This window comes from Botryllus schlosseri, chromosome 1 (genome assembly GCF_051294905.1).
Source record: "Botryllus schlosseri isolate E-star chromosome 1, Bs_hap1, whole genome shotgun sequence".
Taxonomy (NCBI): domain Eukaryota; kingdom Metazoa; phylum Chordata; class Ascidiacea; order Stolidobranchia; family Styelidae; genus Botryllus; species Botryllus schlosseri.
Genome location: NC_137236.1, coordinates 9025088 through 9097176, shown reverse-complemented (window position 1 = coordinate 9097176; position 72089 = coordinate 9025088). Strand labels below are relative to the sequence as shown.

Here is a 72089-nt window from a genome sequence, read left to right as displayed (position 1 = left end):
GTTACCCCACCATGGTGAAGCTAAAACCCTAATCGCCCAAATCGAGTTCGTGAATGCGGGGATTAGATCATAGTGTTTCGCAACGTGCGTCGATCAGTGGACGGCCACAATACATAAGAGTTATACAGGCTACCAGCGCCATAACTACCGTATCCGAAATCCCTCCAATTGGGAAGAGGGGGTCGAAGGAGGCCTGGAATTATTTCGTAAGTCGTTTTATGGAGATTTATTCACGTCCATAGAGGTTTAGATTTTAATATGAATAGCATGAAAAAATGCACATATTTAAAAAAAATAAGACATATCGGCGTCGGAAATCACCACGCATTGAGCGGGACTATGACCCCAGGATAAGAGGCAGGCCACAGAACATTTTCATATTGAAAAATGGGCCACAGCCAAAAAAAAGTTGAGAACCTCTGCTTATATCTTACAATACCATTTTACATCGCCGCAATCATTGGGGATTTAGTAGATCAAATGTCAGATTCCCCCGCCAACGTATGGGACATATTCATTATCTTCATTAGCTAAAATGAGGGACGTATGGTATTTATTCTTAGGTCGTTTTATTACCTAAAAACGGAATATTTTGACCTTGAAAAACTTCATCTTGACGGAATTTCTCCCTAAAATTAGGTGTTTTCGCACATAATGTTAGAATTGTCTGTCTTTACGAATTAGGTTGGCCTGAAAAAACTTTTTCGACTTTAAACTGACAAATGTTAACATAAAAACATTTTATTTTAACGAAAACTGGACCTATTAAGAATTCCAGTATTTACATCACGCATTATGGTGGATATAATTGAAATTTGTCGTATTACAGGAGTTTCTAACACGCGGCCCGCATATGCTAATTTTGCGGCCCGCAACATCTTCGATTACACTGGGCAACAATTTTGAACGAAAAATTTGTTGACTTTGATTTCGCACTTGATTTAGGCTGACTTTGGAGTGCTGATTTCAAAAATGCCGTTGGTTTTCTTCTATCACGTCAAGTTTTTGCTCTACGACATATGCTCAAAATATGCAAATTTTCACGAATTTAACCATATTATTTTTCCATATCATAAAAAATCTACACTTTCCCCATGAAATAAGTTGTACAGCCAAGAGCTTAATTGAATTATTAAGAAAAAGGGTGATGGTATCGACCTAGGGCCGATGCTTTCACCCATTTTTGGTTAGAGCAGTGGTTCTCAACCTTGCCTCCAGCGCCCCCCAAGGGGCGCAGGAGATTTTGAAGCGGGCGGAAACGCTCGGGGACGATGGGCTCAGGGGGCGGTATGGGGGGCGATGAAGAAAAATGGCTCGCAGTAGATAATGTGGTGGTTGGACATCTCCCTAATGGTATTCATAGCAAATTAACACCGAAAACTTCGACATATAGGTTTAATTGTCCATTGGCGCCTAAATGATTGGCACCGAATGTTCCTGTCTTGGCAAGCTAGATATTCCTGTTGGACGATATCCCTGTTGGGCGATTCTATATTTTTTGATATAGCAGACAGGAGATCACGAAAAAACATCATGCAACGAAGTCATACCACCGGGTTCTACCTCCCGAATATGTTTAATTATTAGTTACGGGCCCTACAGTTTCCAAGACACCTCACAATGTTAGCTCTACGTTTTGACGAGTCTGCGCACACTCAACAACTCACTGCGCAGACCCTTGGACAACAGTGCGTAACGACTAAAAAAGGTCATAACGTCGGATTTGTTGTGCGCAACGTAGATTTTTTTGTGGGCAGAGTCCGTTTCAGCACTGCGCACGTGCGCAGCTTAGAGGGAACATTGCACCTCACTCAGCTTTGACGGTAAATCTGGTAACGTGAACAGAGAGGACAAGAAATTGATTGAAATATATATTCAATTCCCGATCTTACTGACCGATTTTGTCATGAATTATCGGAAGTGTTCGCGCTTCGCACTGGCTCGCTAAACAGTACAGCTTATTTCGTGGCCAAAGCGAACAGTGTGATGGGGGGCGGTTGGTTTATCGCCCTATGGGAGCCCAAGACCAAAGTTTTTATCGGGGGGGGGGGGGGGCGGGCTGACGTAGTGCCGTTTCGTTCCTGCCAACGGGTATACGCCCTAAGATGTATAATTATTATTGAGGGGTCCTACCTTTTCAATCACACATCACTCAGCTCTACCAGTAAATCTGTTTACGTGAGCAGAGAGAGGACAAAAATTGATATCAGTATACATGCAATTCCCGATCATATTGACCAATTCAATCAATAATTATTGAAATTTTCGCGCTTCGCGCGTCTGGCCAAGAATAGCTGGCTCAGTAAACGGACACCCAATGTAGATGACTAGTATCAGCAAATAGCGGATAGCCGAAGGAGGGTCTGGCGGCGAAGCCCCCCGAAAGTCTGGCTTATCACTCGATGGGGGGCCCAAGACCAACGTTTTTTGAGGGGGAGGTGGTGACGAAGTGCTGTTACGGCCCTGGTAACGAATTAATTGTACCCACGAGCACGCCCGAATATGTTTAATTAATAATTACGTGCCCTTTATTAACCCATACAACAGCTCACTCGGCGCTACTGGTAAATCTGATTACGTGGGCTGAGGGGATAAAAAGTTTATAGCGACTTATATATGTAATTACTACCTATTCATTCATGCATTATAGAAAATTTTGGTACCTTAGGGCGACCAGGCCACACAAACTTAGCTCACCATCGAAATCACGCTACGGCGTTCTTGGGGGCGAAGCCCTTAGAAGTTTGGTTTATCACGCTTCGGGTGCGCAAGGCAATCATTTTTAGGGGGTAGACGAAGTGCTGTTATTGCCCTCCCTCTTGGTCATTGTCTTTATTACATTCCTTACAATATGAGGTTGGCAGGCGCTGGAGCACGAAAATTTTTAAAAGGGGGCGCTGGAGGAAAAAAGGTTAAGAACCACTTGGTTAGAGGATGCAATAATTCGAGGATATTTCAGACACATATTTGATGCAAAATGCAGGATATGGCAAGAAAAATAAACATCAAATTTACTATCAGCTGTAGGTCTAATTTCCCCTTCAGCGTATCCAGTGTAACAGGAAACTTCTATACGCGCGATAATTTGGATCAAGATGAAGATCTTAGGTATAGCAGGCCTAATGATGAAGATTTTGAAACCGAAGATGATTCAGAACGTGGAGTAGTCCATCAACACAGGTTATCAATATGACATAAGGTTTGGGACTTTTAACATCCTTACGAAGTGAGAAAAGATTACTTAGCAAGGTATAGAGGAGGTATATCCCACTTTCGATCAGGAGAAACAGTCTTTTCTTCGTAGGCCTACTTTCGGAAGCTTTGTGTATTGCCGTGATACTGGCATTATTGGCATCATACTCTTACCATGGATTACTGCAGGAGTTAGGAACCCCGATTTAAATCTCAAGTGAATGGCAAATGCCGATAGGTAGCTCAAAAATCATCCTAAGGTGTGGCATTCTCCCAAATGGCAGCGTCTTAGGAGCAGTAACAATTCCACACTCAGTTGGTCTTTGTGGATGATACAGAAACAATGATAATAATACAGAAACAATGAATTGTTGCAATATCACGAGCACGATTGGATCATATTGTCAGCTTTGAAATATTATGTTTTCTCAGTGGCCAAACAATAAGATGCACATTGCACCTGTAACCCTGATACACATTTCCAACTGCCGTATGTTTGTGTCAGGCAGAAGACATTTAAAAAAAAGCTAAAATACCTAAATAATATCCCTTAAGACGCTGACATAGTCAGAGATGGGCAAGGAGAAATTATCCCCCAACAACTGAAGATGACGGGGGTAAGATACCAGAGTAGATTGGAGCTTACATATGTTAGCTGACTATTGCTCGAGTATCAAACTAGACAACCCACAGAATTATGGGTTATTAGCGTAAATTTAGACCCTGAAACTCACACTTTATTTGTCGACAGATATCTTACGCGAGCAGTAATTATTATTATTATTATTATTTTTGAAAATGGGACATTGTGGCGCTTGTCACCTTATCGGTCTGGTGAGCAGTAATGATATGCATTCGATGCTTGCTTGTGTCATTGTGTAGCACTCTACCCCTTACTGTGATCGGTCAATATTTTTTTGAATGTTGTTTAGCTTAATTAGGTATCACAATCGTTTATGTATTCTCTTTTTTGCGATGCCGTCCTTTTTCTTTCTTTCTTCCTTTCTTTTTGTGTCTAACAATACTAAAACAACTGTCATAGAATAGGCTTACCATATTTCGGAAATGAAAAAAGAGGATACTTTTTCAGAAATTCCAGACGTGCAAAACTGGAGAAGAATTCTCAAAAACCGGTAAATTTTCCCCACTTCATGATCGGTTGACTAAAAAAAAAAAAAAAAAAGGTCATCACTTCCGCTCAGAGCTCAAAATCACGTTTTTCACTCCACATTGCTAGGTGGATGACTAAAAAAAAAGGTCTTCGCTCAGAGCTGAAATCACCGCTTTTCCCTCCGAAATACCCGCCGGAGCTTCACTTCTGCGCTAATTTGCGGCATATCACTCGCAGTTTCCTCTAAATCTGACTTCAATTTTCAAAAAAGAGGACAAAATCTCAAAAAAGAGGACAAAAGGGCGTCCTCCGAGGACACTTTCAAAAAAGTCAAAAAAGAGGACAATTCCTCTTAAAAGAGGACGTATGGTAAGCCTACCATAGAATCGGTAGAAGTTTTTACGCACGCTTTAAAATGCTCGTCTTGAGTACGTGAATAATTTGAAGTTGCTCCATCCGTACTCTGAAGCTTGAAATGCTGTTATGATATCATAAAAGGTTGGGAATAAAATCAGTATTATTACTGTACGGGCTTGCACCTAAGCAGGGGATCTTTGTCAACACGCCTATCAATGTCTACACGACTGCTAGAAATGTTACGTTACAGAGGCCCATCCTTACACCTTTAATAACAAAAGTTGAAACTGCAATTTGATCTGTCTATAACAGGGCGGGCAACATACGGCTGGATTTTGTGCGACCCGCCGGCAGTTTAAGGTCTTACGTAATGATGCTGCCCGCGCATCGCCGTCTACAGGAAATTGGACGCAAACATTTTCGATCATGAACATTAGCAAGACAAAGCGACGTTCCAATACAACTGATGTTCATCGCATCAACGTGACCAGGGGCGAGTGGGGTCATACAATTCCCAATTTTTTCGAAAATTTTCGTAATATCAGTAAATAGTGGAGTATTTTCGTGTAGATGGATTCAAACTTTAAAAAATGTCGCAAGCTTCGCGCGATTTAGTGTCTCTACGTACGTGTCTTGATTATGAGAATACAGCATCATATGGATACACTATAATAGCCCGAGGCCAGTGGGTTGCAGGAGTTTTAAAAGTAATTATTAAGAATGAAAACCGCCCGACGTGAATAATCTGCGATAAGCTCATGAATGTATATTCTTATGCCGTGATCAATGTTCAAAATTATAATTATACGTGGAGCAAATTTTGGAAGAAACCACTTGCTCAGACACTCACCAATATCATTGATCAAATTCATTCATTTATGCAAAAAATGTTCGCGCTTCCGAAATAGGCTGAATGCTCTCTGCTTTTTGAATTAGATTCATGTCACCGATTTGGGATCGCCCGTGAATCGGTCGCCCCATCCAGATAACCGGTATTTCGAAGTTGCGAGAATGTGTGCGTCTCTGAATTGTATGTAGAGAGGGTGATGCCGGGTAGGATGGACGGATCGGTGGCTCTTCCACACGGGGGCAACTCTCCTAAAAATTCAGGAATCCGGCCAGCCTGGTGTTCATGCTCCCCTATCCGGCCCGCCGGATGGAGAAGTTTCCCGCCCCTAGTCTATAACATAGCAATGATTTTATGAGGAAACAGATATAATGTTGATACATATTTTTTTTCAAGGAGGTATAGAGCGGATATAAAGCGGGAAGAACCCACTAAGTATCTGGAAATGCGTTCAATTTGTTATGTATCGAAATCTCAAATAAATCGTATCGCAAAATAGATATGATGTCGTTTACAATCCAGGCTACTTCTGTTTATCAAAAAAGCTGGCACCGGTTGAAAACCACTGCCTAGCCGTTTGTTTACACTTTTAATCGACACAAATAGATCGTGTAAATTCGCTTTTTCAATTGTTCTGCCAAGCGGGCCAACAACTTGGATCAGAAATTCACTGCTGTGTGCGACTTTACGAGTTTCTTCACATTCCGTAAAACACTCCGGTCATCAGGTCGTGTGGGTTGACAGGTTAATGATCTGTAGGTAATATTTTTTTTATTAATAGTGAGTTTTAAGTGGTGCCTGTCACCGTTTCCGGTCTTGTGCGCCACGTACAATAGGATTTCTTTTCTATGCTTCATGGCAGTAATCTACCTGGAGTTAACCTCTGAACACGTGAGTATGCAGGCAAAGCCACCAGTAATTCTAAATCCACCTATACCAAGCTTTTCAATTTTTGATGCATCGATATTGGTCACTTGTGCATACTCAGCACATAAAATCCGCCTATTTTGAATTTGTCGGTAACTCATCTACTACAGCTTACACCAATAACGTCCTACCGTGAGTCCGTGATTCGTCAATCGAACATTATAATATGATAATATAATATAATAATTTATAGAGCGCCGAATATTATAATATATCATTTCTTTGTTTGAAATATTTCGTTCCGCATAAATTCATGAAAATGAAAAATTATGCGATACGAATAAATATCATACCCGCCATATCCAGTAGCCTGCACCCCAATCGCACGGATTTGGATTTTATGATACAATAAACATATGAAATTAAGATTGACCCCGTACGCCTGCTAGATTTTTGACATCACACAACGACATCAATCGTTAATTGGTTGAATAAGCATCATTCGCTGACTATCGATACACGTAGTGTATTTCGCCCTTGATTTTTTATGACTGCGGGTCAACCAGTGGCGTAGCAGCCACTTGGCGGTTCTGGCTCTGCGCCAGGGGCGGCAGGCTCCAAGGGCGCGGTAAAATGAGGCTGCACAGTGTACTGTACACAGCCGGCATAAAGCAGCGTAATTGGTAGTCCCATAGCTGGCGCCCCGTGAGCTGAAATTAATCAAACTGGTCTCAATCGAAAGCTAGTGTCACGCTGATTCCGAATATGTTAACATGGCAATGGAACCACTCTAAAATAGCCGTCAAGGCCGATTGTTCCTAACAATCGGAGCGCCGCAAAACAACACAATGGCCAATTGACCATGATAATGGAAATTATAACGAGCGATTATTCGGAAAAATGCCGATTTTCAAACCAGCATTTAAATTGTATTTCTGGAATCAGGGCAACTATAGCTTTCGATTAAGATCAGTATTGTTAAATTTGAGCGCTCGGACGATCAGGCCAACTATAGGATGAAAATGACCATTGACCAATTATACTGCTTTTAGCTGTCTCAGCAGTAGGTTTGTCTGGGTATTCAAGTGTGACAACTAAGTAGCCCATCTATCCGCAGGTTAGTGATCCATCCTTTGAGTTACGATTTGGTAAAGCAGACCGAGATAGCTGCGACCGAGATAGCTATTCTGACCGAAAACTTCGTCATATAGGCCTACACAAAATACATGTAGGTTTAATTGTCCATAGACGCTTAAATGACTGGCGTCGAATGTTGTTGTCTTGGCAATCTGAACCTCCCAAAAGACAGATACCATCCCGCATGGAAAAATTATAAGCCAGTGAAAAAATAACAATTTGAAATCGTGTGATCTTATAGTTTAGTACGTTTGGGCGATTCTATATTTTGATATAGCAGACAGGAATTCGCGAAACAACATTAGGCCTACATAACGAAGTCATACCAACGGATCCGCCCGCCCGAAGATGTTTAATTATTATTGACGGGTCCTACCTTTTCAAACACATCTCACTCAGCTCTACCGGTAAATCAGATTAAGTGAGCAGAGAGATGATAAAAATTGATAGCAATAGATATCCAATTCCCCGTCATATTGACCGGTTCAATCATGAATGATGTAAATAGGCGAGTAAAGCTGACTCAGGAACGGACACACAATGTAGACGAAAAGTAGCGATAAACAGCGAATAACGTGAGGGGGGTCTGGGGGGGCAAGACCAACGTTTTTGGTGCCTAACGAAGTGCTGTTACGGCCCTGGGTCTACTTAGGGGGCGGCGTTTTAAGCGAGAGCCAGGGGCGGCAGCGCATGCTGCTACGCCAGTGCGTCAAGCTCACAGCAGAGAGTCACTAAATATTCACAAACGGAAAGCTGGATATTTCGAGCAAACTTTGCAACAAAGCAAGTAAAATTTTTGAAGTGGTCAAGGTGTATGCTCGTTTAGTGTTGATTTTTTTATGCTGCCAACGCCATGCATAGAATTGCCCGCAGTTGAAATGCAATAAATTTCAACCAAAGATGTTATGATGAAGTGAAAATCGTAACATATGAAAAACGTTCACAGTGCAGAACCTACCGAGGTTCGTTTGTGAACGCGAACCTCTAAATATCGGAGGTTTACACACAGAACGCGAACGTGAACCTCACGTTCACACCATCCCTAATTACTACACTAGGGCGCTGTACATAAAAGGCAATAAAATATAAAGGTGCATGGTTGTAGGACGGAATGAACACTACTCTAGTTCGAACGCTCGTGTGATGGTCTTGATTTTGCGTTTGAAAACATATAGCGAGTCACATAGTCTCATAGAAAATTGAAGATTGTTCCACAGAATGGCGGCCGAGGAAGAATAGGTTCTCTCGCTGTAGGTCGGTGTTCTGACTATAGGAACTGACAAGAGTTTTTGCGACTGAGAACGCAACGCTCTTCCTGGATTGTACATTGTCACTAGCTCACGAAAATACGCTTGTGCACTTCCCTCCATGCATTTGAAGACGAACAGAAGAAGCTTGTATTCAGACTTAAATTCCACGGGTAACCAACGAAGGGTTCTAAGAATGGGCGGTACGTGAACACACTTCCTTGACCGAGTTACCAAACGAGCAGCGATGTTTTGGATCTTTTGTAGCTTGTCGATGCAATTTTGGTTTTACCCGTAAAGCAGAGCGTTTCCTTAGTCAAGCTGTGATATCACCAGCGACCGTATTGTGTCTTTGCATGCATCCTCAGATAGGTAATTCCTGATTCGACTGATCTTGTGGATATACATGAACTCAGATCTTTGATGTATAGTCAATATGTTTTTCCATTGGGAGCATGTCTTCAAAGTGAATACATAGGTTACGTAGGTACACAGGTCTAGGCTTGGATGGTTTGAGGTACGAATCTGATGGTGAATTGATTTGTGGTCGATGGGGCGTTTGGTTGGATTGAAAATGATGAGTTCAGTTTTCTCTTTGATTAACTTAAAACGATTTTGTGTCATACAGAGCTCAATATCGATAAGAAATCGCTATAACTTGTATGACACGGTCTCCCAATCATTGCTATTTCTCATGAGACCGTATACCTGGGTATCATCCGCGTAGCAATGGTGGAAGAAACCATGGTGATGGCGAATATATCCGACTGGCTTCGTTTGCATTGGATAAAGCAGTGAGCCCAGAACAGAACCCTGTGGTAATCCTGATTCGATTTTAATCTCTAACGAACGGACACCATCCACAGATACGCACTGCATTCTATCCTTCAATAAAATTTTACCCATTCTAATGTCATGTCGGAGAATTGAACAATTTACAATCGTACCATAGCCTGCAATGGCCGACGGGCTTGTTCGATCGTCCGTGGCAAAAGCATAACCATTCCAAGTATTGCAAACACTGCTGTAAACAACTATCGTAATTGCGACTGTCATTGCTAATACGGGCATGACTCGAGTGATCTCGTTTTGCTGTCAATTTGTGAACTCGGATTTCGAATGAAGCGAGGTAACTCATTCCGGCCAGTCACTCAGTTCTACTCTCACCACTAGCCCGTTTCACTGATATTTGCAGATGTGAAACTGAATATCATCGATGATCGTATATTTATTATAATTTCAAATCCAAATATTGTGCAAAATTTAGGTTCTGATTCCAAGTGCTAATCTAGACTTGATTTCATAATATTTCCATACTTAAATCCAGATATGGCGCTGTCTAAAATCTGTAAAAGGTAGTATTAAAATTAATATTCACGGAATTTGAAATTAACTTACTAATGTGAGCCCGATATGTTACACAAAATGTCAATGAAACAAAAATCCTAATATCTATTTCAATTAGAAATCAACAGTTATCTTATCTGAAAGTCCTTTGATATAAATTTCAAATTTTTAGCATTCATATGTAGACAGCAGATTTTAAATTGCACTATGAATCATCCAGACGCGTGTGCATCCAGTAAGGCCTCATCGTTACTCACCAACGGCTGAGTCTCTTCGATACTCGCCGTGGAAAAGAAAATGAGACGAATCACAATAAATGAATGCAAAACCAATTACAAATACATATTTTATTAAACGGAAGATCCATCCACCGTATGCACCACCAGGACACTTTGAAATGGAAATCTCTCCGGTCACATTCTTGTGGTTTTAATGAATATAAAATAAGCCTTCTTTCTGGTACGCCTACTCCCACGAGTATGCCTGTACCCGGTGTACCGCCAATTGACGTGAACAAGCCGGTCGAATGTCTGTAATGGAAATTTTGAACAAAAAAATTCGTATAAGATGTGGTGTAGTCTGTACTGTATATATACTTTCGTACTATAACTTTCTTGATCAGCATTTTCGGCAGCCTTTATTACCTTATCTAGGTATGGATTCAGATCGATCAGACGTCCATTGATGAATATATATGCCAAACACGCAAGCGGATGTGAAAAACATAAGACCACCGCACACGTAATATGCAAACCGCACTTCCCCAGTGGTGTCAATTAGCAAACCTGCCAGAAGAACGTACGATGGTTTAACACCTAAAAATCACTAAATAAAATCATGCGGTCGGTTACCGAGAATGTAAGTCACAGGTAGAGTCAGCAGCGTGCTGAAAAATCCTTCGTAACTGATTGCGTTCGTCATCTGTCCGACTCCGAACACTTCGGTGTACAGAACCACGTACAAACTCCCGTACGGTGCGTACGTCATGCCAAGCACGAACGCTGTTACGCAAGTTAATGTGAAGGATTGGGTGAAAGTGATTGCGTAAGTTGTCAAGGCACCCAGTGCAGTCATCGTCCCCAGGAATAATGCCCTATAATATCGAAACGAATTTAGAGTGTGACAAAATGGATAGAGCTGAATTGACTTACTTTGAAAACGAGTTTAGCAGGAATATCAACGAATGTTCACTATTGATTATAAATTTATAATGTATCAGCCAGGTATTTTGGAATATACATGGGAAAAGCCTATAGGTAGATCCATAACCGTAGCTGCCGGGGGGGGGGAGAGCTCGAAGAGGGCCCAAAATTATTGCGTGAATTAGCATAAATTATATACGGCGATTTAGTGGTGTCAAATATCTTGATTATTGGGAGCCCTTCCCCCAAGAAAAAATACACATTTATTAGATAAGGGAGTTTTGGTGTCTGACAAAACCGCGCCACGACACGCCAAGACATATCAAGTTTCAGGTCCATCCCGTCCTGGCAATCTGAACCCCACAAGACATATGCCATCCAGCAGAAAAATTATTTGGCAGTGCAGAAATATCAACTTGAAATCGTGTTTTAATTATTTCAGTGATGTGCTTATAAAAAACGATTCGCGCGTGTCTTAGGTAGATTCGTAGAAATTATGGTATTCATGTTTTATCTGCACATAGTAGAAGCGTACAAAAAGCATATATATTATCTCCATGTCCTCACTATATAATCAAATATCAATATTGCGTTTTGGTTTATAATCCCAATTTTACATAGTGCGGGCCGCGAATGGATTCAATTGTTGAATGCGGCCCGCGAGCTTAAAAGTTTGCCCACCCCTGGTTTAGGCGATAGAAGCTTACTCACTAAATAGCACAATAAATATCGTTGATAAATAGCGGTAAAAAGGTATAAAATGATAACGGGGTCTGAAGACAAAGTACCCCATATGTTTGGTTCACCACCCTATCGGGGGTCCAAGACCAAGGTGCTCGGGGAGGGGGTGTCGAAGTGCTGTTTTGGTCCTGCGTACACCTCATACTAAGCACCGTACTTTCATCAAACTTTTATCGGGATTGGTATAGTAGCATCTACCGCAATGAAGAGGCGCGGGCTATCGGTCTCGGTAGACAAGCATGCGTATGCTACCCTGTAATAATTCACAAGTCGTTCAATGATTTCGATGACATGAATCATAATTTAGTAATATTTGGAAGGATTGAGTCGAGTAGTGAAAAATGATGTTTGCCGCTCAGTCGCTGCCCATGTTGAAGCCTAGAAATCCGATCGGCCGTATCGCAGCGTAAAGAATATGAATTATAAATCTGCATACGTTCAGAAAAAAAAATACATTTTGAAAGTACTGATTAACCCCGAGCTGGGCACAATGACGCGAGTACTCGAATCTGAATCGAGTTTTAATTTTAATGATTCGAGTCGAGTAGTAATATACCATTTTTTTCGAATACTGAAATTATACGCTCCTCGCTGAAAGTTAATTTATCAAGAGAAATATAGTTTCGATACTAATTTTCAGAGTTGAAACCTGGATTGGCCGTATCGTAGCATACGAAACATATAGTACAAAGTACAAAAGTTTCTGGAAATAGCACATTTCCGAAGTCATGATCAACCCACAGCATTGTTACCAAGTGCTATGAAATCGGTATGGTCGAAAAAATACCAAAGTATCTTCAATGTGATGGATAACAGACATTATATTCTTTGTCGTCGTATTAAAGGTACATATTTGTACTTTGACATATTATAATTTTATGACTTCATAATGAGTGATACTCGATTACTAGACTCGACTCGAAGCATATTACATGATTCAGAATCGAATCACTCAGGTACTCGATTTTGTCCAGCCCTATCCAGAGCATGATATAGTCATGGTTAAAGGCACCAAACTATCTTCAATTGGGTGTATCTGTCATTAATTTCTTGTGGTCGTCTGTTCTAAACGGCGCATAATTGAGCTTCGACGTATCGAATACTAGACGGCAGTCGACGTATAATTCTCGATTTGGAATGGAATCACTAGGACTAGGGTACCCAATTTTGCCAGCCCCTTCAAATAGAAATTGGAGCATCGCTGCTTTACATAAGACTGATAACCATAAGCATGGATCACACCGATAGATACTTGCTGCGTAGGTCGGTCCGACTCGGTAAACGAAAAGTGGTACCTGCTGAGCCCTCTACAATCCCCTATCATTCCACTCATGACTCTTCCAGACAGATCACCGCATGACTGCACCGTCAGCAACACGGACGCGGCCGTCCGATCCAATCCCAAAGATTCCATTCCTAACGGAATGATAAGAAATGAGATGCCCACCTTAAAGAAGAAGTAGATTTAGTTATTGCATATGAATGACAAATCTGGAGGCGGCCGAGATAAATGCAGTTTATTTTGGCCTGCCCCCAGTTTGAGAGCCACAGGATTACACGGATCACACGGCGTAGAGTAGGCGTGCCGAGGTCTAAGCCCTTATCCGATATATGTATTGAAAGTAAAGTCACCAGAAATTGGTGACTTCAAAATTAATGCGTGCAAACGCGATTTTATTATATCTCACTGCTAGCAATAAAAATCCAATTTATAGATTCACAATCTGAAAGCATTATTGTTACATGTGTACTATTCATGTGGCAAAAATGAGCGTGATGGATCCAAACTTTGAAATAGTTGTTTAGTTTTGCATCTTGGCTGCCGATTTTTAGACTAGTTGGACGCAATATCAGTTCAAGTTATACCGAGCAGCGATTCTAAAATGCGGACCTCGGACTTGCTGAATTAAAATGGAGTTTTATATGAGTGTGGTTTATGAATTTCATATAGCTCAATCAACATTCAAATATCGGATAGTGGATGAGTTCGAATTTTCATGTTAGTGCTGGCTGATGTTGAGTCGATAACACTGGTCAACACTATTTTTGTTGACTTTGATCCCACAATTGATTTTGACTAACGTTTGGGCGCTGAATTCAAAAATGACTTCCGTTTTTCTCTATCACGTCAATTTTTTAGGTTAGGCACCCACCACATTGTCTCATGACCCACATAATAGCACTATATTTAATATTTTGTGTTTATTGTATAAAACGTTTCAAAAACCACAAGCAGTCGAAAGTAAATCAATAGACTTCAAGTAAACATTTGCACTGCTTTATTTGGTTGATTTAAACTGATATTGCTTCTACAAGGCAAATAAAGTGCGAGTTTCAGGGTTCAAATTAACGCTAATAACCTATAGTTCTGTAGGTTGTCCTGTTTGATACTCGAGCAATAGTCAGCTGACATATGTAAGCTCCAATCCACTATGGTATCTTACCCGCACCATCTTCAGATGTTGGGCAACATTTTCTCCTTGTACATCTCCGACTATGTCAATGTTTTTAGGAAAATTATTTAGATATTTTAGCTTTTTTCAATGTCTGCTGTCCGACATAAACATGTGGCAGTGATACATGTGTACCAGGCTTACATGTGCAACCTTACTGTCTGACCACTAGAAAACACAATATTTCAAAGCCGACACATATGATCCGATCGTGCTCGTGATATTGCAGTAACTCAATGTTACTTTATTACTCTTAATGCTTCTGTATCATTTAGGAAGACTAACTGAGAGTGCAATTGTTACTGCACCTAAGACTTTTCCCTTTTGAAGAATGGCACACTTTAGGATCCTTTTTGAGCTACCGATAGGCATTTGCCATTCACTTGACTTGTAAATCGGGATTTCTAACTCCTCCAGTAATCCATGGTAACGGTATCATGCCAATGACAGTATCACCGCAATACACAAAGCTACCGAAAGCAGGCCTACGAAGAAAAGGCTGTTTCTCCTGATCGAAAGTGAGATTCCTTCTCTACCTTGCCAAGTAATCTTTTTTCTATTCATAAGGACGTTAAAAGTTGCGAAGATTTCTATTCCAAGTCCCAATGCGTATGTCAGATCGATAACTCGTGTTGATGGACTACTCTACGTTCTGAATCTACTTCGATTTCAAAATCTTCATCATTTGTCCTGCTATTACTAAGATCTTAATCTTGATCCAAATTATCGAGCGTATAGCAGTTTCAGGTTGCACTGGATAAGCTGAATGGGGCATTGAACCTATAGCTAATAGTAAATGTCATGTTTATTTTTCTTGCCATATCCCGCAGTTTGCATCAAATATGTGTGTGGTATGGCGAGAGAATTAAACATTACATTTACTACCAGCTATAGGTCCAATGCCCCATTCAGCTTATCGAGTGTAACTTGAAACGCCTATAAGCTCGATAATTTGGATAAATATGAAAGATCTTAGGGATGTCAGGCCTAATGATGAATATTTTGAAATCGAAGATGATTCAGAAGGTAGAGTAGTCTATCAACACAAGTTAAATGATCTGACATAGGCTTTGGGACTTGGAAGAGAAATATTTGGAACTTTAACCCTCCTCGCGAATTGAGAAAACATTACTTGACAAGAGAGCGACGATATCTCACTTTCGATCTTGAGAAAGGGGGTGTTCATCATAGGGCTACTTTCGGTAGATTTGTGTATTGCCGTGACACTGGCATTGGCATAATACTGTAACCATGGGTTGCTGGAGCAGATAGGAATCCTGATTTACAACTCAAGTGAATGGCAAATGTCTATTGGTAGCTTAAAAAGGATGCTAAATTGTGACATTCTCCAAAATGACAGCGTCTTTGGTGCTGTAACAATTGCATGCATACTCAGTTAGTATTCGTGAATAATACAGAATCATTGAGAATAATACAGATACATTGAATTTTTGCAATATCACAAGCCAGATTGGGTTTGGATCATATGTGTCAGCTTTGAAATGTTGTATTATATTAGTGACCAGACAATAAGAAGGTACATGTAACGCTGATGCACATGTGCCACCGCCATGTGTTAATGTCGGACAGTAGACATTTAAAAAAGCTTAACTATCTAAATAATTTCCCGGAAAACCTTGGCATAGTCAGCGACGGGCAAGGAGAAAGCATCCCTTAAAATCTGAAGATGATGGGGGTAGGATAACAGAGTAGGTTGGACCTTTCATGTGTATGCTGACTATTCCTCGAATATCAAACGAGACAACCCACAGAGTTATGATTTATTAGCGTAAATTAAATCCCTGAAACTCGCACTTTATTTGTCCTGCAGAAGCAAGATCAGTTTAAATCAACCAAATAAAGCAGTGCAAATGTGGATCTGGAGTCTCTTGATTTACTTTGGACTACTTGTGGTTTTTGAAACATTTCATACAATAAACACAAAAAATAAAAATATTACTTTATGTGGAATATGAGACAATGGGGTGGGTGCCTACCCCAAAAACGTGACGTGATAGAGAAAATAGGTAGTCGTTTTTTTAATTCGGCGTCCAGAAGGTAATCGAAATCAATTGTGTGAAGTCAACAAAAATTGTGTTTACCAGTGCGGTTATTTGTGGAAAAATACCTTTCAGTTACTTACCATTGATCCCCAGTATCCCATGCTGGACGCATATGTGAGAAGGTATACTAATCGGGAAAACAATGTATAGTCAAATATTGACCGAAGTCGGGCAGGAAATTTCCGTGGCTTCTTCACATGCGTTTCAATGTCTTGTCTGATTTCAATGACTTTGTCGCTTGATTTCTCTGGCTTTTCAATGATAACTGGTCTGCAAGGCAAGTTTATGATAAGAAATACGAATATAAAGGTAAATTTTAGAATGCATGGCCATACATTGGCCTACTAGTAAATACCAGCTCTAAATATGTCTGTGTTGCCGTGTGCGCCATTTTGTGTGGCGATCTGCAGCACGACCGACGGTTTGCACAACCACATAAATATAATTATACATATTAGTATCTCTATTACTATTAAGTGTGGAAATATTTTTCCTAATGGTTATAATTAGTAGTAACGTCGATTCACTTTCAGGAAAAGAACAAATAATTTGATTTGTACCTGTATAACGCGATCCCAACGCACGCGTGTAAGGTCATAGCCGACGTGATAAGCATCGCACCGCGCCATCCGAATTCCCCGATCAGCGCGGACATTGCTGGCGCTCCCACTAGAACGCCTACGGATACCGCGGACGTAATCAAGCCTGCTGCTTTAGAACGATGATTTTTGAAGTAGACTGATATAGTTAGAAACACCAGATTAACAGCTATCCCGTTGCAGAAGCCTGTGAAGAGTATATGTGAGGTGGTTATCAAGCGATTAATATAGTCGTATCTGTATCAACTCTTCTACTTGGAATTAAATAAGATTATCGTAATATTTCCGACGGATACGAATCGAATCGACTGGGTGTTTTGTCGCTAGGTTGTCAGATTCACCGTTTAATCTAATCAAGACGTTGATTTGACACGTACCGACAAAGATTTATCAACATAAAGCGGTTTAGGTTAACAGCTTTAATCGGGGCTAGTGTTTGCAGTTTTGCTAAGTAGCCTACCAAAGTGTCGCAGGGAAGAGACCATAACCAAGCAGGAATTGCTCAGCCTATTATCGAATACGCGATAACATTCGTATTATAGTAGTAAAGTTAAGCTCGATTTACCATCCTTATGTGCGTTTTAATTAACTCTGTCTCTCTCTGGTGGGATCCTGTGGCGGGGCCGTGAGAATTAAAGTTGCACATTAGATTGGACAAACCGTTACATTTAGCGACAGATGCGAGCTTCTTGCTTTCAGGAACGAATTGCGCCAGTCACAGCATATGTAGTGCTCTAGTTAGTGTCTTTTTAAACGCATATTTTTTATGAATATGGCAATTTACCGCAGGGGTCGCCAACCTTTTTGCAACCAGCAAGGGCTACTTTTGGGTACTGATTGAAGCGACGATCTACCATTTACTCCCGCCGTTTACCCGTGCCAGACACAATTTCCGCTTTGATATTCATAGCATTGGGCAGGTATCGTATAGCGGTAAGACTTCTAAGATATTCTTTTATATCAAAATATCTCATTTCAACCAGCTAGTCACTAAGACTATCACGAATTGCTTAGCACCGTGTTTATATAAATTATATAACAGTTGTAAGCTGAGATTTTGAAATAAATCTCGTCACACGTTAGACTGGACATCGTCTTATCTGTTTCTAAACCAGTCAGTGGGAGGCCTGTAGTGCGGAGCGGATCGACAAATTCTCTGGTCCGGCTCCGATCCGGTTGTTCAATTCTCTGGTCCGGCTCCGATCCGACTCCGGCCGTATAAGGAAAAAGTACTGATCCGGCTCCTATCCGGCCCGGCCAAAAATTAAAAAGTCCGGCCAGAAATCCAGCCCTACGCGGTACGGGGGTTCCGTGAATTTATAAATAAGCCTCGTTTATATTCGCACTGGCTTGGCGGTTACTTGTGTGTGGCTGGTTGGTAGTTATTTCGGTATAAAAGTCATGCGTATCCACAAAGATCCTGGCCGTATTAAAAATGTAGTGATCCGGCTCCAATCCCGCTCCCGACGTAACCAAAAAAGTAGTGATCCGGCTCCGATCCGGTCCGGCCAAAATTGAAAAAATCCGACCGGATATCCAATCCGGCTCCGGTTCATGCTCCGCACTAGAGGCCTGACATTGCATGCTACCAACTAGTGCGCTGTACTCTGATATGTAACTTACACTGCAACTCTGAGTGAGTGTTCCAGATGTGCATTAGTGAGGCGTGTTCTGTGTTTGTTATTTGATGAATGTCGTGTCCGCAAAGGCTGATTCACAACGATAAGTTGAACCAAACACGCTTGCAACCTTCATAGCTGCTGCGAAATTGCGCATTCACCACTGTACTTTTCCGTGTCAACAAGGCACCACAAGTTTGCTGCAGCCTTGTGGGCTTTGAGGTGGAGGTGATTTTGCAGTGGTACAATTTCAATCTCTAATTGTTCAGCATCTAGACATGACGACAGATTTCATTATACCTGACAGCAGCATCGATTACAGAAAGTTAGAAACATGGTACTTTAAATTGCGTTGAGTGTAAGAGAGACAAGCTGTGTCAAAAGATGCAATACACATTGGGCATACTGCATCTGCTAGTAGCCTACGTCACCGCCATTTGCTACTGGATAGTAATGTTGTTTACTACTTTGTCATTGTGCGGGACGTCGAGCTACCATAACGGAACCCCCCACCCTTTCAAGAAGACCGTGGATGGCATGCCGTCATATCGCTTGTGTGAGCAGTACGCCTTTGGCCTATGATATGTCTTCGATATCTACTACATGTTGGTATATTACTAATTGTAATTGGGTATATTTGATATCATCATTTCAGGTGGTTTATATATATATGTTGTCATTTCCAAGTCACATGTTATAGTGTGATTTAAACAACAATAGATAAATCACTCAATTTATACATTTAAAAGCTCACTGGTGCCCGCGGGCACCAGGTTGGTGACCCCCGATTTACCGTATTGTGTCATTCGTATATCTCAGAGACTAGTCATCGGAATTCTTTTGAGCTTCGCAATGAATATAACTAACGGCCGATCTCAAAAAGCTGACAGTCAAACTTGTCCCCCACAATGGCGTACTTAACATGTCGAGGCTGCATGGAAAAATATACCATCAACATGAGCCGCAAGCAGCAAACCGATGAAATAACAGAGTGCTGAATATTTGATTGTGATTCATCTGCCTAATTTCCCTGTTTTTTAATCATTAAGCTCGATGCCCATAATTCAAGAAATAAGATGTGTAGAATTGAGACAAAACTGTGTAGAAGTAAAAAATAATGCATTTAGATTACCACATGCCTCATACATGCCTACCTGTGCAAGCTCCACAGAATATCACGAACATAATGATGCTGCTGCTCTGGGACGCAGCGAACAACGACAGGCTAAAAAGGAAACTAGCTGTCATTCCCACTTTTCTGAGTCCGCACCATTTCACCAATACGAGGAACAAGGCTGTGAATTATTACTGCTGGAATGTTATCAAACTAGGACGAAATAAATTTCTTGCGATATTGTACTCACAACCGAAAGACATGCATCCGCTGTAGAGTCCAGATACCAATGAAACTTGCGCATATTTCACACCAAATTCGTTCATTACTGCCGGATAAAATACGCCAAAGCAACGATACATCCCAATGGAACTAAATGAAGCCATCATATTTCCAATACATATGATCCATGTCCAACTGCTATCTGGCAAAACTCCTTCATTTCTCCTAGTCATAAGGACTTGCAACGTCCGGTTTAAAATACGTAACCTATACGGCGATATATTGCTGTTCATGTAATGTGCTTTGCTTAAGAAATATACAATCAAGAGAATACATTTGTATGACAGATAAAGGGAAGTGCAATCACTATATCTCTAGTTGCTTATTGTCATCTTTTTCGTATGATGCCATATGCTGATTATTATATGCATTGTGGTATAGGTTAAGCACATTTTAGCATCGGTGTAGTGACTATTAAAATACTAGTATACCGAGACGGTGAAACAACTGCTATCAATCTGTTTTACTATTGCATACGTACGATTTGGGGAAGTAGAGTTCATATGCATTGATAAGTGTAACAAACAGACGGCCACTTATTGTCATTCGTATTATCAAAAGCATTTATTACAAACAAGAACGTAAAGCGGTAAAATCTACAACTGACAGCCCCAGGCATACAATGATTAATGATAGGATGTCAGTACTTTTCTTGTTAGCGTTGTTAACTAATTTCACACCATCAACATTTGTGGTATTAATAACGTTTCGCAATATATACAGCTAGCTGCACAGTAAGCATAGATTGAAATGCTGAAGGTATGTTCTTGTATTCGAACCTGAATGGGCAGGGCACGGACGACAGAAAACAATCATAGCAGTTGCATTCAACATTCAAGCGTCTCGAAGGAAAATAACGTATTTCGCGATACGCCTGAAACAACAAGTGATTACCTGATACACTTTATCTACCTACACTAATAGTAAGCGTATTGATGAATAGCCTATTATATAGTGTGTAAGATATTAAACTCTGTCAGGGTAGATTTTGCAACTGCACCCGATGAGTCTGACCATCTTTAACTGAATACTGGAATTCCCTCTAATCTTACGGGTGGGTAGCTTCTCGTTCACTGTCAGACCAGGAAATATTGTCACAATCAATAGCTACTGAACTCAACGAAAACGAGGATTCTATGATTATCCGTGTAGCACTAAAACAAGTTGTATTATATCAAACAGTGTTGCAATACAATATTACTGTAATCTCGCTATATGTAACCTGATGATGCATGACGACAAATCTCTCAAGTTATCGTGTTGTACACCGGATGCTCCGTTCCAATTATTTATTGCAGATTAAAGTAACATGTGCTTTGGCATACCGTATCTTATTAGTGTAACTTCCCTAAACCATAACCCAGAATCAAAATATCATTCGCACATTCATTGCAGTTAAGGTTATGGTAATTTACCGAAGAAGTTACACATTCACAGCTATACCACCAAAAGTAGCAATACATTTGAAATGGATTATACAGGCAACTGGAAGTCCATCATAACATGAAGTTGTATTCGCTTCGGATTCAGGTCAAACTACCTGACACATGATAGCCTTTTAAGTTAGGATTATACACTGAAGGTCCATGGAATATTATTCGCCTTTTACGATTCTGTCCATACTATAAAGTGGGATTGTTTTCCTCTTGTCTTTGTCGGATAGTCATGAATGTACAGTACACTCTGCAGTGTACGTAGTACAGTGCACAATCTTCACATGGTATAATTTGTACACTAATCACGTTAAAAGTCGATTACCATATTATAGCATTTCAGCATTTCATCACAACCGTAACATTGTTCAATAGGCTATTCGAAACAGATGCGTCAAATCTATACCCTTGTACAATAGCTGAAACGTTTTGTCCACATATGTAGGCTATTACCATTTCACATCTTCCCAAGCATAGTAATATGATTAAAACCATGAATTGAGGAAAGGTAGAATCTCGAATTTCCGATGCCTCTACTTGTCGGAAGTTTACCAGAGAGAATGGGTGATATTGAGTCCAGATTTGGGTCGGGAGAGTGGAAACATGGACAATTGGACATGGACATTGGGCATTGGCATTAAACAGTCGACCAATGTATTATTATTAAATAGTATATTCATATTGGAATTAAACCCGTATTTTTCGGCCGACACTGGTCCAGGATAATCGTCATCAGCTAGTAGAGAAGGACAAAGAACATTGTATATCAACAATCGTATCATAAACTGTGGCGTCATCAGCATGAAATTTCGAATACGAGAGCGTTCAATGTACTATGTTTAGATGGTACACGAACTCTTTCTGTTGAAACAGCCCGGACTGGTGTATTTTGATAAAGGTCGACTCCAAGGCAAACAAATCAAAGTGGTACCGCCCCTCCCAACGACACGAAATCTGTTGTTTCGATGTTTTTTGCACAGGCGGGATTATCCAACAGATGTTTGCCAATGGAAGAATTTTTGGCCTTTGATTGCTGAGCATCAAGCTTGAGCGGATGAGTCAATGGTGAGCTTCTGACCGAGTATGATGCGCGTGCTGATTCATGCGTTCCTGCGGACGCGTTGACGTTACATCAGTTGAGTTATTTGTAAATCGGGACGGTGAACAGCCACATCGTTCATGATCTTGGTCTTGGTCGCACGATCAATGTGATCAGCAGTATTACGGGTAGAACCTAATGTGTGCTAAGTTGAGTCATGTACAATAAATGGTCACTTCAACACAAGTGTTCGAGGGTACTCGAGTGATATCACATTGGGAGGCGGCGAAGAGACGTGACTAACCTCATACTAAAAAGCGGTCATTGTAGACTGAAACAACATTTGAATAAGATTGGTTGTGCTCACACTCCACCATGTCAAGGGTGCGATGTAGAATAATCTGTTGAACACTTTTTGCTTCCTTGAGTGAAATATCGACAACGAAGAAGTGGACGAGCTAACCGGATTAATTCGGACTTGAAAGATCTTCTCACAGACTCAAATAGATTGGATATAGTTTTAGATGTTGTATCATACGATTTATATGGTAGAGCTAATAGCTAGACATGAATATACGTGTATGCGCCTGTATAACTATATGTACGCTTGTATTGATGACATTTCTGTATCTTGTATAATTTAGGCTAATTAAATGAGCAAATTACTATCAATAAAACCAAACAACGTTACACACATATTTTATGATACGATTTCTCTGTACTAACCATCATAGAAGTGGAGCAGAAAACCTGTGATGTGATAAGCGCCAAGATCTCGATTTACTACTACTATTAATAATATTAATAGCGTTATTTATATATATTTGTATGACAAAAGTGGTGCAAATAAATAAATTATTCCTTTTCCCCAATAAAATAAAATAGATGAGACTAATCGTCACTGGGTTGTGGTCAGAGATGGATAATAGCTTAAAAGTTAAGAGATGACCAGGAATTTGAATTTGAAGTTTGGTCGGATTCGACTAGGAAGCCGGTTCAGGAATCCCATTTGAAACCTGATTTCGAACCTTAGAATTATCTAGTCATTGTGCCAGTGTAATATAGCATGGATTTCAAGTTCAGATATGATGTAACACACGCAATCGCTAATAAGATTTCGATCTTATGCAACTGATACCGACTTTGCACGACGTGACTCGCATGTGCGCTTAGGCGTAACCCATGATCTATTTGCTACAACCTGATGTCACATCGAATCCTCGTCGAATCTGTTACACACGCATCGAAGTTACTTCGTTCACCCCGCGAATCAATTCCATTCCTACGAGAGCGCTCGCACAGGCGATATCTACGATGCACAAATTATGATGATCATGCATAACAGCATAATATTACATGCGAGTGACGCCATAAAGTAAGTTACATATTGATTTAAGCCGACAGTTGATGCGGGTTGAGAATGTCAACGGCCTCTATAAGCACAGGAATATGTGGAGACCTGCAAAAACTGGAGCATTATATAATTTTTCGTAATACCCGGTACTTTAGCAAAGGGGTTAACGAGTTGGGGTCGTTTTGCCTCTACTCATGAGGTCGCTGCGACGACAACAGCTAAATACCAATGATGATTACGATAATTTCAACTACGAGGATGCTATCCTCAGCTAATTTCTAAACATGTGTGCCTTAAAAAAACGTTTGAAGGATTCGAACCGGCATGTAAGGTATCAGGTTGTTTGTTTGTATTATTCATGGTGGTTGTCCGCTACTATGGTCAGTTACACCAGGCCGATATTCTTCATTTTTATTCCGTAACTACTGACTTGTAGCACTGCCCACTTCTAGGCTTTTTGTAAGACACTGCTTACGCGGATGAGAGGTATCATTAGAAGCGTGATTTAGGAGCGCCACCTACCGACAGAAAAGAGACGGGCGATATCGACGAGACCCAACGCGATCGTTTGAAGAGAACAGCGGTGGACTTGTTCATACTGTTTCGGATCACAAACTTACGATCAGATCCTACAATCTATAGCCGAATTTGTTCTCACCAGCAGACAACTGTAACCGTATCGAGCTTACAAACTCTTCGGACATGGTGTAAAAGGCCATAATATCCATCACACCTATTTAAATACTAATAATAATAGGCTTACCATACGTCCTCTTTTAAGAGGATTTGTCCTCTTTTTTGACTTTTCTGAAAGTGTCCTCGGAGGACGCCCTTTTGTCCTCTTTTTTGAGATTTTGTCCTCTTTTTTGAAAATTTAGGTCAGATTTAGTGCAAATTGTGAGTGATATGGCGCAAATTAGCTCAGAATTGAAGCTCCAACGGGTATTTCGGAGTGAAAAATGGTGATTTTAGGTCTGAGCGAAAAGATGACCTTTTTTTTTAGTCAACCGGTCACGAAGTGGGAAAAATTTACCGGTTTTTGAGAATTCTACTCCGGTTTAGCAAGTCTCAAATTTCTGTAAAAATGTCCTCTTTTTACATTTCCAAAATATGGTAAGCCTAAATAATAATCATCGCAAGAATGATGTCCAGCCAGTATCATGCAGATTGAAGCGAGAAAAATATGAAACGAAAGATAAAATCTTGACAGCATTGTCCATTATCCTGAATAGAGATAGGCTATTTGATGATAATTTAATGCATCATGGAAATCAATAGGACGGAAATTTCACCTTCCTGGAAATCTACAGTCTGTCGCTGTTTTGGTATTCATGTTTGTGCGACTACTTGTAGTATGGGACACTTTCGTTCGTGGCTTTTCGTAAGACTCGGCTTCCGCTGATGGCCATGTGATACTCCCTTCTCAACAATGTTCGAAGTAAAGAGCAATAGGCCAGGTATAAAAGCAGAATCAGATCTAAGGTGCGCTCCGGCAATAACTGCACCACGCATAGACAGGCTGGTCAGCGAAATGTAACACCAGCCATCTCACCGATGCTGCCTTCTGCAAGAATTTGATAATGCGTATTGACATGAACTGAGTGGTAAGCTGGTAACATATTTGCTATTCCTGTGCATATAGTCGCCCTCTTCCCACATCTGCCGTGAGTAGGTCTTGACAAAGGTGTTGCTGTTGAACGTTATTTCTAGTCATCAGCATCCTACATTTAGCGGTGGCCCGTGGGAGATTTTAGAATATAAATTTTGGTCGCGACTATAAAAAGGTTGGAGACACCTGCTTTGCATAATATTCGGATGCTTGTTTTAACGCCAAAATCTCGGAAATGTCCTGGGAAATCCGTAAATATGGCAATCCTGCTGTGGCCATGTGGTCCGATGCTTAGACTCGAGTGTAGTTGGGCAAGAATTAGTTGTATTTCAACCAAATTCATTCTCTGTCGCTATGGTCATTGATAAATCAACTGAAATGCCCCATTATGCACAGAAATGCATGTAGGGTTACGTAAAGAGTCTGATATAGCAATACCGCGACTCTCCAGTCATAGAGGTGCGGAATCGTCGCATTTGTAAACCTTACTTGTAAAGGATGAACCTGAAGCAAATATGGTTTACGGAGTATTAAGCTTGATAGCTAACAGACGCGAACAATGATCGATACCTTCGCCAGTCAGGAAGCAAAACTCTCTTTCGATCAACTCTATATGTCATTTGTAGGTATCAAGTTCAATACAATGGTAGCTAAAGGTGTTAAAAGTAATACGAGTCAATACTCATGTAGAAGTAGAAGTACCTTCATAAATGACTCCCAAGTAGTGTTAGTAGTTTTAAAGACATGTCGAAACAAGAGTGAAAGTCGCAAATGGAGGTTAGTAAACTACCCAAGCAAGTACTTTATCAAATTAGATTTGCTCGCGGGCGGCCATACTACATGCAATTAACTCGAAATGGCTAAGTTCGAAATAGCGGTCTCCATCTTCGCCACTACTGCACAATGACTAATTTTCGAAAACAAATTCAATTACCGAGATACAGAAGCCATTTCACCCAGTCGCCATGTCAATTCCAGTCGTGCGAAGGAGTTGCTAACAGTGCCCGGAATTGTATTCTGCAGTGGTACAAGTAGAGCGAACTTACTTCATTAACCCGAAAAGTAGGAGTATAGTTTGTTACTGACTACCGCTGGTTATAGGTGGATATTAGGGATGGTTTGAATGTGAGGCTCACGTTCGAGTTCTGTATGTAAACCTCGGAAATTGAGAGGTTCGCGTTCACAAACGAACCTTGATAGGTTCTGCAGTGTGAACCTTTTTCATATATTACAATTTTCACATCATTACAACTTCTTTGGCTAAAATTTATTACATTTCTACGGCGGGCCATGCACTCTATGCATGGCGATGGCAGCATAAAAAATCAACACTAAACGAGCGTGCACCTTGACAGTTTCTAAAATTTTACCTGCTTTGTAACAAAAGTTTGCTCGGGATATCCAGCTTTCTGTTTGTTAATATATAGTGACTCTCTGCTGTGAGCTTGACCCGTAATCACACAATATCAAGAGCTAAATACGCTACCTGTAGGTATAGTCAGCGAATGATACTCATTCAACCAATCAATGGAATTATATCGCTGTCTGATGTAAAAAAAACTAGTAAGCGTACGTGGTCCATCTCGATTTCATATGTTTATTGTATCATAAAAAAACAAATCAGTGCAATTGGGACGTTGGCTACTGATGCAAAACTTGTTAATGGGGTAAAACCCATAGTACACTCTGCTCATTGTATCAACGTAGCAACACTCGGACACCGAATACATTGTCCGACCTGGCCTGAGCCCTTGCAAGTCCTCGTCGAAATAGTTGGTTAAGCGACGGAAGATATTGATTTTATTGGATTATTATAATATTTGATTGATCCTGTTGATACATTTGTAGACGTTTAAAAAGACAGTATGTACTACAGCATTGTGCCATTATGTGGTCCGAATCGTCGCTAGGCATCGTGTACACTGTACATTAATAAATACTTTCAATTCACTGAAATGTAGGGTTGGAATTAACAATATGACGTCAAGAGGTTCACGTTCGCGTTCACACAGAACCTTTCGTGAAGGTTCGCGTTCCAACGAACCTGAACCTTTCAGAGGTTCACACCATCCCTAGGAGTGGGGTTCAGCATGGTAATATAGAGAGAGCAGAGACTCCTAAACTTTACTAACCCGCGGGAGACTTACGTATATCTGCAAGCCTTCGCCGAACCCCAAATTTTTGCCGAGTGATCCAAAAGAAAGTCCATGTATTCATCTGATACCTTACTATAGATTACTGCTGAACAAAATTAACCGTGTGAAACTATTGAAGTATTATTTTAACACAAAACAAACAGTCTAATTCAGGGGTGGGCAAACTTTTGAGCTCGCGGGCCGCATTCAACATCTGAATCCATTCGCGTGCCGCGCCTATAAAATTCGGATTATACACCAAACGCAATATTGGTATTTGATTATATAGTGATGACATGGAGATATTGAGCACTTGAGCAGCGATTTGTTCGTGTATTTGCTAAATCCAGTTTGGACACAGTTCCAGGACACACAATGCTGACAGCATCACAACAATGTTAGCTTCAAACGGAAGTGATGTTACGGAGTTGAAACCTTTAAAACTGCGTGGGCCTTGAGATCGGGCTGTCGTGCCAGAAATTGAACATAAAAAGTAAAAGAGCAAGTATTTATCGTAGAACAATGGTTCTCAAACATTTTTAGACACGCCCCTCTTTATGATGGTAAAAGATTACGCGTCCCCAACTCTTATCGTCATATCACAAAACGCAACCAGTATGCTAGCAAACCTAACGGATAGAATAATGTCATGGAAGGTCACGATCGTGGATGAGAGATTTTTGAATATGAAATTCAGCCTAAATGCAGATTGATAATTATGAGTTGTATGTTAATCGCACTACGCGTGAAAAAAATTTCAGTCGAGCTCAGCTTCGCGCCTTCCTTCGGATGCTTTCATGTCCTTGATGGGGGGCTCGCCCTCAGTTTGACAACCACTGCCTTTGGATTATCTTGGTGAAATATAATAAGAAAAAGTTTATTCAAGTATCCGCATTAATTCGATTTCAGTACGAATTTTATCAATATTTTTAATAAGTTTCTTCTGATTTTCGCGGGCCGCACAGAACGTCGTTGCGGACAGCATACGGCCCGCGGACCGTAGTTTGCCCACCCCTGCTCTAATTCATTGAAAATCAGTGTGCTGTTACCAGTCGGACACCAGTTCACCTTGGAAAGTGTGGCGAGATAGCGCAGTGGTACGTTTCACTGCTGCTGCAATAGCAACGGTTTGCGGGTTCGAATCCGACCGTGGTCGGCTCCAGAATTCCTAACGAAGTGTTGGAGGTTTATATACGCTTCTTTTCGCCACGTGATCCGTATATGCGGTCTCTTAGAAAAGCCTAGAATTGGGCCGTGCTACAAGTCCGTCATACGGAATATTGGCCTGGTGTAAAATGACCATAGTAGTCAACAAACACCTTGAATATCATAAACGGTTCCAAAGAAATACCTATAAAATCATTACAGAGAATGGACATTACCGACAACGGACATTACCGAGAAGGGACATTACCGAGAATGGAAACTAACGAGAGTGGTCATTACTGAGAATGGCCAATGCCAAGAATCTAACTTACTGGGACGGACGTTGTAGAGAAATTTATACCTGGGAATCGACACATGATGTTGCCATGACGTGATGCACAAATTTAAATACACATGACCTGTTCATATGCATAACAATCCTGCATTGCATTATCGGTAATGTCCATTCTCGGTGGTGCCCGTCCTTGTTGGTGTTTATTCTCGGTAATGTCCGTTCTCGGGGGTATGTCCATTCTCGGTAATGTCCGTTCTCGGGGGTGTCCATTTTCGGTAATGGCTTACTCGGTATTTACCGTACACTTCATAAACAACAACATTGGAAAGTGTCATCGTGTCGGTCGGTCGAAACGCAACAGCTTGATAACATTCGCTTAATTACAAATGAGCTTCAAGATATTGGAAATAGAATTGGCATTCCAGAAGGTCGGAGTTTTGATCTCTAACACTAACCTCTCCAGCGTATGCCACTGCACATGAGGTACCGCCACAGCAGTTACGATTCAACTACTCATAGGACCCAATAATGGCAAAATGCGGCGTATCATCACAAATCATATGTACGAGTTGGTGTGTGTGTTTTGACTTTCACGGAGGCCCTCACACTGGCTCAGCATGGAACCGCTAGTGTTCTATTGAACAACGGTTCAAAACCACTGAGATAGAGTATATGATTCTACCGGAATAAGCGCAGTCAAGATGTTTCGAGGGGTCCGTGGACAATGACGTATGAGCATGCGTCAACTGGGCATGCTACACATGAGCATGTGGATTAAATCACGGGTTAGGGTAAGGCTTGGGGTTATGATTAGGGGTCGACCGATATTGATTTTTTCAGGCAGATAGCGATACCGATTATCGACACACTCACAAGGCGGATATCCGATATCATAGGCCGATATTAATATGGAAGGAGCAGAGAACCATTTCGCCAAAATATTACATATTAGGCAAGATGGCACTTGTATATGCCACATAAAGCTGAATAACATACGAGAAAACTGAAATTAAAAAGAAATTTTGCTTAATTGTGCACCCTGAACATTCATTGAAATTTGGGATAACCCAAGAAGCAAAACGTGATACAGAATTGCAAATCAGTCCATAGAGGTATAGATTATAATGCAGGAAGCATAGTTTAGCTGCATGCTCAACCAGTTAAACTCGTCTTCCAAGGGTAAATCTGTCACGTATCGCACTTTGGGTCGTCGATTTCTTGCGATTGAGAACACGTAGCCTTGAATTTCCAATATTTCAGATTTTTTTATAAATAAAATATCGGCCGCGATATCGGCCTTCATAGGCCGGTAACTATAATCGGGAAGGTTATAAATATCGGCCTCTATAATCGGCCAGGTCAATAATCGGTCGACCTCTAGTTATGATATATATAGCGGTTAATTTCCGGGTTTCGGGTTAGGATTAGTTTTGGTGTTATAAAGTAACATGCTGAAGTGAAGCATGCTGAAGTGTCCCTTGATCAATTGTCGTTTCTATTGTGTCGCACGCTCACCGGTCGGGCAACCGTTTCGAAGATCCAATATCGGACAATGAAATAACAAATTCGCCAATTTGTAATCTCAAATCAACGACAATGTTTGAAACAATGATTTGCATAACTTTATTTAGGCTGATATTATGATTATTGCTAACGCTTGTTGAAATCAAAATGAATTTCATGTCGATTCGCAAGCCGCTGGAACATGATTATTGTGCAAAAATTTCCGACCATAGGATTTTTTCCATTCAATTCAACGCTGTAACTTTCAGAATTTGGGCAAATATAGTTCTGGGAGTAACCGTAACCAAAAGTTTCTTACCCTTTACCTAGGAATCCGGATCGGAATACTCGACAAACACCGCAGAAAGCAGATTTACGAGCGAAATATTTCCTTTCGCGTGCCATACAATTGATTCGTCGCGGGTACTTAGAAATAAGGTTACCGCTTTGTGAGACGAATGTATTGTCTGCGTCTTTTGTTGACCCGCCTTTTGTTGCCGTTCATCAATCTCAAACATAAATAACATCGCGAAACAGACGCGACGAATGAAAAGTCCCCTCTGCAATGCTTGTGTGGAGATTGTTTTAATGAGACTAGGTTTAGCTTATTCGGCTTGACGTTATGAATGGGCTCGATGGGATTAAGTGCCGCGGACGCTTCAGAATGTATAGCCGGTGTCAAGCCCCGCCTTCAAGCAGCTACTTTACGACCACTGTGTCAGGTGTACAAACGTTTTGACAGCTTTCAAGGTTTAGCAGCTTCTGAGTTCGGCATTCAGGACGAAGGTACTCAGATAGGACAGAGCTACGAAAATTGACAGTGAGAGTCGCAATGTGGTATCTGTTTTGTTGTGAAACTATTGAAAGTTTGGATTTGGATTATTGTTTTACCGTACGATTGGGAAGACTAAAAGTTAGGAACATATCCCGGTAATTGACTAGTAATATGAACCCGGGCTTTTGACGTCATATTTTTAATATGAGTGTTGAAATACAATGTTCTTTCCAATTATTCACTAATTGCTGACGATTACCCCTGACGAGTAGCCTCCGAAAATATTCGGGGCCATTTCTATAGGACTATACTATATTCAATTGTATATTAAAGTTCAGTACCTCCAAGAAGCTCTTCAACTTTTCCGTTAACGGCGATAGGCCAAATGTATCGGCCGGACTTTACAAAATAATATTGTGGCCGATATCTGCGTGCTGTGAATTACGTGGTAAGTGTTCACAGCGCATTTTCTAGTCTACACTCAAGACTCAACTATTTATGCACGGTATGCATCTATGCAAACATTCAATCAGAGTTAGGGTTGGGCACCATGATTTGAGTAGTCGAATCCAAATCGACTATTGATTGCGACGCTTCGGTTCGAGCAGTACGGCACTGATTTTCCAAATACTCAAAGTACACGCCGCTACTGGCGAAGAAATATTTACAAGATATACAGTGTCGGCAATGTAATCCACCATGGAAGCCATGGAAACTCGACTGACTATATCACAGTATCAGTATCAACAACATGTATCACGCGGTTACAAAAGTTTAAATGAAATGACCTTTCTCTGTACCCACATTGTAATGCCGCGCTACGGTCATAGTTATCGTTAACATTACTAACAAATATAAAAATATCATATTCTGGAAAGTGTAACTTGCATTGTTGTCAATATGGTTATGTGTAAGGTACAGATTTCAACTTGAAATTCATTGTTTACTATTTATGACGTCAGGGCGAATGATATTCGACTCGACGCGAAGCTTAGTACTAGGGATGATGTGAACGTGAGGTTCGCGTTCGCGTTCTGTGTGTGAACCTCAGAAATTTAGAGGTTCACGTCCACAAACGCACCTTGGTAGGTTCTGCACTGTGAACCTTTTTCATATATAACACTTTTCACGTCATTATAACATCATTGGTTGAAATGCTTTGCATTTCAACTGCATGCCATTCTGTGAATGGTCCAGGCAGCATAAAAATCAACACTTAAACGAGAATGTACCTTGGTAATCTCAAAGAGTTTACTTGCTTTGTTACAAAATTTCGCTCGAAATATCCAGCTTTCCGTTAGTGAATATTTAGTGACCCTCTGCTGTGAGCTTGACCCGCAATCACACAACATCAAGAGCGAAATACAGTACATGTAGAACATGTAGTCAGCTATTGATGCTTATTCAACCAATCAATGTAATTGATATCGCTGTCTGATGTAAAATATCTAGCAGGCGTACGGTTTCAATCGTTATTTCATATGTTTATTATATCATAAAAACCAAATCTATGCGATTGGTGTGTTGACTATATTACTTGTTAATAGGGTAATATTGGTGGCCAGTATAGAAACCTATTTCACTCTATGCTCAATATCAACGTAGGAATACTTATAGACGCCGAATACATTGCCCGGTCTGGCCTAGAACGTTATAAGGCGTAAGCTCATATTCTCTTGCGAGTCCTCGTCGAAATTGTTGGCAAAGCGACGAAAGATTTTGATTCTATGGGATTATTATATCATTTGATTGCACCAGTCGACACATTTGGCGACGTTTACAACGTCAATATGTATCCCAGCATTGTGGCATTATGAGGCCGCCGAGTCGTCGCTAGGTATCGTGTACAATCCGTACAATGATATAGGTTATCACTTCGCTTAAATGTAGGGTTGGAATGAGCAATATGACGTCACGTGACGTCATGAGGTCCACGTTCGCTTTCACACAGAACCATTCGAAAAGGATTGCGTTCACACGAACCTGAACCTTTCAGAGGTTCACACCATCCCTACCTAATACTCGATTGGAAATCGAATCAGTTGGATGCTCGATTTTGTTCACCTCTAATCCGTATGCAGCAGTAAATCAACCAACGAATGTTACAAACTACTATTGTTACGTTTGTGGCTGTGCAGCGGGTGATTGAGATACAGTCTACAGAATATCTGTCACGAAAGTCACAACTGTGAAGTATATGTGATATCACAGATGCCAATTAATTACCACACCTCATCAAATTGATAAACGGTAATATAGAGTTGATTAATGGTTGTCAAGTTAGCAATCAAGATAGGCCTATACGTCGGTAATTGGCAGAGTAGGCTGTGATCGTTGTATGGTTTATGTTCGCCTCCGACAGTGCTGAATAAGATGGGATGGGCGAATTCAAAGTAAAAATCATAGCTCATTTGTAATCCAGCTGTAAAGATATTCTTTCTACATATTTGTGTTGCGGGATAGTGTTTTGCGCATATTAATATTCGAACTTTCCGTTCACATGAATGTGACCAAGTTTTCCAAATGCCTATCGTGTGGTATATGAATGAAATTGCCACAAAAAATGTAGACACATAAGATATTTCAATTTTCGACTACGACGTTATTGTGACAAATCCAATTTTATCACTCGCTCTTTTGAGCACAGACAGCAGTTATATACATATACATAAAAATGGTGGATTTTTCTTAGCAGTGCAAACTTTCTTAGCACCTTTAATTCTGAGTCCTGTTTCCGCCATGCCTTGTGAAATATAGTAATCTTTACATAAGCTACACCCTTTCTGAAAAATATGAAAATACGTTGTATTGTTTACGGGTCATAAAGAGTCGGGTTTTGTATTTCGCGAATTTGATATTAGTTCGCGTATGAACCCTTTCCTAAGGCTGTAGGAGCTAGGGATGGTGTGAACGTGAGGTTGAGGTTCACGTTCGCGTTCTGTGTGTGAACCTCGGAAATTTACAGGTTCACGTTCACAAACGATCCTTGGTAGGTTCTGCACTGTGAACCTTTTCCATATATTACAATTTTCACTTCATTATAACGTCTTTGGTTGAAATTTATTACATTGCAACTGCGGGCCATTCTATTTGAGGCGCTGGCAGCATAAAAAATCAGCACTAAACGAGCATGCACCTTGACAATCTGAAAATATTTACTTGCTTTTTTTGTTACAAACGTTTTCTCGAAATATCCAGCTTTCCGTTTGTGAATATTTAGTGACTCTGTGTTGTGAGCTTGACCCGCAATCACACAACATCAAGAGCGAAATGCACGACGTGTAGTCAGCGAATGATGCTTATTCAACCAATCAATGAAATTGATATCGTTGTCTGATGTAAAAAATCTAGCCGGTGTCCGGGGTTAATCTTGACTTCATATGTTTATTGTATCATAAAAACCATATCTGTGCGATTGGAGTGTTGGCTGCAGCTGTATACCTTGTTAATGGGCGTAATGTCGGCAGCAAGTATAGAAGGAAATCCGTTTTACACTCTACTCAATATCAACGTAGCAATATACTCAGTCGCCGAATACATTGTCCGGTCTGGCCTAGACCGTTGAGGCGTAAGCCCTTATAAGTCATGGTCGACATTGTTGCGGAAGATATTGATTCTATGGGATTATTATATTATTTGATTCTCCCAGTTGATACATTTGGCGACGTTTATAGCGTCAATATGTACTGCAGCATTGTGGCATGTTGTCGCTAGGTATCGTATACATCAATAGAGGCTACCACTTCACTGAAATGTAGGGATGGACTTAGCAATACGACGTCACGTGACGTCATGAGGTTCACGTTCGGGTTCACACAGAACCTTTCAAAAAGGTTCGCGTCCGCACGAACCTGAACCTTTCAGAGGTTCACACCATCCCTAGAGGAGCCATCTACATTCTTCAAACTGTGTCGTGTATACAACTATACATAGGTGAAGGATGGTTGATAAACTACAACATACTCGATGAGAAAAAAGAAAAGGTAAAAGTCGTTTCAATTGGGAATTTTTGTACGGTAGATGGTTGCAATTTTGGAATATGTTGTTAACCTTCAATTTAAGATTAATTCCGTCAAAAGGACAGGCTTTTCTTTCACCAAGTATGTCATGGAAAATCGAAACACAATGCGACGACGCGTTGCTATTTGAATGGCGGCGACGGTTTCCATAGACGCTTTCGTTACCTGAAACATTTGCATAGATTAAATTGTTTAAACGCGAATTCTTCAAATGTTATCAAAACTTCTTGCCCTTCAGCAACAAAATGTTGTTGTTGCATTACGCGTACAGTACTCCCAGAATAACAGGGGCGTGTTAATATCATTTCCGAAGCCAGGTCGTATTTTCCTGAGTGATAAGATATCTTCCCACCAAGGTCAACTAGGTCATTGATTCCCAAAGCGGAGTGGGCCGCTTTCAATCGTTTGTCATATCTCATGGTAGGTTGTACAATCAAACCTGGATGAAAAGTGGGTCGCGAACTGACAATGGTTGGAAAGCATTGGACTAGATGACATACCGTATTTGATGCTTCGATTTGATGCCATAATCTGGCGTTTTGAATGTTGCGTTCAGGTATCTGATCAAAATATATAGGATTCCAATCTCGTATGAGAATTATATGTATAATATCCAAATTACAAGCTCCCCTTTGGCAATTATGCTCTATTTACTGATACATGCTCATCAAATTGCATTATCCTCGGGGTTACTGTGTCGTGAAAGAATTTTTGAGGCGTTATCGGACTGTTATCAAAGAGCTGGAACAGATGATCCACCACATCACCACATCAGTATAAATTCTTCAGAATAGTCTTATTAGGTCAGGACATAAAATATATGACATCAGTCGCTCGGCATATTCATGAAATGAAAAGAAACATATCGTCGAAATGTATGGATGGATTCAGCTGCGAGTTTCAGTATCCTATGCATATTGCAAATTGCAACAACATGTATAGGTGCTTATTTGTTGGGCGTTGATATGGAACGTACGTTCTAGTTTTTGAAATTCCAACACTGTATGATCAGAATGGCAGTCGATTAAAGTTTATGACATGTTTTCTTTCTTAACCATCAATCACAGACCACTATACTCTATACGACTTAGCTGTAACGGCGTCGGCGATGTATGCCGCCCCAAGGACCGCGGAGCCTGTACGACCAATAACGCCTCAGCAGGTGCAAGCGTCTATGTTCGCGGCTCGCCCTGGGTCGTCATCTAGCCATGCATCATCCACAGACTCAGCAAGTATGTCTTTCTGACTATATATCGTAACGCCCTAACGTTCCTATTGCGCCATCATACTCCTTTTGAGCAATAAGTATTAGCATGTGGATTTAAATGAAGCTCAAATAGGGAACTGAATTGCAATATTAATATGACAGTGTGGAATTCACGGCTAATTCTTACGTATAGGCAGTGTTACGTGGCAAATAGTGTATAATGTTGCAACGACAGTGGTTATGGACAATATATTGAAAGTGAGGTTTGTTTTAAAACAAATGGTTGTATAAAACCAGGGTTGTAATGACTCGAGTCACGATTTTCTGATGACTCGACTTGACTCGAGTCATTTTCTCAAAATCCGGAAATGACTCGACTCGAGTGAATTTGTGTATTGACTCGACTTGGAGTCGAGTCATTGCGCATGACTCGAACCAAGTCATAGGATTCCGAGATTCAGACAGCCAAGACCGACATTTGATTGTGATTCCAAAGAATAGTAAAGTGACCACACTATTTGGATTTCGTCTAGTGGTACAGGTACTTGATAATGTGACCAGAAACTGCTAAAAGTGAGGAAAATTAGTATATTATAAATGCGAACCGTTCGGTATCACCAAACATAGTTCTAAAACGTGGGTTTAGCAAGACCTCAACTGAAAACTGAGCAGTCAACACAATGACTTGGACTCGGACTCGAGGTATAATACCATGACTCGGACTCGACCCTCTGCTCGCTGACTTGGACTCGGACTTGACTTGTTGGTGAATTTAAAATCACCCGTCTTCACTCGAGTCAAAACTGCTGTAAAAGTTGGATTGACTTGTGACTCGGAGCCTTGTGACTTGGTTACAACCCTGTTTAAAACATGCTTTAAACAGTGTTTTAAACAAAAGCCCTAAAAAATTGTGGTATTTTCAAGTAGTAAAATCATGCCTTAATTGTGTAAATACTTTCCAAAAACATGCTGCATGAGCCTATGGATAATTACAACCCGATATGCCCGAGGTATACGATATGGGATGGTTGGAACCCTCAAAATGGTCGGTTGAACAGCTATAGTACGTATATATTTCGTCAAAGGAGCTATATTTACCCTATATTTTCAATTGTCAATGTCATTGCACTATCACATCACAATTGAATATTCGTGACGTCATGGTATAATAAAATACAGAAAAAAAACAATAAAAACTTGTTTTAAACAAGAGCCTTGTTTTCTACATGTTTGTTTTAAATTAGCTTTTGTTTTAAATGCACAGTCAAAAGTATTGGGGACACCTGGGTTATGGGCAGGGTGATCACAATAGTTATTGTTGTCACAGAAGTAGAACGTAAATTTTTAATTTAGTATCAATATCGATAACACTAAAAATATGTAGAATATGTCAAAACTACTTCAAGCGAAAGTAGATAATTTAGGTATGAACGGTAATCATGCTGGAAGTATCAAAGGGTATATTTGATCGATGGTCGGCGTGTGTCTAACTTTCAGCCGATAATTAAAGGTGACTAGTTTGTAGATTGCAGGGGGCAGCTCTATCTTCGAAATAAATACCGTTAACGTGATACAGGGGCAATTTTGCCCAGTGGGTATGACAATTTCACTCATGAAGGCTGTACAAACATACTTCAATTGCTTGCTACTGTACAAAATCCAAAACTAAGATGCAAGTTGTATTGCCGGAAAATTTTAAGAACTTGAAGTACTATTACCACTCTAGTGTGTGGGGCAAGTGAGCAAAACCGACTTATTAAGTACTCAGTTAAGTACTGGGAGTACTCAGATAAGTAGAAGCACTTCGTTACTGATGGCACGAGGTAATGGGTATGTGATGGCGTCAGGCAACGCCTACTCTTGATAGGTGATGTAGCCTACTTCTCCTTCTATGGACATTGGACAATAAAGAGAGCATATTCTGGGCATAGCCTCCTATCAATGACTAATCCGGTCACATTGATTTCAATATCACCCTGGCAGATAATCCGAAACGAACATGGTGATGCCTATTCATAATCGCGATTCCATGTTACTTCTCCTATCACCTTAGGAATGTGATACTATTAAAGGAGAAATGCGTTGTATTCATGCTGTTAGGAAGACGCGAGTATACTAGAATCCAGATTAAGAATCAATTGTAATTACTCGCGTCGAGTAGCGAGAGGCGAGAGTCGAGGGCTGCATGTGTCGTCGCTCCAATGTTTAGCAGACATCTGAGCTATTGATCTGATCCATCAAGCCCGACAACTTGTAGTTACGGGAAGCAGTCAATCACAACCTCTTAACTCAATGACAAAACATTAAGCCCACCCAATGTTAATGTAACCGGTGATACTCATATATCATTTGATTTGATATTAAAGGGACCCGATGGACAATGGACATTACGACATCAGCAATTACCCGAAATTAATGCAAATCTTTTATTGGTATTTCGTGTCAGCATATGGGTTGTTGGTGCTTTCGATAACCAGTCGTTTCAGCACGTACTGCCATTAAGCACCAGGCCTACACATCGGTCATTCGCATTCCACTGCCGAACAACACTGCGCAAGTGTGCACTAGGATCTCCTATGACACTGCATAATACACTGACTTATTAATGTTCTTTGCAGCACATTAAATTATTATTTACGTAATGTACATTTCTCCGGAAGCCGCTCAAGACTGATTGCTTCAGTTAGGACAACTTGTAGGATCCCCGTTGAACGTGCTAAATGTAAATAGGCCAGCACACAATTCAACATCTGGAGTGGTACTTGGTTTCTAAGTCCTAATTTCTCGTAATTGCTTTGCCCTGCGCTGATGGATGAAGGGTGAGCGTGATGCCATTGGAGCATCCGACAGCAGCGTTCTGGTGACATCAGTGACTTCATTGGTCGGTCTAAGGTCGCCTACCGAACCAGTTATTTAGCGATTGAGGTGCGAATGTGCGATGCGTGTAATCTAATTTCCGGGTGCCGACAATACTATCCATCAGCCTGCACTATATTTGGGGGTAGCGAAATCTTTCCGTTGTTCCAGCCTGCTCACTAAAAAAGGTTGTCACCACCGCTTAACCCTAATTGGGGTTTGTATGCTGACAAATTGAGGTCTATTCAGAGGGATCAAAGTAGTCAGCGTTTGTAAGCAAGTAAAAGTGAAATAACCAATTGGTATACGTCATTACGGATTGACGTTGACAAATGAAAATATAGGGTGAATATAGCTCTTTTGACGAAATATCTACGAGTTATATAGTTGCTCAACCGACCATTTTGAGGGTTCTAACCATTCCATATCGTGTCCGTCGGCTAAATCGAGTGGTAATTGTTCGAATGTCCGTATGCTCATACAGCATATATTTACATTATTATGGCATAATTTTACAACTTAAAAAACACGTTTTTTTAAAAGGCGTTTGTTTGAAACACTGTTCAAAACATGTTTTAAACAGAGTGTTTTAAACAACCATTTGTTTCAAATGCAACCCTAGCTGCGATTATAGCCCCAAAATACTTTTTTTTTTATAAAATCCCAAGTTTATCAAGTAGTTGAACCTGAAACGCAATTAAATGGAATTTGACAGTGTCTACAAACACATACACTTGAACAAGTAGTGCAATCGGGAACTATCTAAGGGAGTAGGGTACTGGTTAATATGTAGAATAGTTTGGTTTCTGACAATCTCTGCGTATATTTCGCAACGAAAAGAAATGTGGCTCACGATATCGCGTAGCCGGGATATGACATGTGATGAAAACCGCTCTACTAATAAATCTGCTCAACTGAAAACCGATGTAGGTCGTTATTAAACGCCACGGGGAAGTTGTTGCGGTCATCGGCACAAGCCGGTGCCGCTTTGAGTCTCAGCGGAAGCACGTTTCGAAGTACCAGAGGTTAATCTGTGAGCTCTTCTTCTCCTGTGTGGCTGATGTTGAGGGGCCATTACATCAAAAAAGAAATGGCCTATACGTAGAATGCAATGAATCAGCGGGAAAGATCAAAATCGAACACGATCGGACACTGTCAGATGTCGGCCAATAACACATAATGCTCTAGCTATACCATGCAGTTGCTGGATTTTATATCAAGATATCATAGTTGTTCGTTTCGATATCCTCCTATCTTTTCGTTACAGTCATGTGAATCGCATTCTATATCTGTTTGTGTTGAACCGATGTGATTAATAAAACAACTAATTATGATTATGATTATGCTGTCTTAGAAAGAGTCTTTATCAGATACAGCTATAATGTTTCATCTTTCTCCTTTCCAGAGCCGTTATGTGAGACTAAGACGACAAAGAAAGAGGTCATGCTGCGTTGCGCCATAAAGGGAGCCATACCTATCGGTTTCATCGGATTCAGCATCATGATTTTCGGAGGCGTACAAGTCGCATTAGACGACACCCACTATGCCATAGGGATTACGTTGTTGGGACTGGGAGCGGTATTGATGTTTACTTCCATATTCCTCTGCATCATGGCCGTGTACCTGTCTAAAAAGGTGAAACGTTGCAAGGAAAAGCGGTTGAAGCAACAGAGTCGAAACCGACTCTTCGTGGATAGAAACAAGGCCAGTCTACCGATCGCTTGAGTTTCAAGTTCGATTGCTGTTCTTGCGATGTCATACCAGCCACAGGCAGTTTGTAAGCGGGAAATTCTGAACGCTACACTGTGGACAGCTGTATTAAACGGGAAATTCCGAACGTTACATTGTGAACAGCTGTTATTTGCTTGGGTGGTTGACAAGCGCAATCCGCATTAGCAAAGAGCAAGATGATGCGGAATTCCCAGCCTGTCATGCGGTTTTTAGAAGTGAACACGTAACTCTTGTCTTAGATGAAATTTGATTTGCTTGCGTGATCGTGCAATACTTCAAGTTAATATTTTCATATACTAGATTACTCAAATTTTGGTTAGTGAGATTTCCCTAATTATATCCAATTACTTTTAAGTGTCTTGGTTGTTCCTATTTATTGATCGATTTATTTGTCGCTATGGGTGATTGAAATAGGTGGCCAAAGAACTCTTCGTTGTAAATCAAGGGAAAGATTGCCGTGAAAATATTTTCAATTGCTGGTATAGATGTGGCATTTCAAAGAAGTGTCAATACTGCTCAAGTAGAAGTAGATAATAAGATATGAAAAGTACTAAAGCTTATGAATCGGTGTACCAAGATTGATCTTGCAAACTGGAATGGGCGTGAAAGAGAAAGGGGACTAGGAAATGTCGCTAATCGGACCTGAAGTGCACACTACGCCATGTTGGATATTGGTAGAATGCACGATTCCCATCGGTAAATTGGCCACGCATTGTCCTTATGTTGGATTAAATCGGCGACCAATAACATGGAAACTAAAGATATTGATGCAAAATCCGAATGATGGAATTACATTATATTTTACACACTGCGTGTATCTTGTTGTATTTACAATGGATATATATATAATATAAACGGTTTCCTTTATTACCGAAGGATTCTCCTAACTTCATCACTGGAATAAACACAATATTTAATATAAATCCATATTTGTGTGCTATTTATATATTACATGAATGGGTGCATTCTCTGATGTGTAGGGACTAAGGTGCCTAACCGACCAGGCACCAAATAGTATTACACAGATGTCGCAGTACATTCTTCATGTCGGTCACAGAGAGACTATCGGATCAATGAAGCTTAGTGGGTAAAGTTTGCTGGGAGGTCTTGCGAAGTTGCGATTATCTCAAAATTGTAATTATTAAAGCGTGGAGCCTACCCGGGTATATCTGCTCCAGAGCATTATGTCAGATATGATATAGGTATACGGCTATATTTTTCCACTTCGAAATTACACGCAATGACAGGAATGACATCTGACGAGGAAAATGTACCTGTAATTTAATCCGTCTCTGTTTCAATGCCAGGCCTAATCTTACTGTTCCTGTTACTGAAATAGGAATTTCCACTCGTACCAGTGTGCATAGTGGTAACTGAATATATATCGAAGACTGCATCTATTTGTGATGTCATTTTGTGTTAATCGCGAGAATGTATTTCGCAAGTGACCACCTACGATTAGCGGCCAAAAGTGGGCAACCCCTCGACCAAATGCTTTTCGAAATTACCTATACTTGAGTACTTTTCTTATCGTCACGTCACACCATCCCTGTGTCTGTACACATATATGCAATATGCATACATAGTCATTATCATTAACCTCTGGCCATAATATTGTAGGATGACGCTGACCAGCGTCAGCGTATAAATCGAATACGTGATCGGCTGTACGTTCGAATGACGTCATATCTATTCCGCATCTGATTCATTTGAGTTGTTGCGTAGTTGAGCGTGTCAGTATCAATCATGATAGTGAATGCGGTTTGCTTCATGTCGAGACAAGCTATATTTGCGGGCCGTTAACGTTGTGGTAGACGAATGTTAGCTCAATTTTGCGCTAACTTGATAAACAGAATCAAGAGGAGTCAATACGGTATCTTGACACTTATTGGAAAGCATCGTAGTTATTTTAGTTCCTGTCAAAGTACTTGAGCAGTTGCTAGGATATCAGTCGTTTTGTTATTATGAGTTGTAGGTAAAAATTCTGCGGTCTCATATTGCCAAGCTTCGCTTAGCTATAGACAAAAATAATATACGATTGGTCGGTCGCGTATGTAGTCGTTGCTGTCGCTAAGGTTTCATTTCGAACATAAATCAATTTAAAACAAAGATGTTTAAAACAAGGCCCAGGTTTAAAACATGTTGTTTCATTGTTTTTTTAAGCCGTGAAGTCACGAATATTCAGTTGTGACGTCATATTTGATAGACATTGGCAATCGTAAATACAAAGTAAATATAGCTCCCTTGGCGAAGTATCTACGTGCTATAGCTGTTGAACCGACTATTTTGAGGGTTCCAATCATCCCATATCGTATACGTGGGCTTTATCGGGTCGTAATCGTCTGTAGCATCATGCAAATGTTTTTGGAAAGTATTTACATAATTATGGCATAATTTTAAAACTTATTTTTAAGGCCTTTGTTTAAAACCGCTGACTATGGTGGGAATTTACAAAAGTGAAAATCGATGGTCGATTCCAGCTGATTTCTGACTATTAAGTGCGACACCCTAATCCTATGCTTATGTAGTATCAGGGTTACCTATCTCAGTATTTGCATATGATTGTGAATGAGTGTTGATTATGTTTTATTTGCGTGTACTTAAAACAGCGATTGCATTGAGCAAGGCTACTCAAGTACTGAGCTCAACAATTGTGTGAGATTCACGAAAGCATGATTCCAACATATAGTAAGGTGAATTTTCAAGTAGCCGTTTTCAGCTTAGAGAATCGCGCGAATAGAGGTCACGCCACCTGATTTCGCCCACTTACAAAAAATTGCAAGTTAGCGAATCACTGTAATGTACATAATATTATAAAACCAAACGTCATACGTGCGAGGTATATCAGTAAAAGTGGGGCAGCTTGTGTTGCATCTCAATCTCCATCTCCGAAAAGCTTTTAACGAATAAATTAACAATATGAAGTTATCGTTTCGCGTTATCTCCATAATTGGAGCATGTGATCAATGAGCATTCGCAATGTGCGTATTCGAGCATGTGGTGTCGAGGATAACATTCATTGTCAGATTCTCAGGTCTAGAGAATATGCTGAAACCTTGTAAAACATCTTTTCAAGTAATTAATCCACATTTACTAAATTGCTGTCTTTGAATGAGTGCTGAGAGCAGATATCCGTTGGAAAATTGGTTTCGTCAGCCCACTCGCAATGTCGCAAGGCCTCTATTGCCCCTGATAGATCGCGTTGCTCCAGGCACCCATCCAACAACAACGAAATATGTCGGACTGCCTGCGATTCAAAATGGATTGAACAACAACGAAATATGTCGGACTGCCTGCGATTCAAAATGGATTGACTGTTGTATTTACAACGGGCTTTTGATTTTCAGTTCACGACTCGAGAAGCATTTTCTCCTTTACTATATCGCAAGACGTTTTAAAACCACTGATAGGCGATGCCGTGATATTACTGTCCAGCTGAACTAGCAAGCGGTTGGTAAGATTACTCGATAATACAACGAACGATGGAGGTCGGAGAGCTATCGCATTCTGACGAATACAGGCGCAACTAAAATGATTATGTGTAGCACAAGTAGTTATAGCGAATATGTAGTGTACAGTGTACATTGTTTAGAACAGTCACGTATTCAATCTAGTGTTGCTTTTCAGAAGCTATTAGTAAATATATCATCTATATCTACTCTTACGCGGATATGTATCCGAGACAGGCAGGATATCCTACACAGCCGCCGCCGCCGTCGGCTGCTGTTGGCGTTGATGAAAAGCAACAGCCTGTGTTCGCACCTACGCAACCAATTACTACAACAGTACCGTTTCAAGCCTATGCCATGTACGATGAAGGTAACGAACGCTCAAGCAGCAGACCTATTTCAATGCCTAGTGCCACGACTGAGACAGTTCATACATGTGATTGCTACCTTTTGCATGAGTGCAGTGTTGATGCAATTAACTCTGCTTCAAACGCCCATGCGTCTATTTTTGTGATATCGTTTCCGTGGTATAATCAGCATGAATAGCAAGCAAAACAGTGTCGTCAATCCTTCAATGGAGGTAGTAAGAGCTGACGCATACATCGCAGTTTATTTTGACGGCCGATTGATTGCTTTCAATACGGGCTGGTACGAGCAGCTGAAGCGAAAAGGGCGTGTATCCACGCCCGAGATGCGATCTACGGAATCAGAACCTACCTCAGTAATAGGAAGCCGCGTTCTCGGGTTTTGATTGAATATTTCACCGGACTTGTTAGCGACTGTAATGCATTTCATTATATCCGTGTTTTCTCTATCGAGCCACTTTGAGCTAATCATTATCATCAATCGGCATTTTACTTTCCCCAATTCACACTGGTTTAGCTCTTTTGTTAACTTCGTGAAAGATACCGTTTTGATTGATTCGTGGGTGTAGGTGTCATAAATCTTACACGCCTACGTGTTCACCTTCCAACGTTCCTATGTGCAATATGCATACGCTCCTTGGTACTGTATTGGTACTTATTTTAGTTTGTCAATTATCATTGAGATTACAATGAGTTTGGTATAGACCGCTGTAAAATTAACCTTTACCTTTAGGGTGTTTGAGGTGTGTGTTTCCACCCGTGTACCACCCCTGATACACGGGTGTGAATATACACTCAAGGCACACGAAACCAGAACCTAACTCATATTTATATCACGGTATAATTCGAGTACAACAATTTTATCCAAATTATGCAATATGCACGTAGGAATGCACGAAGGTATGCACGTAGGGTTTATGATCGTGACATAATTATGAGTTAAGTTCTGTTTTCGTGTATCACCCTTTTTGGTGCTTTGAGTGTGAGTACACCTCCTTTTCGCTAAGAGTGTGTACGATTCCGTAACTGCAACGGCAGTATGCAAAAAATACGTGTCGGGCCTCGGTGAGCTTTCGCTCCTTCTGAATTACTAGCAGAGATAGGGATTTCCAAGACTTGTGAGAACGACTTGAAATGGAAATAGGAAATCAATTTCGTAATTGTACTCCGGTAAGATGTTTCAATAGGTCCCTGAGCATGCGACATAATAACATTCGACACTTCAGCGTGCGACATTTCGGTATGCGACAGATGAGCATGTGGGTAAAATTTTGGGTCGGGGCTGAGAGAGATATGGTATTCTTTTTCGCCTGCACCATCGAGATGCTTTGACGACGGAGATTCGATACGACCTTCATAGCAAGGTCATCTAGTCTGCACCCCCGGTTTTTTCTCCTCCATGCTATCCGTGATTGCTGAGCGCCTAGCAGGATAATCGCGGATACCAGTTTTCGAGTCTTTGGTCTGACCCGGCCGGAGATCGAACCCACGACCTACCGATCGAGAAGCCGGACGCACAACCATTACACTATCTCGCTCGGATGGTAATGGTTTAGACTAGACCCTTGCAAAGTAGCTATACTGAGCGGCCCGCGTGCCCGTTGCTTGGAATTCAAAACATAAAACCTACTTTTGAATATTGCTGCGTGGAATAAAACCATAGGCTGTATAAACTAAACCGGAACGGAAATTGGTTTACTTTAAATCCTATTAATTAATAAGTCGAGATTACGCTGACTATAGTGACTACGTCCCTCGCAGGCTCGCATATATTCCAGATTCAAAATAAAGCCAATGTAGCCAAGGTTGTCGCAACAATCAAAGTCGCCGACAAGATAGCGTACTGGTGAAGCGTCCGGCTTTTTCACCAATAGGACAAAAATAAACTGCGTCCTTTCCTATGATTATGTAAGTGTTGATTTCAGGGTTATGGCTGAGGTTAGGGTAAGTTTTGGGGTTGTGAAACCACATACCAAAGTGACGCATGGTGAAGTGTCGCATGTTGATCTGTCGTTGTTCAATGTGTCGCATGCTCACGTGTCGGGCAACCGTTTTAAAAAGAGGATTTGTGCGACTGATCACATACGCAGTTGATCAAAGGTCGCTACTTTCGAAATTACAGGGTGCATTTTCACGACTATCCCGTGATAACCAATTAACAATTATACAACAAATGGGTGCATTTTCGAAAATATATTTACATATATAGCCTATATAGTATATAGATACCGTGATACGAGGCTGAACGTTTCGCACAGTTCTGAAAATTTCCAGTTCTAAAAATTTCACATATGAAAGTGATGTTAACAGTAAGTATGACGTAAACCAAATGCAGTGAGTCGTTCCATCTCGCTGTGTTCAGACCATTTAGAACACTATGCTTTCACCCCTATTGGGTGGCTTGGAGCCCAGATTAGGAAGCCTGCCCTGCACAAACGCTTTTCTCGCTTGTAACGCGGTCTTGGGAACACAACACCATGCACGAAATACACTATTGGCAGGCCGTGCTATTTTTAGCATATGCCCAAAATTCGTTATTTTGGACATTTTCAAATTTTAATTTTTGGCAGTTTTGGCATCTGGCTCCAGTAACGCCAAAAATAACACGCCGTGGCTATGGTGCAAGGAAGCAAAGCAAACTGGCTTACTCCGAATAAGTCGAAGTGCCTCGTTACTGGAGCTGAGCAGAATGATTCGAGTATACTCGGAATCTGAATCCAGTATCAATTTTAACGAGTCGAGTAGTAAAAGATGATATTTCCGACTACTGAAATGATACCGGTACGCTCCTCGCTACTGAACGTTAATTTATCAACATGAAATATAGTTTCGATGCTCTTTGCCACTGCAGTGATTAGCCGTATCGCAGCATACTAAACATAGTCCAAAGCTACGTACGTTACTGGAAATAAAACATTTCTAAAGTCATGATCATCCCACAGCAATGTCACAAAGTACAATGAGATCGGCATGGCCAAAAAAATATTAAAGTATCTTTAATATGATGGATAAGAGGCATTATATTCTTTGTGGTGACATAAAAGGTACATATTTGAATTTTGACATATTACGTTCTTTTAGGACGTCATACAGAGTAATACTTGAATACTCGACTCGAAGCATAAAACGTGATTCAGAATCGAATCACTCAGGTATCCGATTTTGCCCAGCCCTACTTGTCACTGACCATCTCCGGTCACCAGTTCACGGACGGTGTCGAGTGATACCATGTTTATTAAACGATATATGAAACAACCTAAAATTAGGCTACATCCATACGTTTTTTTACTTTTTACTCCATTTCAGATCAAGCTTTGATGAGACGCAACGGAATAAAGATGATAATTATATACGTGGTGGGAATTATTAGTTTCACGGTGGGCCTTCCATTGCTCATCAACGGCATAGTGCAAACGGCGGTCGGGACATTCACAGGCGCCATTTCCATTGTATTCATAACTGTCGGGGCAGTTGCTATGCTGCTGGCCGTGTGCATGATAGTTATCGGTCTCGTGATGTTTGGAAAAATTCGGAAGATGGAGGCAGAAATCAAACGCAAACGAGAAGAAAGAATGCGGGCGCAGCAGGCGATCCAATATCAAGCAGCGTATGGAAACTCCTAACTATACGTCGTCCGCAAGGACACTTCTTATACTGAGTATGCACATCATGCTGACAACGTAGTGAAAATGGTAAACGTGCCTCAATATCGCCCACGCAGTTACATTTAAAGTCACCGTTACCAGTGGCCAAGATTGAACAATGATACCGTGTTGTAACCTCGTTGCTGAACGTATTTGTAACTTGGAATAGATAGCCACTGAGACTTCGTGCCGGGTGGAGGGAGAAATGTAGATACGACTACAATTTGGATCGCCCACATGACGCAAATTCACTTTAATTACACTACTTCTTTCTGCTGGATGTATTTGTTTACCCACGGATTCTGTTTTCGAGCATTTTTGGTTGTATTTCGGCCTAATTGTTCGCAATAGTGCCTCTAACTTTACATTGTACCTTTCGTGGTACAAAATTTTAATAAGAATTTCTTTATTATATTCATAATAAAAATATATTAAAATCATAACCTCTTTAAAATGAATAAAAAAAAATTCTCATGACACACGCGTGGTTGGTGGGTTATTATTAAAGGAGGATTCGAGATTCGACAGATGAAAAAGTGTGAGGCATCTCCCCTATATGGAAAATCACTCGCCACCATGATCACAATCCCAACTATGCAGAAAACTTGTTAGCCGTCAAGCAGAGGCTGCCGGACTCGTCACGTGCCTAGTGCGATTTTCAAGTTGATTCCTTCTATTAAATACGAGAAGACGAAGTACGCTCAGCAATGGTGACGTCGCTGTATCAGAAAAGTATGACTGACTTATAGGATAACCTGGATTTATCGAGTTTGCAGTACAGATAGTTTTCCTTCGACTGTATAGGAATTCGAAACCCCCGCGGGACACCTTCGTTGTGAAACTATTCCAGGGTAGACTTCAAGTTCTACTCACAATGCAACAAGAACTCTCGGTGCTAGACAACAATAATTACTGGTAAGCGCACTCGTGAACTCTATACGATTACTCGTGCTAACTGCCAGATATAGAAGCTTCAAGTTGAATAAATACTCCATTACCAACATGTTGTTTGATGAAATGGAAGTAGCAAACTAACAACACTGAATATTTCATCAGCATTAGAATCAATCCAACAGCTATCTATGTATCTAACGATGAAATGCTTCCATGACCCAAGATCGCTAACGGTTTTGGCGTACGAGTTAAAACGGTACTGCGCTAGACATCTTAGACCAGCGGTTCTCAACCTTTTTTGACATGCGCCCCCATTGGCGATGGTCAAAATAATCTCGCCCCCTGACCCCCTTTACATTTATCGTCATGTCAAAAAGAGCACATCATCTAATATCGAGGTGGGCAACCTTCCTGCTAATCATGGCAGCATTTCGATTATTATGTAGCCTATAAGGCCGCATTCCAGTGCATAGCCACAATGAACGATCTAGACGCAAAATACCTATGGTAAACTGTCCATATTCATTCCCGGTGAAGTCCGGAATATTCTACTTTTCACAACGGCCTATTGTACGCACCGAAATCGAGAGTGGCAATGTTCTGAATATTTGCTATGAGTGCATATTGTCGCGCCAAGCGCGAAAATTTTTCAGAGCCGCGAATGAATTGTTATTTCTTGTGGATTCCCATTTCTGCTCCAATTAAAAAGGGCGCTACTGCACGAAAATCGAAAAATGAAGTCTTGTTGAATTGCGCGGAGCGCGAAGAAAATTTCAAGAATAATGAAAAATTCGAGAGTGAATTCGTAATCGCAATTTGCATGTCTGCGGCTGCCAACACATACCAATTGAATTAGGCGTCGACGGTCGCACAAATTCCCTTCTACGGCCGTATGCGGCCGTACGGTCTGCCCACCGCTGATCTAATAGTATACATAAGGGATATCTTACGCCAGTTTTGAATCCGCATTCCAGTTGTTTAGTCTTTTACATTGCTGACAAACCTCCCCAAACTTGTTTGAAGATAACAAAAAAAAACATTGAAAAGGATATCAATTAATTTCAAGGTAGGTTGCACTGAGAATAATCCTGATACTGGTAGTGACTACAAAGAGCACGGCGTCGTTCTGTCCTGCCATGCTAAATTTGATCAGGTTTGGAAATGAATTAAATTGTGTTGATTTATAGCCAAATTGAGGGCGAAACCGGGCAACCTATATTGCATCTAAGTCTGTCTTAGGCAGTGCAGTTCGCCAACTATCAACAACAGCTACCTAGCGCACGGAGATTTAGGCTAATGCCAAAGCTATAAAGTAATGAATGACTTGCACGTAGGAATTTCACTAAATCTTCAAAGAATATCAAAAATTTGCTGAAATGAAGTTGAAGTCAGCCTATACTCCGTCGAGCGCGACTGCTGGAGTTTGAGTTTGGCAAGCTTTCTAGACTACGAATTAAGTTTAATCTTCAATAATCGTATCTTCAGAATGGTTGTGAAACACATATTTAGTCACAATTTATACGGACATTGACAAAATTGACAAAAATTTCTCGCGCCCCCCTGAGAGCCTCTCGCGCCCCCCTGAGAGCCTCCCGCGCCCCCCAGGTTGAGAACGTCTGTCTTAGACTGTACTTTGCATATCAGTGAACGTCATTGATAGACTATATTTGTTAAGCCCGTTCTCGGGGTGTCGAACGACTATTTTACCAGGATTAGTAGAAACTGAACAGTATTTCCTTATCTGTATGTTTCGATTAAATTATTGCACGGTATGAGCCTATTATCATTATCAATAGGAGGGTGTTCTTTCTATGCATATATTTGATCGCTAGCTCATTTTTTGGTTACTCTGAGAAAGATCTATACGGTTCTGATCAATTCCTGGTGTGAATCATAAATTCTGTACGCGCCTGCGGGCATACCTTCCAACGCCCTAATGCTCCTACGTTCCTTTCTAATCCATTTGTGCTTGTCCAAGATCAGCGGTGGACAAACTACGGCCCGCGGCTTTTTCTCTACTTATATTTTAACATGATAATGATAAGTTACACTCTTACCATATAGTATTTTTCCACCTCATTGATGGCACAATAGCCCGACCTCGGGGCTCGCGCATTTTGAAAGGATTCACTTGCTAAACGTCACAGACAGAGAAACGTAAATGACTTAACTTGGACCACGAGTGCGATTTTAGATTGGCAACACGAGCAAATTTATTACTTTTAGTGCTGTACTAACAAAACCGACAGGCGAGCGTGTTAGATAGATTCGTTCTTTGTATGTTTAGAAATATTTATATTTATATTGTAGAAACGTATTTGAAGGTAGCATGGTTATGATGCTGTCAGCATTCTGTGTCCCGGAGGTAAACCAAAAGTACAATAAACAAATCTATGACCAGTTCGCTGCTCACAGACTCAAATTTATGTCCAGTTCTAAGAGTTGTTACAGCCGACGTTCATCCCTAATTTTGACAATGAGGACTACTAGCTTATAAATCATCGTCAATGTTTCTGACGCGTGTACGTTATCATCAACCCAATGTTTTTTTTAATATACAAGTAGATATATATTATTTCCATGCCGTCGGTCGCTATATAATGAAATGACAATGTTGAATTTTGGCTCAGTATCACAATTTTATATAGGAAAGGACGTAGTTTATTTTTGTCCTTGATGTTTTTGCGGCATACACCGACGCTTGATACACATACATACGATCTGAGCGTATGCATACCATGAGTGCATGATGTGCCAATGCCGCTGGACAAGGAAGTGCAGATATAGCCTTTACGGCTTTCCAAGTCATGCACCACCCCTCCATGCGATCTCAGTAATTCATCAGCGCCAAGCAGGGAAGCCATGGATACCAGTGTTACTAATCAGGTCTTTGGTCTGACCCGGCCGGGGATCAAACCCACGACCTAACGATCAAGAAGCCGGACGCTTGACCATTACGCTATCTTGTCGGATACGGCCCGCAGTGTGGCCCGCGAATGGATTCAAATGTTGAATGCGGCTCGCGAGCTAAAAAGTTTGCCCAGCCCTGTTGTAGTTTGACAAGTTTCATTTTGATCAAAATGTTGTTTTAATCAAACCGGCTTATCGTTTTAAGGTATGCTTTATTCTCGTGTACCACCTTTTGGGTGTAAATATACAGAATATTCTCGATAAGGGTGTAAGGTGTTCTCTTTTGGTTATGGAGCAAACTCGCGTGATATTGATGATGGCACCGCCATTAAAACATATTCCTGTAGCTGTGATCATCTGTAAATAATCTTAGTCGGAAGCACCTCTAGAGGGGCAAGTTCAACGGCTCCTTTAGAAGCAACTGACTCGGTCGGTGGTGGCACCTTTCGTGATGAATGCGTTGTACGAACACTCATAACCTTGTTCGAATTCGATTGATTTGGCTGCATCTTATCAGACGCCTTCCAACCAGTTACACTTGTTGGAATTGGTGTAATCGATAGTTGGTCTTGCTCAATTACAAAAGTTGCTATAGTTCATCATCTGCAAGACCAACCTTATATGAGCTGTAACTAGAAAATGGTGACCTGATGGTTCAGAGTAGAGTCACACTCGTAAAGCTGCAATCTGCAACCCAAATGATGGGAGGCAACATCAAAAAGGCCCCGACATAATGTCGCAAATCGACGTGAAATAGCGTATTCTCTGGTATATTTGTTCAATTCGGAATTTTATCTTTGTGTTGCGCAAGAATTGATGTCTCGATAATTTAACTTTCTCGCCTGATTACCGCCTCCTCAAAAACTTACTCATTAACCTTGTTATGATATAAGGGTCTCCCCTCTTCATATAGCTAAAGGCGATCGGGATGATCCAGTTTCTAAAAAATGCTGTATGTCATTATTTGTTGTTACGCCAAATGATATAACGTTGATAGACATTCCCCGATAATATTTCCAATACTTAGCTAGAAAATACCACACTGCTACAAAATCATACTCTTTGTAAGGTAGTATTACCTTGAGTGAGTTTTCTCTGGTGATTTCAAGGTATTCAATATATGTCATAATAGTTGGTTAGGAAACAATAATGGCATTCGGCATACTACTACTACTACAGGTAAATCTCGAGAAACTGTGTTTGCAAATTTCGATTTGTGCGAATTGATTATCCCAACGCAGCGATTTCCGGGAAATCGCCAATGACAGCCTTCAAATTTGCAATTGAATCTTCGGGAGTATCATGTAAAAAGGAAAGGGCGTTGTTTATTTTGGTCACACCGACTCATGATATAGAGATATACACATACACACGATCCGTGCATATGCATACCATGAGTGCATGATGTGCATATGCCGCTGGACATGGAAGGTGTATATATAGCTGTTACGGCTTTCTCAGTCTTAGACCACCCTCCCATGCTATCCCAGTAATTCATGAGCACTAAGCCGGGAAGTCACGGATACCAGTATTACTAATCAGGTCTTTGGTCTGACCCGGCCGGGGATCGAACCCGCGACTTACGGATCAAGAAGCCAGATGCTTCACCATTACGCTATTTCGTTGGTATATATAACTAAGGAAAGGAGTAACATCCCTCCCAATGACAATTTCACTCAGGAGAACGATGCAAGTATTGGCTATATCTAAATATTAGCTTACTTTATACTTCCTAACATATCTGGTAAAATTTGAGCGCGGCTTGCCTAAAAAGCCGTTGAAGTATTCTAAATCAATACCACCTGAGTAATGTACGAACGTACAACTAACCAACATTAGCACAAGTATATATCTATGACGAATATGGTGATTTATATTTTGGTCGTTATGCGCGACCAAGGCCGGTTTCATCATCGTCGGTGTTGCTACGTGTATTCTTCAAGGCGCTAACCTTGAACAATCTCGAAGCAGGCCGTTGTCGGTCCTCATCACTAGTACTCATGTTTAAGAAAATGAACTGTCAACTATTCAGAGTTAGATCGTCACTTCTGTTTTGAATGTAATTGCATAGCATTGTGGTAAACAAGGTCGACGTACAGCAAAAATTAAGTAAATCCTTAGCATGGCATAGTCCGCTGAAGACACGCAACATACAGAGCGATGTATGAACAAACAAAAGAACGGTGAAACGACCAAGCACGCTCTCTCAATCTGTCATTATCATAACCTAATGCGAAATGTAGCGGTGTTCGACCTTGATCTTTCATGTTTTAGGTCCCTCCCTATTTCCATTCTCTTCCCTGAATTCGTCCTTGATCGGAGCCTTTCTTGTAAGTCCGATGTAAGCTCAGCGACTTACGCGATTAGAATCTTGGATACCTAGGACGCTCAGAACGCGATACTGCCAAGAATAAAACCGGGGCATCCATTTGTCAATGTCAATGGAACGCCAACTCAGCCACATATAGTAGAATTTTAGAAGCTGGCAACTAAACAAAAGGTCTTCACCCGTGTAAATGGGTCGTGATTTGAAGATGTGGCCCAAAATGTTTACCTTTCTTCTAGTCACCGCCATCATAGAACCTCGGGCCGAACAATCAAATGATGCAATTAGACTACCCCTTTCTTTTCTTAATCATCATCTCGCCAAATCTTGGACTTTAGGTATTGCTGAAACTGCTCATTATGATTCCTGAGAAGCCAATCTATAGCATGACCCTCTTTCGTTCCTGATTGGACTATTTACGGGGAACGGATGGCTCACAGGAGCCGATATAAACCTCCGACACGCACGGAGGGATTATGCAGACGATCTTAATAGGACGTGAACCTGCAATCCGTCATTGCGGCGGCGCAACGTAATAGTACTCTATCTCGGCGCCCAGGATACTCGAAGTGCTAGATTGCCACGAATTATTCTCCCTCTCAAAGATGGTTCTGTAACGTTTACTTGACATCATCAGATTTTCGTAAGTATTCAACAGGCTCAAATGACAATCTGCAGATGCTCCCCTTCTGTCACATCATTGGGCAGAACATGGCCCATGACAAGTAATACACTTATCCAAGATCACACGGAACATGTTTTTCAATGCCAGTCCACACACAAATATATTTTTTCATATTCAAAATGAATTCCTTTTACGACACGAAAACTCGGTACTCCATGCATGTAGACGTACTTAAAATTGAATGTGGGATTACAAGAGGCATTGCAGTACTCCGGCCGGAAAAGTGACCGACAATTTCGCGCCTGATCAAACGATAAATGTGCGTGACGGGGAAGCCATATTTGCACCCATAGTTGCACAGAACGTATCACCCGAGGTAAAGCACTTTTTATTTTTGAATACTACTTAAATATGCGATGTTCAAGAATAACTTTTGTTCTGATAGTTTACTGACTGGTCGATAAAATTATTGGGTTCCCTAAACAAAACGCCACACATCAGCTTTGACCAATTTCAACGTGGCGAAGCTTTGCTAATGATAAAACTGGAAGGGGGCAATTTATTATTATAGATCGAATTTCTCGCCGCAATTCTAAGTTATCTACTACAATAGTTTGAAGCCAAATCTAATGGGCAACGGTTTCTGCAAAACCCAAGAATTTCACTAACTTGACAATGAGATTTAGAATATTTTAGTTATTATTGATCAACCACACGATGGCGAGTTAAACTCGCATCATTCAATCCGCTGCGTCTTCTTGTACAGGGGTCGATGCGCTGGCGTCGTCATCACCGCCGGAATCCTTCCTGTCATTCTTCCCAGCTGGAACATCTAGCACACTTGTCGATACTCTCACGAGCCACAGACTACTACAGGCGAAGAAACAAAGAAGCAAGATCATGCTGGAAATCGTCGCGTAAATGCTGACCGTTCGTATGTCGGCGTCCGGCAGCACTGCCGCGCCGGTGGCAATGAGTACCAAAACGGTGCACGTGACGCAAGCTGCGACCACCACCGTATAGATCATCGCCTTCTTCCGGCACACCGTTCGCCTTGCGAGATGGCGGTGGATCCTTTTAGATTGCTGACCTATTGAGATTGAAGTGCTATCATGAGTTTGTCGTTACCGCAATAGGGAACGTTTGGTGGACAATGTCCACTGGACATGGGATCAATAGATGGAAAATGCAAACACTTCTGGTTCGCAAGCATTCAACAACGGCAAAGCAATTAGTCATTCGATTTAATCATTAGCAACCCTAAATTCTTATCCTGGAGTGCCAGCCTTATCAAAAGATTGCTTCTTCAATCACAAATGACCTGTGGATTATTGAGACATTCACCTACGCGCCATTTCTTGCGAAGTTTTAGGCATAAAGTTACATCATGACATTTAGATTCAATCTCGAAGATAATGCATTTTCTGATACATACGTATCGCCCACACCCCGACTTGAGAGGAGAAAAAACGGGGGTGCAGACTAGATGACCTTACTATAAAGGCCGTATCGCATCTCCGTCGTCAAAGCATCTCGATGGTGCACGCGAAAAAGAATACCATATCTCTTTCTCTCTCTCTGAGACATCATTCGATCGTTTGCGAATAGGGACGCCAGGCGTCGAAGAGACGCATTATAAAAAAAAATTATCCAATAATAATGCGAATATGGCATTGTGACTAAGTCGGACGATGAGCATACATATACCTAGGGCATTTATTTATGTTCCGTAACGCTTATATCAGTATTTGTCAGCCTGAAGGTTATCACTTTCCCCCCGACAGTGTCGACCTATTTTTCGTGTCTAAATAGGTCACTGGCGTTTAATTATGCAAAACAATAACCAAAAGCCCCGAAACCATTTAAAAACATCAATAGAAATCAACCAGTGTTCATCTCTGCCCCTGTTTCAGCATAGAACAAATGGTATTTGGTGTAAGCCACAGAATGTCCTATGACGAGACGAATCGACTGTCCTAGAACCGATGCGTATGTATTCATATTGTGAAGTAACACGCACTTCAAGTTTCGTGTTAGTAAGCAGTCTCCATTCTTCTGGTTGTCTATAATAGACAATGCAAAAGTATCCCTTTGTATCATGGCAATAAAACAAAAGAAAAACAGTTCAGAAACAGCTTTCCTCCATTCGGATAAAATGTGACAGTATATGGAAACTGGAGAAAAAGAATTAGCATGAAAAGTAAAGGCGGAGATTAATGATGACAAATTCTTTCAAGTTATCATAATAATCACTTTTTTATTTGGAGAAGCAGACATCCTGTTTCTTTTAATGTTTAAACAAGCTGAACGGGCCACATATTTGGGTCATGTGCCGCAGTGAACAATTCTCTTCTTCATGATATACCAACAATACAATGTTTATTGTTTGCAACCATTACCGTGTTACAAATGAGCAGTGCGCTGTCAAAAATGCATTGACCGGTTAAGTCTGCAGGACAGATATGTAAAGATAGAGAACGTAGGGAACTAAATTAGGTACGGATCTATCATAATATTTAAACTAAGAATGGGATATCAAGTTGATAACTGCTACCGACTAAAAATAGTTGCATCCACATATATATTATGGCTCCAAAAAGGTCCTGATCGAAAGAATATAGAGAACCATTGGATTGAAGGTCATCGAAAACTCAGTTATTTTGTTCTACAACAACCAAGGTTTCATCATTACAAATCATTTCAATAACAATACTTGAACTGTTGCTAACGAATGCCGAAATTTGATTAATTTATGAAAATGAGAAAACTACATACAAAACCCTGGTTTCATGACACATGATTACAATAACAATATTTGATCTGTTGCTGGTGTATGCTAACCGCAAACCGTGATGTTACTAACGAAAGCCGAAATTCGATTAATTTATAGATAAGAGACGATTTCATACAGAAAAAATCTGGCGCGATAGAGAAATTCTGAGCACAGAATCGGATTCAGCAACCTTAAATTAGCCTAAATAAATCAATGAAATTTTTATCGCAAAAAGTTTTTCGAAAGGTGTAGACCAGTGTTATTGATGTTCGTCTAGTGGAGCACGGGAATAAACAACGCCAAATTGGCTAACAAGTTGATCCTTGACTAGTTTTCTGGTTTACTGCCCTAGGGAAAACTCACGTGATATTGGTGTTGGCGCTGCCATAGAAGCATATTCATCTAGTTGCGCTCTTCTATATATAATTCTGGTCGGTAGCAACTCTCCGGAGATCTGTGGACCGACTCCTCCAGCGGTGACCGCATGCAATACTGATTCGCGCGGTATTTCGCAGTCTTGTGCTGATTTACTTGTCTCACCGCATGCAACGCTTTCCTGTATCTTATCCGACTCCTTCTGATTAGTTCTAGTGGCACCCGAAGAAGTTGATGGTTGCTCTTTGTCAATCCCCATGGTCGCTGCGTCTTTCGCATTTTCATTATCTGCAAGATTAGGTTTGAGCTGTTCCGAAAAATTGATGTAGTTTGATGTAGTTTTGACATTACCTAAGTACCAATGTTGACTAATTTGGCAACCTAAATTATAAATTCTTAATTTCCCAATAGTAACATATTCACCCAAAGCTTGTGTTAATCACGTAATTCACTGCTTTCACTTTATAAATTATTAGAAATAGATGCACCGCCAAGTATAGTGCAAACTTTTGACTTAGCTCGCCAACATTTTCCGGCCTGTTATTCTCATAAAATTATTGCCCATCTGGATTTCATTCTCCTAGTCAACACAATAATTTTTATTTTATCGGAAATATCGGAAATTGAATCGATATTTCAAAAAATGGGATTTCTAGTTTGAAATGGGAGATGACGATCCAAAAAAGCTACGCCACTATTAGCAGTGATGGAACTGAGCGAGCAATGGCTGCACAAACATCAATCAATAAAAAAACGGCATCTCAATTCGCCCAAAACCACGACACGTGTTTTCTATTTGTTCGGCAACTAATTTTTTCAAATGTGCCACGCGCTAGAACTATAGAATTTTTGAAATCTGCAACTAGAACTAGAACTACAACTACTCAATTTTCAAAATCAGCAACCAGAACTAGAAGTAGAACTTCTCAAAAACCGTTGGTTAGTTGACAATCAACTAACTAAATGTTTGTTTTGTACAAGTCTGCATGTTTCGTATGCTGCGATACGACTAATCGAGGTTTCAACCGCGGTAAATAGTATAGAAAGTTTCATTCACATTTATAAATTAAATAATAGTGCCAATGCGCCAGTGTTTCGATCAAGTCACATCCTTCGAGTTGCGAGTCATTTAGAGTTATGACACATGTTGACTCGAGTCAAGTCAAGTCACTCAAATTTTGGAAGTGACTCGAGTCAAGTCAAATCACGAGTCAGGTTACCTCTCGGAGTAAGAGGCATGATTACGTCATTACATTTTGCTAGCTGTCTGTAATACAGATTGAGTGGCCATTGGTCACCGATTCTGAACCGATGAACGAATACAGAGTTGAATATAAACCCAAGAAGGAGCTGTATCGCTCACATATACGTAACCTCAGTTTATAGGTACCAACCAAAATAGAGAATAGAGAAACGAATTTATAAGATGCAATACATTACCCTTTACCCATTTACATATTGCTATGATATGATACAACTCGAGCCTGCGCCAATGGTTGAGGAGTATATAAGCTATATTCGAATTCAAATTCAATAAAACAAGACGTTAGATTAAGGTAAGAGCTGAGAACAGAAATGGATATTTTTCTATTAAATTACTTTACCACTAGTTTAGGACAACGTAAGCTGTAAGCTTTGATCACTCCGTTTGTGAAGGCTCAGTAAAACGCACGACCATTGAATGATTGGTCGCTCTCACGGGTTACACTTACACCTGCGTTTCGCGAACAATCCGAGCACATGATTTTTATCGACAACGATTACTTGAGGACTTTACGAAAAAGGTGACTCGAGTCAATTCATGACTCAGCAGTCATCCCAGCAATGCAAGGCGCACATAATTTCAGCAGAATCCGTTCTCACTGCCCGACTAGAACTATCAAAGGTAATGCTCGATTCGAGTACTGTAATCTTTGTGTCTCTCCCCAATTAGGAAGAATGCTCAGCTCGGATGCTAGTAGTTCTTCATACCCTAACTAGTAGGAGGCATATACTAAGCTTCATCTCGTGTATTTATTACCTCATCCCCTCTTTGTTTTTTAAGATAGGTGTGACCAATTTTACTGTGCCAATATTCAAACATTCATTTGCAATTCCAGTTGAAAAATATCGTCATTAGTGTGGATTACAATCATTTTTTCTACATTCCTCTTGTCATGTGTCTAGAGGGGCTTGCCTCCTGTAATTACCGCGATCCCAAGTCCATACTTATTTACGTAAGAGATACATAGTCCTGTTCTACTGAAAATACTTTCGTCAAGCAATTAGGCCTAGAACAGAACAACTACATCTATCACGAATAGGGTGCTTTGCCCATATGATTTCATGAGCTTACTTTTTTGTTCTTCTTCGACATCATAACCGGTTTCATCATCGTCGGACTTGTCGCGCGTTTCCTTCAGCGATCCATCCTTCGACATACTGGGAGTAGAACGTTGTTGGTCCGCATTACCAGAACTCATTATTTAAAAAGCTATCAACTGTTCAGAACAATATCAACACTTCGGTAATATAGATTAATTCATAGTCGCGCCTTCATCTTGGACATTAGTGGTAGCTTTCGTCAATATTAGGTACGGAGCAATGCAATGAGGAAGTGCTGCACAAGACAACATGTTGCTAGTAGAATGGCGCTTTCAGCTACAACGATACTTGTCAAAGTGAATCCGGATACGGGCTCACTAATTTGCGAAGCTGATTGGTATCTCGTTTTTTCGCTTAGTGGTCTTGTTCATCATTACTTGAAGTCTGATCGGGGTACCGGATCGAATTCTGACTGTGACATATCGCAATAGAATCATCGACTCAAGGAATCATTTCCCAGGTGTTGGAGGTTTATCTAGGCTCCTTCCAGTGACTTCATCCGTGTGTCGTGACTTATAAAAACCTGAAACTGGGCGGTGCTACAAATCGGAAGATATGGAAACACAGTAAAGAATATCGGCCTGGTGTAAATGACCACTGTGATTGACAAACGCCACCAATACCACCACCACCAACAACAACTTCTGGGCCCGTTGTCCAGCCTAGTGAAATAACTATAACAAGTGGCGAGATAGCGCAGTGGAATAATCCGCGACTGCAACACCAATGGGTGCGGGTTTGAGTCCGACCGAGGTCGACTTCAGAATTATGATACCTAAGGGTGGATTGCACGGATGCCGATTGAAAAGTAATCACCGATTGCCTTAATCGGCGATAATTTAATCAGCGAGCAAGGTCACCTGGTGACTCTGTGGTACAGATACGGATTCGCCTGTGAGTTATCTTATCGCGGATTACTGACGCAAATGACGTACGTTAGCAATCAGCTGTTTTCGGTTGGTGGCGATATGAACTGTGTCGTCATAAGGGAGAGATGCGCTCTTCATAGATATGTATGTTTAGTTCAGTGGTTCTTAACCTTGCCCCCAGCGCCCCCCGGGGGGCGCTGGCGATGTTGAAGGGGGGCGGAAACGCTCAGGGGGCGATATGGGGGGCGCTGGGCTCAGGGGGGCGGTATGGGGGGCGCTGGAGAAAAATGGCTTCGCAGTAGATGATGTGGTGATAGGACATATCCTTAATGAGTATTCAGAGCAAATTAACACCGAAAACTTCGTTACATATAACCTTCAAAATACATATAGGTTTAATTGTCCATGGGCGCCTAAATGGCTGACACCGAATGTTCCTGTCTTGGAAATCTGAACCCCAGAAGACGAATTCCATCTGGCAGGGAAAAATTATACGTCAGTGAAGAAATACCAATCTGAAATCGTGTGCGTCTTTTAGTTTAGTACGATTGGGCGACAGGGATATTCCTGTTGGGCGATATCCCCGTTGAGCGATTCTATATTTTTTATATTGCAGACAGGGGGTCACGAAATAACATCATGTAACGAGGTCATACCAACGGGTTCGCCTGCCCGAATATGTTTAATTATTGGTAACGGGCCCTACAGTTTCCAAGAAACCTCACAATGTTCGCTTTAAGTTTTGATGAGTCTGCGCACACTCAACAACTCACTGCGCTGATCCTTGGACAACAGTGCGTAACGACTAAAAAAAGGTAATAACTCCGGATTTGTTGTGCGCAACGTAGATTTTCTGTGCGCAGAGACCGTGTCAGCACTGCGCACGTGCGCAGCTTAGAGGGAACATTGCACCTAACTCAGCTCTACCGGTAAATGTGTTTACGTGAGCAGAGAGGGGATAAAAATTGATCTCAATTTACATGCAATTCCCGATGATATTGACCAATTCAATCATTAATTAGTGAAATTTTTCGCACATCGCGCGACTACGCGAGAATAGCTCCCTCAGTAAATGTACACCCAATGTAGAGACCTAATAGGCTATCAGCAAATAGCGGACAGCCTAATGGGGGTCTTGGAGCGAAGTCCCCCGGAAGTTTGGTTTATCACCCGATGGGAGCCCAGGACCAACGTTTTATGTTTGGGGAGGGGGGCTGACGAAGTGCTGTTACGGCCCTGGTAACGAATAATTGTACCTGCGGGAACGCCCGAATATGTTTGGTTATTAATTACGTGCCCCTTATTTTCCTATACAACAGCTCACTCAGTGCTACTGGTAAATCTGATTACGTGGGCTGAGAGGATAAAAAGTTTATAGCGACTTATAAATGTAATTACCATGCATTATAGCAAATTTTGGTACCTAGGGCGACCAGGCCACACAAACTTTGCTGACCATCAAAATCACGATATGGGGTTCTTGGGGGCGAAGCCCTCAGAAGTTCGGTTTATCACGCTATGGGTGCGCAAGGCAATCGTTTTTAGGGGGGTTGACGAAGTGCTGTTACGGCCCTCCCTCGTACTCATTGTCTTTATTACATTCCTTATAATATGAAGTTGAGGGGGGCGCTGGAGCACGATAATTTTTGAAAGGGGGCGCTGGACGAAAAAAGGTTAAGAACCACTGGTTTAGTTGATGTCATGTGCGTGTAGCAGCTAACTAAACTGTTGCTACTGCACAGTGTAAGGTCATGAACGCCAGAACGCGTCAGAACAAACGTTTTGAGGTTATGAAAAGAGGTATTGTAGGAATAGCGTACCAAAATCATCGTCTTATACCGGTATTGCTATGCCAGAAACTCCACTACAAATTTCGTATATTGCAGGACATTTATCTCATTACTCAGGGACATCTAGAACTAGATAGACACTTTTCAGATATAATTTTATTTTCCGTTTATTGGTGCATTAGTCATGATAGCCACTTCACCAATATGAAGTTGAAGATATACAAATTGAGTTCATACACACACATTTGCATACGATTTTGATTTCTCCATACCAATGACAATTGGTTCTGCAGGAGTGTAGAAGTAAATTTCAGCCATTGCAAGGATCCAACTGTTGTGCAATGTGACGATGTTATCATATAATAAGTCATATGCATACATGTGCCCAAGTGCTGTACAAACAGTAATGCATTTATTTTACAATTTTGCAATGCAAAGTTATCTGCTGTTACCCAGTTGAGTAATCTTGTTTGTTGACAGCCAAACCCCGCTTCAGTTTATCAAGAATTTGGTAAACCATAAAATTCAATACAACCTGTTTTTATAGAGAGCTATATTAATATAGTGCAATATCGACTGAGAATAACCACGGATCCATACCCCAATGTTCTTGCTGCCCTCCAGATGTTAGAGAGCCAAGCAGAAGAGAGAGTGCCAAGAAGATTGGTCAAAGACAGAGCAAATCCATTGGAATATACCCTGGAGGTTAGCGACACGGATAACGTGACGGCACAACTTCAGCGCAGACAGATTGTTCAAAATCACTTCTCTGTCGGAATGTCTTGAGTATTTCATCTCGTGTTTGAACACCAAAAACCCCACATTCAATTCCTCGTCAATTATTTTTATTACGAGATCCAGTAGCCTATGCTGTCGTCAGAATTGGACAACTAGAAAATCAACTTTTCAAAATTAAGACTATAATGATAATTATGGCTGCATATTTTTCCAAATTAGAATAGAATTATAGACACAGTAGTTATTTTTCAATTAAATTAGAATAGGGATTACTGAATATGTGAAAATTTGGAAATTGAATCTGCACAACTCGCTTAGTATTGTAGAGTTCTACTGTAGAATTTTCAGCAAAACCAGAAATTAAGTTAGAATTATATTACTGGCATTTTGCACTTACTATTCTAATTATACAGCCCCAATTAACTAGTTGTCCAAGTCTGGTTTTTGTGCTATTTTGATTCGTTGCTGTATTTTCTCAATTTTGCAGTTCTTCCATTTCCAGTTTCTGGTACTTGACATGCATCTGTAATTCAAAATGTTTCATTCTGATATCATGCTGCTCCTTTGCCATTTCCAGGACGCTCATTTCTGAACACCACATTTTGATCACCAACATTATAGTTAAAATATGATTTTTTTCATCAACACACCTGGCTCTCTTTTTCGAGACAATTGGCGTTGAGCTTTTTGTGTTCTCTGTCTCATCTTGCATATCTGAATGTCGTAATGCTGTCTCATCTTGCATATCTGAATGTAGTAATGAATAAACTGTGGGTTGCATCACCATCATTGTATGCTAACACTTACCGGTCTGGTGTTCCATCCTGAAGTCTGTCGAGGCAACTGAAGGAAGCGTCACATCGCCATCAACAACGAAAAGGGCAGCAATTTCATTTGCTGCAAGAAAACTATGGTTAACAACAGTTGTATTGATTCAATAGAGTTCAAATTCAATAGAGCAATGTTAATGTCAATCAAAACAACCCGCAATGTTCTATTTGAAGTATTAGTGTGGCTATGTTAGTACGAACACGATTCATATGGATTTCAAATTAGTACCTCAACTTACCATCGCTGTTATGACATGAAGAACCAGCCTCTGCGTTCACATCCTCGTCGATGATGAAGGTGCAAACTGAATCTTCGGATTATGCATCTGAATAAACATTTTATTTAAAAATTTTAGTTAGAAATACATTAGAAAAATTACTTTCAAATTATTTTTTCACGGTTTATCTTAACCTCGCGAAACATAGAAAGGATGGATGACTAAAATCATGTCTTGACTCGAGTTGGAATAGGATGAATGGATTTGACTCGAGTCACTGCTTCAATATGACATACGGTATGAGAAATCCTGACTCGAAGTCATATCTTCAAGTCAAGTTGGAAGCCTAACAATAATATGGCCAACGATACTGCTCAGGCACCTGCACAGCACAGTAGCCAGACTGTTGCAAGTTAAAATTGGATGCAAGTTCCTCTGTCGTTGGTTGTAACATATTAAAAAAGTTTATGTCCTAAATGCACTCACCATTGTTCGTGTGACTATCGAATACGCAATCGTAGTCATACCGATGTTTCAAACATTCAATTTGAGATGGAATAAGGTCTGAAAAGTGATAATAAATATACCAGTGCTATAAAAATCAATTGCAGATTGATCAAGGAGCGGTTCAGATTAGGAATTTGCTGAGCAGTGTTCCCCATGTGGCGTTTTCGTATAGCTGATGACGTGCAGCAGTCTCTGGATATGGTTAGTTTGTTGGGAATTACAAAAAGACAATAAATCCATGTTTCTCATGATCATCAAAATTTGTCTATTCGGTTCAAAACGAGCGTTAAAACGTGAGTATGAAGCACGCAGAGAGTCACGATAAACACAGATGGAAACAATACATCTCCTACTGCGAATTTTAAAGAATTGTCAGTAAAATTACCTATCGAAAACCTTTTCCAAGGAGTTCGTCAACTGGAGGTGGGCCAGTTTGGCCCGTTCGACGCGTCGTGATGCATATAACTTTTTTGCTATTATTCTAAACTTTTCCTGTCTGTTGCAATTTTCCGTCCTCGTATTCTATTTCAAAAGTATACTATCGAATTCTGTACAGTGTATGTACAGTTGTACACTGTACATTACAGTCTGTAAAAAATGTCATACCGGTAATCATAGCATAAGGTACTATCGGCTGTGGTAGGCCCACGCCCATAATATGCGCCAACAGTTGTAGTAGTGCCTGAGTACAATGTTTTCAGCTAATAACGCAACTGCACGTCAGAGCATCCCGTTAACACCATCTCAATACCAAATACTAGTGTACCTGTAGCCAACCCAGACCGCAGTCAACGCGAAGCACACAGCCGATTAACTTTCTAGACACCTCGCTCGGCGGATAACATTTTGCCGATTAAAATTCGCCGATTACTGGCAGATCGGCATCTGTGCCACGGAAGCCAGCCGATTACTGACGTTTAATCGGCGATTAGGGATTAATCGACATCTGTGCAATCCACCCTAAGTGTTGGAGGTTTTGCTAGGCCCCTCCTTGCCACCTCATTGGCGTACGCGGTGTCTTATGAAAAGCATAGAGGTGGGCCGTGCTATAAGTCGGCAGTTACGGAAAATTATGAACAATATCGGCCTATGGTGTAAATGACCATTAGTAGTCGCCAAACACAATGAATACCGCAAACAAACAGACCACCACCAACAACAACTTCCAGTTGTGACTCCGTTGTCTAGCCTAGTGATATAACAAAAAAAATACAGGGTGGTTTCGTTACAATGTTCTAATGATCTTGCTGTATGAATGATAGCAGACTCTATGATACAGTAACAATTGATGGCCGGCGTATTTTGGGGATATGGTGGCTGATTGGGGGATGCTTAAGGAGCTTGTTAGGAATTGCACTCATCCATGAATTAGATCTTACATCTAGGAATATGTCCGACTGCCTGAGAGTAACGGTGCTGACCTCACTGAATACTACGAAACTACTTGAGGAATAGTATTTCATTGGCGTTTCCAGGTCTGGTCGCTGGAAATATATATATCGCTACCACTACAGTGATCCACGTGAGTGCGTGAGGTCGTGGTTCGATGGACCATGAGACCAGTCAACTTCAGTTATTGTTGTTGTTACTGTTCTTGTTGTTTATTAAAAGAATAATTTAGCGCTTATCAACTGTAGGTCTTTTGCGCCATTGCTGACATGCGACAAATCTTTGTTTCAACAAACAACAACAACTGAAGTTGACTGGTCTCATAGTCCATCAACTTTAGTTGGAGTTGGTTATATGGCGCATATTATACACGAGTCAATGTGGGCAAAATCCGGGGTATCTGTGCATGAGGGCTGTTCAGAAATAACCTTTTCTCCCGGATTCCAGCCATTCACTGATTAAATTTTCAGGTTACCCTACAAACGCTGCACATCAAATTTGATTTAATTTTAACAAGTATACGGCTCCGCAGATCCAGTTAAAATTTTAATTTATTAGGAATTTTTCTTTTAAAGTTATCGAATTTTTCTGTCGACCCCACGAAATTGTTGAGCTGTCTTTAAATACGATGCAAAACAAATTTGAGTCAATTCCAATATGTAGAAGCGGAGCTATTCAAGTTTTTCGTTGATAATTCTCGGATTATCTTTGATTGTTGAATTATCAACGGAAAACTCAAATAACTCCGCTTCTACTTGTTGGAATTGACTCAAATTTGTTTTGCATCGTATTTGAAGACAGCTCAACAATTTCGTGGGGTCGACAGAAAAATTCGATAATTTAAAAAAAAAATCATAATAAATTAAAATTTTTAATTGGATCTGCGGAGCCGTATACTTGTTAGAATTGAAGCAAATTTTGTGTACAGCGTTTTTCACGGTAACCTGACAATTTAATCAGTGAATGGCTTGAATCTGGGGGAAAAAGTTATTTTTGAACAGCCCTACACTGTAAATATATGAATATAACACACAGAACTGTACTCGGTAGCAAATAGCAATAGGTTACTTGAAGCATTTTTTCAAAATAGGGCTCGACTTTATTAAACGTACTAGTTTCAGGGGACACAATTATCCTGCCGTTTCGTACAATGTATCAAGAAAGAAATGGATTGCATTTTTTAAGGAAAAGGAACCGATCGGAACCTAGAAACTGACATTTCATGGCTATATGCTGAGTGTTGCTGTTAATAGATGGCTCGCAAAATACTATGTATGCTGATCATGCAGACTCGGTATTGCAAATAGCCAATTCTTGCCCAAGCATTTATATGAACACCTGCGGGTAACAGTGTCAGGAAATGAGATGACCAAGATATCTCAATATCATTGATGAACACATTTTCACTCGTTACGACTATACGCGTGCCGGTTGGATGCTGAAGTTAGCAAACGACGACATTACAAATACTGCGCATGGCGCAGTACCTCTGTAGGTGGATTCGTTTACATATCAATACTGTATTCCAGCATGTATTATTTTTTTATATTTCGGCTTCCGTTCTCAATAGTGCATATACAGTTGTACAGCGTACCTTTTTATTATTGGTGGATTCCAGTGCAGACGATTAGAAAAGAGTGTTGCATCACTGCAACACGGAGAATATCATGTCTAGGGTTTAATTTATTAACAAAAATCAATTAAAAACAAGCATGTTTATAACGAGGCCCCAATTTAAAACATGTTTTTTATTGTTTTTAAATTTGTGTATTTTAAGCCATGGCGTCATGAATATTCAATTATGACGTCATAATGGATTGACATTGACAATTGAAAATATGGGTAGATATAGCTCCTTTACTAACTATCTGTACTATAACTGTTGAACCGGCTTTTTTAAGGGTTCCAACCATCACATATCAATATGCGCCGGCTAAATAGGGTGGAAATTGTCCGTATTCTCATACAACATGTTTTGGAAAGTGTTTACACAATAATGGAATAATTTTACAGCCTAAAAAAAACACAATTTTGTTTTTTTAAAAAGACCATTTGTTTTAAATGCAACGCTGGTCATGTCAATATCGTCATAAACCCAACGCTGCTGATGAACTGACGGCCATCAAAGCGAGGGTGCCTAATTTCAGAAATTCCTCTTGCAGTATAGTGGACTCAACTTGTTATGTGACGGCCAAATAGCCTTTGTTCTACTGTGTTGTTGTTATTTGTGGTATTCATGGTGTTAGTCTACTACTATGGTTATTCACACCAGGCCGATATTCCTTATTTATGATTCCGTACCTGCCGACTTGTAGCACGGCCCACGTCTAGGCGTTTTGTAAGACACCACGTACGCGGATGATATGGCGAGGAGGAGCTTAGATAAACCTCCACCACTTAGGTAGGAATTACAGAGTCGACATCGGTCGGACTCGAACCCACAGTCCGTTGGTCCTGTAGCTGTAGCTTTGGGCTATACCACTACGCTATCTCGCCACACTTTGTATTGCAGACTTGGACAACTATAGATAATACCAGTTGTTTAATTTCACTAAATTAGAGCGAAATGCCAGTAATCTGATTTTAATTTGAAATATAATTTGTGAAAATTATAATCGAATTTGTGAAATGTTCTTATGCTTCAATTCCAATTCTAATCTAATTTGTGAAATGTCTCTCTGCCATAATATTAGTTTTAATCTAATTTATTGCTTTCCCTAAAATGCCTCTTCGTCCGCGGCATTTTGCAGCGAGTTAACAAGAATATATCTCTCTCACGCAGGGAAATCCAGTGCCAAGCCGCCATCGTCTTTCTCACACCGTCGAATCATAGTAGCTATTGTGACGAATATAGGCTAATAACCTGCTAGCATAGCAGAGATGAGCGGATTTGGAATTTCTATGTCCTAATCCAATCCAAATCCAAATCCTAATCCATATATTTTTCATATTCAAGTCCATGTCCAATCCTAATCCGATTCTAAGTGGAAATTCAGAAAAAATGCTAATTTATGCAAGGGAGGAATTGGAAAATTTTCTTTCACAACCAACGATTCCCTTGATTCAAGATAACTTAGCAACCATAAGTACAGTAATAACTGATCTGAATAAAGTTTGTCACCATTCGCCACACGACATATCGATCTCCCAGAAAATAGTTAAATCCAATCCAAATCCTAATCCGTTCAGTAAAAAATCTTTAATCCTAATCCAATCCAAATCCGAAAAAATTTCACAAATCCTGTTTTTTCAAATCCTAATCCTAATCCATGCTCATCTCTGTAGCATAGTAGCTGGTGATCTGCGGAACAACATTCTAGTTTTTGAAACTTTACGTCAGTACAGCGCAGTGCTGACTAACATGGGCGAATATCATGCTGGTTACCAACAAAGAAGTAATATTTTATTAAAGTAGTACAAATATAACAAGAAATATCATGAATATAAACGTAATTTATTTTGAACTATGAGCTGCGCACGATACCCGACAACGCTTTCCAACTATAATCGATCGATATTGGAGCTAGCCAGACTATCTCATCCTAAATATTGATCATGTGGGGACTTCCTACGTCGTTTTCTAAGCGTCTCTGTCTTGACAGTGTCTGGGCAATTGCATATCAAGGTAAAATGTTTATTGATATCAGCAGACTCTCCATCGATGGAATGCTGTTGCCATCGCCGAAGCCGTTTCAGCTAGTGTGGAATAGTGTTGTTGGGCACAGGCGAATAGCTGATTTGAAACAACAACAATAATTTGAAATTGAAATCAATTTTAGCATATAAAAATGCTTTACATCGCGTATTTCCGAAATCTGAAATCAGGTCGCCGGCGGCGATTGCGGTGACCCCTGGGTAGTTCAATACGAGTCAAGCTTGGTGAACACACGTTAACAATTGTCATGGTTATGGGAATGCACTGTGCTATTATCATGTAAACTGATTTTTGCTGTATTCATTTCCATTCACAATTTCACTCAATTTCCAAGTTCTTGCGAATTCAGCAATTCTAATTCTTGTCTAATTTTGAAAAAGCCGTGTAGCTCCAATTATAATTCTAATCAAATTTAGAAAACTTGTATAGCTCTAATTCTAATCCAATTTGAAAAAATAAACTGATTCTCTCTCTAATTCTAATTCTAATTCAATTCGGAAATGCGTAAAATTCTCTAATTGCCCAAGTCAGGTGTATTGTGTACGAGACATTCTAAACAAACGGATTTCGCTGAAGTCGGAAGTACGCCCCGGACGGTTTACAGAATATAAACCACAGCCGAGCCTCGTCTTAACGGTAATTATCGAGTTTGCAGTTTAGATTGCTCTCGCCTGACTCGGGGTTAACCTCCGTGCAGATGTGGATCAGAAATACTATCAAACCTCGGTAATTGTAGAGTTTGCAGTTTAAATTGCTCTCGCAAGACTCTGGGATTAACCTCCGTGCAGATGTGGATCAGAAATTACTCGACAACTTCCAATTTCTACTCACAATTTAGGAAGAAGTATGTGTCTGTGACGCAATAGGGATAAGTAAATGAAATCAATAACTAAAAGCGAATCGTACACGACGGAAGACCCTGGGCTCCCATACCGTCAATGTACAAGATAAACGTATTACATTTCAAATAGGTTTATTATTTTACACAACATCTCCGAGCATGACATTTAACAAACGTTAGCGTAAACAAACCTTTTCATGTATTTTTACTTCATACTATAACGTTTAACTAAGAAACGCTTTGTAGTCAACAGGGTACCAACGTCATGTCAATCGTGACGTGCTCTTCACATGAAAAGGTCACGCGA

The 72089-nt window shown here is 40.6% G+C and overlaps 5 protein-coding genes across 7 annotated transcripts in view; 2 read left to right on the top strand and 3 right to left on the bottom strand.

The window, feature by feature from the left end:
• Positions 1–10031: 10031 nt before the first annotated feature.
• Positions 10032–21543, bottom strand: LOC145440697 (monocarboxylate transporter 13-like). 3 transcript variants are annotated; one of them, XM_080318448.1, is made up of 8 exons: positions 20087–21543; positions 19877–20017; positions 17065–17290; positions 16585–16774; positions 13284–13435; positions 10957–11198; positions 10750–10890; positions 10032–10635 (listed from the first exon to the last, which is right to left on the bottom strand). In XM_080318448.1, exons 1-7 carry the CDS (start codon positions 20349–20351, stop codon positions 10751–10753), a joined length of 1356 nt encoding a protein of 451 aa, XP_080174574.1. In that variant the 5' UTR covers positions 20352–21543; the 3' UTR covers positions 10032–10635; position 10750. The 3 variants fall into 3 exon arrangements, with proteins under 3 accessions (XP_080174574.1, XP_080174566.1, XP_080174558.1); XM_080318440.1 differs by having other exon boundaries at positions 10033–10635; positions 10710–10890; positions 20087–21542; XM_080318432.1 differs by having other exon boundaries at positions 10034–10635; positions 10702–10890; positions 20087–21541.
• A 13546-nt stretch (positions 21544–35089) lies between these two features.
• LOC145433174 (uncharacterized) lies at positions 35090–42147 on the top strand. Its single transcript, XM_080310136.1, has 2 exons — positions 35090–36658; positions 40895–42147. Exons 1-2 carry the CDS (start codon positions 36535–36537, stop codon positions 41212–41214), a joined length of 444 nt encoding a protein of 147 aa, XP_080166262.1. The 5' UTR covers positions 35090–36534; the 3' UTR covers positions 41215–42147.
• A 2492-nt stretch (positions 42148–44639) lies between these two features.
• LOC145440688 (uncharacterized) lies at positions 44640–49155 on the top strand. The gene is made up of 2 exons (XM_080318419.1): positions 44640–45039; positions 48341–49155. The coding sequence occupies exons 1-2, from the start codon at positions 44892–44894 to the stop codon at positions 48655–48657; spliced, it is 465 nt and encodes a 154-aa protein (XP_080174545.1). The 5' UTR covers positions 44640–44891; the 3' UTR covers positions 48658–49155.
• Positions 49156–55542: 6387 nt separating this feature from the next.
• LOC145440677 (uncharacterized) lies at positions 55543–61096 on the bottom strand. The gene is made up of 3 exons (XM_080318407.1): positions 60917–61096; positions 58570–58869; positions 55543–56523 (listed from the first exon to the last, which is right to left on the bottom strand). Exons 1-3 carry the CDS (start codon positions 61041–61043, stop codon positions 56174–56176), a joined length of 777 nt encoding a protein of 258 aa, XP_080174533.1. The 5' UTR covers positions 61044–61096; the 3' UTR covers positions 55543–56173.
• Positions 61097–71897: 10801 nt separating this feature from the next.
• Positions 71898–72089, bottom strand: part of LOC145440671 (uncharacterized) — a 3142-nt gene continuing 2950 nt past the window's right edge. The window contains exon 3 of the mRNA XM_080318396.1: positions 71898–72089. This exon is cut by the window's right edge and continues 403 nt beyond it. The gene's annotated coding sequence lies outside the window, so the exon portion shown is untranslated.

Bases quoted from the DNA above. Each gene is read 5' to 3' on its own strand.
- LOC145433174 (XM_080310136.1), top strand. From the start codon at position 36,535: ATGTATGCCGCCCCAAGGACCGCGGAGCCTGTACGACCAATAACGCCT. The intron at 36,659-40,894 runs GTATGTCTTTCT...TCTCCTTTCCAG, and splicing joins ATCATCCACAGACTCAGCAA to AGCCGTTATGTGAGACTAAG.
- LOC145440688 (XM_080318419.1), top strand. From the start codon at position 44,892: ATGTATCCGAGACAGGCAGGATATCCTACACAGCCGCCGCCGCCGTCG. The intron at 45,040-48,340 runs GTAACGAACGCT...ACTCCATTTCAG, and splicing joins CTATGCCATGTACGATGAAG to ATCAAGCTTTGATGAGACGC.
- LOC145440677 (XM_080318407.1), bottom strand. From the start codon at position 61,043: ATGAGTTCTGGTAATGCGGACCAACAACGTTCTACTCCCAGTATGTCG. The intron at 58,870-60,916 runs GTAAGCTCATGA...CTAATCTTGCAG, and splicing joins TGTCGAAGAAGAACAAAAAA to ATAATGAAAATGCGAAAGAC. The intron at 56,524-58,569 runs GTGAGTTTTCCC...CAATCTCAATAG, and splicing joins AGCGCCAACACCAATATCAC to GTCAGCAATCTAAAAGGATC.
- LOC145440697 (XM_080318448.1), bottom strand. From the start codon at position 20,351: ATGAACAGCAATATATCGCCGTATAGGTTACGTATTTTAAACCGGACG. The intron at 11,199-13,283 runs GTACCACTTTTC...TCGATATTATAG, and splicing joins GATTGTAGAGGGCTCAGCAG to GGCATTATTCCTGGGGACGA. The intron at 10,891-10,956 runs GTAACCGACCGC...TTCTTCTGGCAG, and splicing joins ACCTGTGACTTACATTCTCG to GTTTGCTAATTGACACCACT.